The sequence below is a fragment of the Phragmites australis genome, chromosome 18 (genome assembly GCF_958298935.1).
Source record: "Phragmites australis chromosome 18, lpPhrAust1.1, whole genome shotgun sequence".
Classification (NCBI taxonomy): Eukaryota; Viridiplantae; Streptophyta; class Magnoliopsida; order Poales; family Poaceae; genus Phragmites; species Phragmites australis.
In genome coordinates this window covers 5956456-6012133 of record NC_084938.1, presented here as the reverse complement: position 1 = coordinate 6012133, position 55678 = coordinate 5956456, and the positions used below count along the sequence as shown (strand labels likewise).

Here is a 55678-nt window from a genome sequence, read left to right as displayed (position 1 = left end):
AAATTGCTCCGGTGCTGACAACAATTTTGGCGCCGGACCAACCTGACTAAGCTAAAGAACTTTGCTATCCTCGACCAAAATAAACTCCGGTGAGTACACTCTTCATACAGAGGATCATCCGGCGTGTTGCATTTTCGCTGAATTCATCCAATTCAAACAATCTTGAGTTCTAACTTCTTGGACACTCAACCAAAAACTTATATGAGCTACCTAGATCTAGAATTTCACAAGTGTGCATCAACTATGTCTAGACTCACCTAGGTCAAGCTACAACTCTTAACCCCCCTTTATAGTACGGTCAAAAGACTAAAAAGAAATAGAACCTATACTACTCTAAGTGTCCTTCATCTCCTTGTGACACTTAGAACTAGAAGATTCTTAATCTTCATGCACATGTCCTTTGATCGTCCATATAAGCGCTTAAAGGGCCAAGAGTATCAAAGCATCATTGTAAACTAAGTTTTTCTTTTTCTTTGATACCGTCAAAACACATATGTTAGTCACAATGATACGGTTGTCATTAATCACCGAAACTCTTACCACTTACCTAGGGGTCTAGATGCTACACCCACACCCCCTCTGGCAACACGTGCCTTGCGCGCAAGAGGAAAGGAGGGGAGGAGCCAAGACTAGCAGCACCATGGCTCCCGATGACTACAATAGGGGTGGCTCGCATAGGGGCTGCGACAATCGCCTCTGGCGGCGTTTGCCAAGGGAGGCGCGGGGTGGGGGAGGAAACCCTAACCACCTCTTCCTGGCCTTATAACTAGCCGTCAGCCCACCTGGGCTAGGCAAGCTGAAAGGCTGCCTGGGCCACGGCTCAGGTTGCCTTGGTCCTTCCCGTTATATTCACATTAGTGACGACTGTATTTAACATCCGTCACTAATGACTTTAACATTAGTGACAGATGTTATTATTATCCGTCACTAATGAGTGTTCTCTCTACACCCGTCACTAATAATTGTGTTATTAGTGACAGGGTTATGATATGATTTGTCACAGCTATCATTAGTGATGAGTTATTTCTACACTTGTCACTAATGAGTTGTTAATAGTGACGGGTCTGAGATAGGTTCTAACCTAGGGTCACATTAGTGACGCGTTCTTATTGGATGAGCAGCCATCGTCTTTGTTGATTTCTTACGTAGTGGGGGTTACAGGAGTGAACCACAATGATACTATGATAACGAAATAATCACGTGACATATTGAAAGGTGGAACACACATTACACATATAGTCCAAAGAGTTGCCATATCAACCAATATGGTTTATACAAATATAGCCGGTGCGATCAGAACCATATAAGACTAGTCTGATTACCGCGCCCATTTTTGTTTTGCTGTGTAGAGCACGATAAAAGAAGACTAAAAAATTAAGTTCACAAAATTTGTACATTTCAATATTTATTTATAAAATTATTAATGTTAAACACACTAAATTAATTATAGAGAAAACAATAGTACTTTTATGCATGCACATAGTTTTAACATGTAGGTGAAAGTAATACTAACCTAAAAAAATTTGTTTCATATTTTTTTGAGTTTTAGATATTTTTCTTTGCATTTTAGATTTTTTCAACTGATTTATTAATGTAACTAATATTCATTTCGATATTTTTCTAGAATTTTTGGAAAAAAAATTATATATATATATACATATATATATACACGTATACATATACATATATGCCTGGGCCCTGAGAGGGCTCCGATTCCTTCGCGGTTAAGATATCGTATAGATGTGATATACGCTAAAGCAAGGAAAGAGTCCTAGCTAAATAATCTGTCTAACACTCTTGTCGGGTGGCAGCCTTGGATCCCTCGTTATTGCATCGGCGTGCTCGTGCGCGCTGCCGGCTCAAAGGCCCCCGGAGCTACAGCTTCTGCAACGCTCAACATCCGCTGCATCCTGTGCACCAGTGAAGCCGCCGACCTGGCCGAGCGCGCGGACCCGTCGGCAATTGGATCCGTACCAAGCAGGAGCCGAGGCCGCGCTGCAGCCGTTGCTGGGGAAGCCATTCGCCGTCGCCTGTGCGGGAGGAGGTGGGCGCGCTAGGGGACGAGGGCTGTAGGGAGAAGTTTGTGGATTGAGGAAGAAGAACAGTACAAGTGCTCATTTGTTATTTTGGCTTCCATGGCCCTATACTTTGGCTTCCATGGATTGCTTCTATATTTCTAGTGACTTTTCTCTCTGATATGAATGTGCACATCTTGCTCGCGAATTTAACAGAATTGCTCACATGTATGCAACAATTTGCTTGTCCAAATTGTACGAATTTGCTTGCAAATAGGCAACACTTGCTCCTTTAAATTTGTTCAAAGGTTTCTCTCTCTCTCTCTCTCTCTCTCTCTCTCTCTCTGATTTTCTATTTGCAAGGTTACAAATAGTTCTGATTTTTGCTCGAATATATGAACAGATAAATGTGCTTTGCCTTGTATTTCTGCTTCTGAATCCATTCTGATATGCTTATATTTTCTTAATAAATTGATTATATACATGGTGTACAGGAAATAATATATGGATTTTTATCAATATTTTGCTTCGTTTTTGCTGCACAATGAAGTTGGGTAAAATGATTTCAGTGCTGAAAATTGGATGTTAAATATTCCAGAAATGGAAAAAGGGAGGTGGAAGGATGAACTTTTACCAAATATGGGCGTAGATGCTAAACTGCTATAGCATGTACGTCCAAAATCTAGTAGCGTCCTTTCTCATAATCATCGTAAAAGATAATGGCCGTTCACATATCCATGCCAAAAGTGCCAAAAGGGGAAGTAGTATGTGGCAAGATTTCCGTTTCTTTTGGCTTCACTTCCATGCCATGTCAGTTCTCTTTCAAAGATCTCTTTCCTCACACCACTAACACTATTCATGCCCTGAATCACCTTCAGACCTCCCCCTTTTCCTCCTGGTTTTATACACCATTGCCATCTCTTGCAGTGGATGCTAGCTGTTGATCTGTCCATTGCTTGTTCTTGTGATCTTCCTCCCTCATCTCAGGGCATAAAACACCCTGTTCTTGTCCAATTTTTTTAGTCCTCTTGTTCCTCCTTTCGGGGTTCTTGCTTGCAGCACAGCCCTACTCGGTGACCTACTAATGATTCCCGCCCCTGTCTCTCTCATCCTCTTGTCCATGTGATTGGTAGGCTTGCTATCTGACCCTCGCTGCCTTGTTGGTCCCTGTTCCTGCAAACACTACAGAAGAACATGTGTCTCCTGTGATTTGGGCTCGATCCTGAACCTGAAGTCATATCGATTGGAATCACATGTTTTTTCGTTCCCATTTTCGTTGTGTAGAAACAGAAAGTTCCCTTTTGGTTCCAGTTAGTTTGAGGAGTTCTTGATTGGGAAGGTTTGCTCTGTTCGTTTGCCTCTTTGGAAGTCATCGATTCGAGCTTATTCTTTCCCTGAAACGAGATCTAATTCCTCATGATTTGTACTTGATTAATCAATTCTTTGTTCAGGAGAGATCCTGATTAGCTTCGTAATAGGCGTCTCCCAGAGAGAGACTCGTACTTGCCGGCCTACTCTGGTCACTTCTTTGTCCACAATAACTCCATACAAATCTATCAAGAATTTGTTCCACCCAATCCGATCGCCACCCATGGCTGCGCGCGCCCTGGCGGTGGTACTGGTGGCGCTGTGCGTGGCGCGGCGGTCGTCGGCGATCGGCGTGAACTGGGGCACGCAGCTGAGCCACCCGCTGCCGGCGAGCACGGTGGTGCAGCTGCTGCAGGACAACGGGTTCGACAAGGTGAAGCTGTTCGACGCCGAGGACAGCATCCTGGGCGCGCTCAAGGGGTCTGGCATCCAGGTCATGGTCGGCATCCCCAACGACATGCTCGCCGACCTTGCCGGCAGCGGCAAGGCCGCCGAGAACTGGGTCTCCAAGAACATCTCCGGTCACGTCCGCGACGGCGTGGACATAAGGTCAGCGTATATATTACCTATCCTCTCACATATGCTCCCAGCCTCGTCGGATAATACACACAGTTAAAAAGTTTAAATTGCATGTACCAGCTTTGTAAGTCTAAGTTGACGAGGAAAGACGACAATTTACTTATACTTTTAACACTGTCAATGCATATTAGAGCATTTACGTTCTCCATCTAAATGACACTGTTAACATTTTATTTCCAAATTTACTTTCACTTAGTTGAATTTCTAATATTTTATGCATATAGTGTCTTGGAAAGTACGATAGTATAGTAATAAAAGAGAACAGAGGTATAATACATTGATCAAGTATTATTTGTGTTTGTTTGTAGTTGGGGGCAAAGCTATCTAGGTTCCCTTCTCTTCAGGGGAAGCCTACAGCTGCAAGCAAACTGAAATTCTGTCTCAACCATTTCCCAATTCCCATGGCATGTCAAAGTTGATGCCGCCTTTTCTGCTTTCTGCTCAGTCCTTCTGCAAACATGACATAAATTTGAGAACCAACCAAACATGCTGCAAAATCTCTTGGTACTGGTTCTGCCACTTGCTCTGGGCCTCCTCCCTCTTGATTGGGACATGTATTCCATTGGCAGTGGACCAGAAAAAGGCCCAAGCACCCGCTCTGAGTTTGAGAGCGTTTGATACGTTTGTCATTAGGCTCTCACAATCTTTCCTGGCCATGCTTCGTGATCATCCATGAATCCTGTCCTGGATGAATATATTCCATCTCCAAGCTTTCCTCAGTAATAATATCTGAACTTGCTAGTGTTGCCGTTCCATTCAGAACACGGGAATTCCCTTTTTTTTTAAAAAAATTCAAAGGGATTGAACTGTTTCCTGTAAAACTTCTGCGAAGTTCCTCTATAATTTCTGTTTGAAAAATGAGGGGCTTAGTTGTATATCTATGTTCTGAGAATTCGAGGGTGCTTTAGCAGATAGGTGTCAATTATACTCCTCGAGAGGATTTTTTTTTCTCCTATCTAAATTGTGGATGTGACCAAGCAGATAGGTCGTCAGACTCTTTAGCGGATTTCCAACTTTATTAGAGACCAATTTAAGGACTCTGTGGATTATCGCGGAACCTATGGGGCCATAATTAAATGTGACGATCACATAAAAGTGGGACCATGCCACAAATCCTCTCATTTCAGCATCATGATTTTCTGAAGCAAATTCTTGCCGCATCTACCCCAAGATTTTCAGTGTGTCATAGTCTATCACGCTTCCCTGTCTGATGCATATATCTAACCGTATGGCAGTGGTCCTCAATCTCACATCATGCATCAGCATCCAAGATAATTTTTCCTTAAACATTTTTTTTCTGCGAAAATTGTCGTTAAAGTAGAGAAATAGATAAAATCATAGTGAAATCACACCTTTTTCAAAATTTTAATCTGAATTTTTAATCGCAGTTAGTTTATTCCACGGAACCACAATCCATTCTTGTTTCCCTGACGAGCAGGTACGTGGCCGTCGGGAATGAGCCGTTCCTTCAGACGTCCAACGGGACTTTCCTGAACACGACGTTCCCGGCGATGCAGAACATCCAGGCGGCGCTGGCGAAGGCCGGCCTCGGCGACAAGGTGAAGGTGACGGTGCCGATGAACGCCAACGTGTACCAGTCGCCGACGGGGAAGCCGTCGGACGGCGACTTCCGCACCGACATCCACGGCCTGATGCTGACGATCGTGCAGTTCCTGGCGTCCACTGGCGCGCCGCTCGTGGCCAACGTGTACCCGTTCATCAGCCTGTACGAGGACCCCAACTTCCCGCTCGACTACGCCTTCTTCCAGGGCTCGTCGTCGCCGGTGGTGGACGGCGGCGTCACCTACCAGAACACCTTCGACGCCAACTACGACACGCTCGTGGCGGCCCTGCGCCGGAACGGGTTCGGTAACGTGTCCATCGTCGTCGGCGAGGTGGGATGGCCGACCGACGGCGACGCCAACGCGAACCTAGACTACGCGCAGCGGTTCAACCAGGGGTTACTCACCCACATCGCTTCCGGCCAGGGCACGCCGCTGCGGCCAGGCCCCGTCGACGCCTACCTCTTCAGCCTCATCGACGAGGACCAGAAGAGCATCCAGCCGGGCAACTTCGAGCGCCACTGGGGCGTCTTCTACTACGACGGCACGCCCAAGTACCCGCTCAGCCTCGCCGGCGGCAACGACACGACGCTGAAGCCGGCGAGGGACTTCAGGTACCTGGACAAGAAGTGGTGCGTGCTCAAGCCGTCGGCCAACCTCGCCGACCAGAAGGTCGGCGACAGCGTCAGCTACGCGTGCGGCCTCGCCGACTGTACCAGCCTCGGGTACAAGACCTCTTGCGGCGGCCTCGACCCCAAGGGCAACGTCTCCTACGCCTTCAATAGCTACTACCAGACCATGGACCAGGACGACCGCGCGTGCAACTTCGATGGCCTCGCCACCACCACCACCGTTGACCCATCCGCCGGGACGTGCCGCTTTATCATCGAGATCGACGTCGGCGCGGCGGCGCGCTCCACCAGGGACGTCGCCGGCGGGGTGGCCGCCGTGCTCGCCGTTTTCGTGCTGTCCGTGTTCTGAACTGAAGCTATCACATCGATCGTCCGCGTCTGTCTTTAGCTTATGAGAGGATTCTTGACATGTACTTAGTTGTTTATCTCTTATTGCCATTGTTGTTTATGGATTAATCTTTCTTTGATTTGAGAATGCCATATGTGTGCATGATTAACTTATTCTAACAATGACAGAAGAAACTTGTCTGAGCTATGCTTTCTGTTTTGTACGTTTATAGTGATGACTTACGAGTGCACATATCATCCTGCATCCACACGACACCCACAAATACATACGTGAGTGCGTCTCACGCAACTTTAAACATTACCGCTGAAGGCACACGTGTAAATTGTGGGCATCAGGACTTAACCTCGATGGGTATAGTCATACTCTCATAGCTCCACCACAGTGACAAAGGGTGGTTACCGTGTGTCAGTTACGTTGTGAACGGCGGATTGTGTTGTTGTGTTCTATCTTTTAGGGCAACATACGTGAGGTATTTGTGTGGAATTTTTATTTTTTTAGCTTTTTAAAAAACATAATTTACATGTAGATCATAAGAAAAACTATGTTTAGAAATAGACCATTCATACGACACCATAACCTCTAGCACCGTTTGTCCATTGCATGGCGCCTGGCGCTGTTATATGCCATGCAAGCTATGTTACTACGTAAAACACAGACAAAAAAGACACAAAATTAGTGACGGGTCGTAACATAACCTGTCACTTATGATAATAGTGACGGGTCGTAACATGACTCATCACTTATGTCAGGTCATAAGTGACGGGTCACAACTTGATCTGTCACTTATGAGTGGTGCAAGGTCACCTGTCCCTTATGACAACTAATAAGTGACAGATCACCTTACATACTCATAAGTGACGGTTAAGTTGTGACATGTCACTAATGATAATAAGCATATATACTTAGTTCACTAATATTTTTTATTTTTCTTTTATTTTTTTTATCACCTAAGCAGCATTAGAATAGGAAATATATATAATTTATGCTCAAGTTTGATGTAAGGGGTGACGACTATGAACATAAATGTGCGTTTCGAAAACGGTGCAGAAACTTCAAGGGGGCAAGAACTCAATCTTCCAAGCCGTCTTTGGCCTTGAAAAATTCATTGAACCCGACGAAGTGTGGGAGAAACAGGTATAAATTTTTCTGTAGATGTACGTAGAGTAAAAAAAAATTCAAAATCCGAGTTTATATGCAAAAGTTATGTCCATTTTACCGGATGCACTCCGGGGCACCTATCAAATTGCGATCGTTTGCATGAGTATTCAGAAATTTATAAAATATTAATACAATTTTATAGTTAAATTATAACCAGTTACCTATCAAATTTTATATGTAAATATTAATACAAATTTTATATGTAAAATAAAAAAAAAATCAGTCACTAGTGACGAGTCAAAATTATGACCCGTCACCTATAACCTTCATAAGTGACGGGTCACGTGACCTTTGGCAAAGAAGGTAAAAGGATAAAATATCCGATATCTATCACAAACACACGATAGCTGAGGTGGTAACACGCGAGCACGAGGGGAGGTGGCAGGTTCGATTCCCGCTTAACACAAAGATAGAAAATAGTGCTAAAAAATTGAAATGACCTGTGGTCAGTTGGGATGGCTCGGGTGAAATAATATTTTTTTGACTTTTTCCGTAAAAAAACACGAAAAATATAAATCAGTCATAATTGTGACCCATCACTTATAACTTACAATAAGTGACGAGTCATGTTTTGACCCGTCATCAATGATTTTATTGGTGACGAGTCCTTATCCGTCACTTATGACTAGTCATCAGTGATACGTTCGGGGTGACGGGTGCGGCACCCATCACCCATACGATTATGACCCGTCACTTTTGAGCTTTTTTCACGCAGTGTGTGCTGGCATGCTTGGATGAGGTGTTAGAGCACAATGCTATATCTTTTGGCGTCATAATTAAATAGCATGGCATCACAATACTATGGCTCTTAGAAGCTGGCCACTTCTTTCCCTACCCCTCTTCCTCGCCCGTGCAGACACAACAGTCCAGCCCGTGCCGCCTACCTCCCGTGCACACCACCCCCCTCCCCTGAGCCTGTGCTGCCACCGCCCGTGCACCCACCTCCCGTGCGCCCACGCAATCAGCCCCAGCCACCCCCAGAGGCCCTAGCCGCAGTGTGCCCCCCTCCCCGAACAAAGGTGAGCTCAATCCCGTGGATCTTGCCTATTCACAGCCCACATTATGTTCGCCTCGGATTGTGGTTGACTGTATGTTTGGAGCCATGGTGAATTAGGGAGTGATGCTTAGGAGTTAAGGTGTTGATTTGTATATACTGGAGAATGCAGGTTGCTCTATCATGGTAGTTGTCACTACGAAAAAAATAAATAAAGGGGACACACATAAGTGATGAGTCATTACACGAGTTGTATTCCTCCTAGGTTACCCGTCACTTATGTATTCCTCCTAGCACATGGGTGACAGACATAATGAAGGGTAATTAGGTTATCCGTCACTTATGTCCATCACCAAAGCACATAGGAGACGTTCAAAGGTGACGAGTCGAGGTTATAACCCGTCACTGATGATATCATTGGTGATGGTAAGGATCATCGTTGGAGGTATAAAGGGATCGGTCACCCATGACGGGTATAACTCGTCATTCATAGCTATTTTTTACGTAGTGTGTTTCCAGTGTGAGGTAAAGGAATGTTTCTCATTCTTAATATTTTGAATTCTCTTCTTCTTAACTAAAGGTTCGAGCCGGCGTATATGTTCCAACAGTTCACGCCGACCATCGAAAGTCTCATGGTTATACCTCCATATCTCCTGCAACATAGTGTCTAAAAGTTATAATTCTAAAAACTAACACCAATGCTTCCACAATTCAGTTACTCACCCAGTCATCGCCAACCATGTTACCACAGAAGTATCCATGTCCGAGCTCAAATGACACTGCACCCTTCCAAGCTGGGATCCCACACTAACACATTATCAGTGGGTTCTTGTCGCATGTCAACTTTTTGTCATATGACTTGTGTTCTGCTTGTTCCTCCTCCTCCTGTCAACATGACTTTGGGCCATATACGAACTCCTTGAAGTTGCACACAACCGATCCATCTTGCTCCCATGTTGAAATTAGCATACAAAGATCAGCATATCGTCATTACAATTTATATGCTTCACCACTTACATGTTACCATCTCAAGCAATGGAAGAAAGGGTCATTTGTGCCCCCTATTCACTGCCGGTTCGTAAGCTTTAGCCGCACATAAAAAGCCAAGCTAGTAAGAACCGACGGTGATAGCGATTAACTCTACCGATTAGTAACACGAACTGACAGTGATGTATCATTATCAGTTAATGTTAATGCATCACTGCCAGTTCATAATAAAAACAGGTAGTAATATTAGCTCATCAAAAGACGTGCCTTTTATAACCAGCAGTGATAATGACTATCACTGCAAGTTGTGTTTATGAACTGGCAGTGATACTTAAAATCCATACATCTTCTGCACACGACTGCTTGGCTTCCCAGTGACTCTCTCTCTCTCTCTCTCTCTCTCTCTCTCTCTCTCTCTCTCTCTCTCTCTCGTGCATGCCCACTGCCTCCTCGACAGATCCGTTGACATCTCCACCGCCTTCTCCGAGGACGTCTCCCACACCTGCGTCCTCGTTCGGGGAGGAGGAGGCCCTGCCGGGCGGGTCGTCAGATGAGGCGTCCCCAACCTCTGATTTCGGCATTTCACTGGGATCCCCCTCGTTAGACGACGAGGTGTGGTATGTCTTCATCAACGAGCTATCAAGGGCCAAGAAGGCCTGAACGAGCTCGGAGGAGGAGGACGCCAACATCGAGGATGGTAGAGAAGACGACGACGACGAGGCCGCGGACTTCTGTTCGTGGGTCGAGTTTCTTCCCGACCATGACTAGTTAGCTAGCTTAGGGTTAGTTGATGCGCACATTAGGGTCTTTATGCTGTCATCTGCATGACGGTAGCTTTTGCTATAATTAGTATAAATTCTATTAATATGATCATTAGTAATGCTAATCTCGTTTAAATTAATACATGAATGTTTAAATTTTTATTTTTTATTTTGTTCTAGATTGAGTATCACTGCTAGTTTATAGCTGGAACTGGAAGTGCTAAGTATACCAATCGAGCGCAATAAGATCAAGAATTGGTAATGATAGATTGTATCACTATCAATTCGTGTTACAAACATCTTTTCATCCGCAATGAAGCTTATACCACCACACAGTGATATATACAATCACTACCGCTTATTCCCTGCTTGTTTTTTATATCAATTTTGAATGGATAGTGATGACCTTTTCTATAGTGGTGGTTACTTACACACCTAGCACTAACTTCATCCTTCTCCTCCTCCATCACTTTTGGTCTGTTAAGTGGAGGTGGCACCCAATGCTTGAACAGATTGTATGAAGTAGTGTGATGATACTAATACGGGAATAGATAGATTCTCAGGTCATACTTCTCTGGGCCATCAATCCACTAGAGAAAAATTATGAAAAACAAATCAACAACTATATGGTATCATGATTACTATCAAAAGGATAGCACTTGCATTATTATTTCTTACAAGTGTAGTAATCCTGGGCAGCCATGAAAGGATGCCTCAACCTTTTAACCTGGACAGACACTCCACATCCACAGTTAGGAACGGGAAGAGTGGGATGCACCGAGGCATCACAATCTTTTACGGTGGGTTAGTTTGTTGTCGTTCAGCTAAGGCACTCTCGATCTCAATGACATCTCAACGCTACAAATTGAGCCCAAATCTTTTATGATGTAATTGACACATATCACTTCACCAAAGTGCATTGAGTGAATAATTGATAGGCATATGTGAAACTAAATGAAAAAAATACATATATCACTTCAAACATGCCACACATGGAGCCTACTGCATATATTGCATGCATCAAAGTGCTAATTCGATTCTAGGTCATCCAATTCAAAGTGCTAATTCAGACAACTGAGCTACCAATCAAACATGGTAACAAACCATAGATTCTAGGTCTCCCTTCTAATCTCACCATAAAGAGAGTTTGTATTGGAAAAAAATTAAGGGAAGGGAGCGGAATTACCTTGCCAATCCTATTCCACCAAAAATAAAGACTCCAATCCCTCCGGATTTGATGGGTTTGAGGGAGGGGAGGATAGGGAGGAGAGATGGGAGGTGCCACGCTTAAGTTAGGTGTTGAGTCGGGTGGTGAAAGTGAGAGGGCAGGGGGAAAGAAGTGGGCCTGGTTATGTAGTCCCGTAGCACGGTGCCAAAGATCATGGTGTCTTGCCATTGATTGACAATGCCATAACCTTTGGCGTCGTGCTAAGCCACATCAGCCAGAGGCTTCGAACGCACATCATACATGGCATATACTGGCGCCAAATTTCATGGCACCGTGCAATGGAAAAATTGCACCAGAGGTTGTGGCGCCGTGTGAAGGGTCCATTTTTTGACAAAGTTTTTTGGAGAATCTATTTGTAAAATATATTTTTTTAAAAGGGCTAAAAAGTAAAAAATCCAAGGTATTTGTTTTGTTTTGGATATGCTAGCTTTATCATCCTACTGGCTAGGAAAATAGGTGACAATTAGGCAACCAGGATACACAAGTCCCGTGCAACGGTAGCCATCCTAACTAGTTAGGGCCGGTTAGAGAGAAAGCAAGGGTTCAGCTATCACATAGCAATCTTGATCTGTTGGGCGCACAGTTATAGTGGAGGTAAGGGTAGGGAAGAGGGTCCGAACGACGAGGCAAAGAGGCCTAGTGTTGCCACCCACCACTGGTGTCAAGTAAGATGGAAAATAGGTAAGTATATATTACCAGCGTCCCTCCCCCCTCTATCTCTCTCTATATATACACACAACAAATCTATTATGCGTCTAGACATACTGTAGTTTACTATTACGCCACTCCCAGTTATACGACGAATCTATTCTGCATCTAGGAGCATTGTAGTTTACTGTTGCATCACCCCCCAATTACAACTCAGAAAACTATCAATTATAATCTGCTAGGTATACCAGTTACAACCGCGCGTCCAAAAGTATATAATTGCAACAGGAGAAATTACCTAGTTACATTTTAGATGCACTGCAGTTTACTATTACACCACCCCCAGTTACAACTCATAAAACTATCAGTTACACAATCCGATAGGTAGACCGGTTACAACCGCGCATCCAGAAGTATATAATTGCAACATGGGTTACATTCATACATAACGCAATTGCAACTCAAAAAAAATTATTTATGTCTAGTTGTAACTCCATGTCTCGCGGATTGTAACTGACAGTTTTTTGAGTTGTAACTGAGGATTGCGCAATAGTAAACTAAAAATATGCCTAGGTATATTATATATATATATATATATATATATATATATATATATATATATATATATATATATATATATAGTATCCCATCGCTAAATGAAGCATGACTTAGGGAAAGATAGATTGCCAGGTGCAAGATAACTTCTACTGGGTTAGTGGAAAAGATGGAGGCTTCTCATCCAGATATTCCCAGCTGATTTCTTAAAAGTTGCATCCATAGGGGTATGGCTTGTTGCACATGTACCCTTGTGTTAGTCCATATGCCATAGGCCCTATCAACAGCCGGTAGGCCGTATAAGCATTGTGGAGGAACCTGTATGCTACCGCATGTAGTGAGGTACTTATCCCACCACTCTTTATTGAGCTCTTGTAGCCACATCTTCGGTCGTTCAACATTTGCACGCCTCATTTCCTCAGCCTCATCGTAGTCATAGTTTATGTTCATGAAATCTTCTTTGTTCGCGTACCATTTGTACTTGTACCTAGGCTTATTGTACTGTTGGAGGGAAGCATGTGAATTAGATTAAATTCGTAGCATGGTAGGATGTCATGTACACTTACCCCCACATCAAAACCAAGTAACTATGGCAAGCGAGAATGATTTTTGGTATGCTATTTTACCGCAGTCACACCGTGGCATGCATGCTTCGTGTGCTTCTATCTACAGCTCCAGCCCCCTCTTCTTCTGCTCTAGTTCTTCATTTCTCTTCTGCTCTTCGTCCTCATGTTTGAGTCTATTAAGCATGTCGCATTATAGCTCATAAGGGCCCATCTTGCCTTTACCCTTGTTGTGTTGGGGAACGGGTAGGCTACGCTAGCCTAAAATAAAAAATTTCTACCATAATTACCTAGGAAACCATGCTAGTAGGAGATCATAGATTATTACCATTTGATGCGCAGTGCGGCGGAAGAAGAGTTGGAGTAGGCCGATCCAACGTCGTGCACGTCAAACTCCTTGAACAACTTCTCGATCAGATCCACGACCAGCCCTGCGTAAGTGGTCACGCTCGACCAACTCCAAGCAGTTGGTCATGCTTCTTAACCAGTTCTGAGTGGTCGTCTCATGCTATCTGACTAGATCCAAGTGGTTGCGTTGTGCTCCATGACTAGACGAGCAGGTCTGTCGACCAGTGCATCACAGCCGGCGACCAGTCCTGAACACGTTGCGATCAACTCGCCAAGAAGATCAGTGCCACAATAGTAGTAGCGCCTCTACGGTATCCACACGTACCGAGTAGAACACCGAGCACAGATGTGCTAACACCTCGCACGCGGCTAGGGTTTTGGGAGATCGTGTGAAAAGTTGTGGCTAAGGTTTTCGAGTGGCTCAACCTCACCACGCCCCACCCCATGCCTTTCCTTATATAGAGCTCGCTAATGGGCTCCTACATTGGAAGCCCTTTAGGACTCTGACACCTCATGGATCACAATCCAATCAAACCCTATACGAATACAATTTGCATGTTTTGTTCTAACCCATTAAGTGTGTGACCCGTTAAGTTCATGTACAAACGACTACAACTCGGAAACTATTTCCAAACTGAAATCAATAGTGGTCCCTAGCAGGACATGTTGACTCCCGAGTATACACAAAATATCATATCGATTGAACCTTTATATACACATGCACTGATCCATTCACCTCACGATACCAGTCAAGCTCAAGGCGAGATACATGCCACCTTTGTGATAGCTCGACCATTCACTTGATTAAGTAGTAGATTTATCATGATTAACGTTTTAATCATATTGGTGTGGCCATGCACTTTCTCAATCTATCTACCTCGAGGGGCTCAGAGATATCTATCCTGTTATCAAGGAGAGGCAAATTCCATCTTAAGCGCTCACACCCCACGACATGTTTCATGACAAACCCGAAAACTACCTTTATGACTACCCAGTTACGGAATAGCGTTTGACAGCTCCAAAGTATGCCACTACACATTCTGAGAATCAATGACGATATCAGGTCTAAGGATCATGCAGGTACACCATTTGAAATAACAACTGATTGCACATCACAATAACAATCCCAGCAGTATCTCAAGGTGGGTCTATCCAACATTATTTCTCCTATATAAATGTCCACATTATTGATCTGGTATCTCTATACCTATGATCCATAAAACATGATCATCAATCAATACATGTGCTGGTCTTATGTATCATCACAATGATATATGACTAGGGATCGACTAAGAATAATATCATGATATAAACAAAGAGTTTCATGAACAAGCCACATACTTACCATTCAAAGTAAAAGATAGTCATTATTGAAATAACACATTATTCAGAAGTACATGAATATAGACGTGTGATACAATCATCTCTATGATTGCCTCTAAGGTATATCACCTTCATGTTGGACCCAGACCCGGACATGAAAGCCATGGATGGGATTATGGTGGAGATGAAGTAGTCGGTCTGTATGCACTAAAGCGTATTTGTCCTTGGGGTTACCGTTATATAGAGTAGGTGATGGTGGCATTTGTTAGAGATCTCAGGGAATCCAGCCATGTGTTAGAATCCAGTAATGGGCGCACAGTTTCTAGTCACGGGTGCGCAGTTTCTGAGTGGCAGTGCACGGACCGAGTGATTGGTCTTTGCATGTGATGTTTGGCGAATAGACTTTTCAGTGATATCCCTAATAGACCAGTGCAGTCTAGTGAATAGACTTTTCAGTGCTACCCCTAATAGGTCGGTGCAACCTAGCCAATAGGCTTTTCAGCGCTGCCACATCTATCCACTATCGTCGGGACGTCTTCTATATAAACAATACCCAATCAATTCTCTACTCACACATCTTCTGACCTTGAATTGAATCGAGACAATGACATATCCTCATTCTCTCGATGGCCCCATCGATCCACCGCCTCCACACCCCCATTTAGACATCTATGGTAGAGATTTCTATGGAAATCATAATACTTTTCCTTGCTCGTTTTGGTCGTCAAAATTTATGAACATTTTTGTGACGCAGGCCGTCGATTCTTCCATTGTCCACATTTCAGAGTACGAATAAATAATACTCACTTTCTTTCTGATTTTTTCAACACCATTTACTTATCTCATATATCACTTTTTACAGACGGATGATTCTGGTTTCTAGTACTAGATTGACCCGAGGATAGAACCACACATTCAAGAATACATATGTCACATGCACGTCGTTATTGAGGAACTATAGGAACAATTGCGCCAAGAGAGAGCCATAAATGTTAGAAGTCGCTATATCGTACCTCGCATGACAGGTTAGAGGAATAACTAGGAGTAATATGGATGTGTTCTAGTGGCCAGTCGAGGATTTGATTTTGTATTTGACTTGTACTGTGTTATCATTCCCAAAATGTGTGAATCCCAATATGTACCCAGCAGTAGCTGGGATTTGCCTATCACGTAACTTCCCATATGTATCATAGGAGCAATGCTTTTCGCATGTTGGAAAGAATTATGCCTGTTTTCAATCATGCACCAGGAAGGAAAACCAACATAATACGTTAATATAAGACACTAACCATCACATTGATTACACATGAAGTTCACAAATAATTCATAACATAGTACGTCAATATAAGACACTGACCATATACCTGTCGAACTGAACAAATGAAATGGAAGGCTAAACGAAATAAATATTTTTGCAATAGTCTGAACAAAATACATTGCCTAAGCATACAAGTAAAATAGACTACTCCTGGCCCCTATCCTGGGCCCTGCCTCTGGCACGCTTTGGCATGCATACTGACACTGGGACGGTTGCTTGCCCCTCCTCCCGAGGATGCACATATGCGGACGGTGTGTACCAATCAGTCTCACGATGCTCGCGTTGAGCAACTGGAAACTGTAGATCTCTTCCGTCTCCTGCTGAGTGGGCAGAGGTGCACTGTATAACTGGGACGGGTCCATCACTTCGGAGGCCCCTCCGTAGTCAAGCCATGGGTTCCTGCTGGAGTGTGATGAACTCCTGAAAACTTGTGTGGAAGTCTCAATGCAAACCATACCTATATCACATCGTGCACAAATAAGTGAGTATTGCCATATAATGTGTACTAAGTTAGAGACTATAGAATAAGAGTCAAGACATACCCTACGTAGGAATGAACACAGACACGGCCCAACCAGAGCCTCCTGCCTGGTCAGGGCATGGAGGTAGAGAATTAGCGTACACAGGCGCTACCCAACCAAAGCCTCCTTCCTGGTCAGGGCGCGGAGGCAGAGAACTAGGGTACATAGGCACGGCCCAACCAAAGCCTCCTCTCCTGGTCATAGCACTGAGGCTGAGGAGTAGCGTAGAACAACTCTAGGCCTAAGGTGTAGCTACACCATGGGGGCCTCTGAGTGGTACAGGCTACTGGTTGGTCACACACAACTGTGTCAGGCAACTGGCACGATGTGCACTCCACGATATGTCAACCTTGGTGGCCAAACAGGAGAACACTCTGATGATGTCGTCCATCGCTGTCGATGTATGAACACCACGAGCGGGGATCCTAAGGGACCCCTTTGAGATTCAGTCGGGGGGATGATTCTGAATCCGCCTCACGCGCGGGGTAGACGCGCGTGTGTATGAGATCTAGGCGGGACGGATGATCGTCGACTGGTGGACACTGGATGGACATGGGATTTATACAGGATCTGGCCGCATGGAGCGTAATACACTACTCCTCTGTTTGTGATGTATTATCAGGGCTCTTGGAATGCCCTTCTCTGGATCTCCAGCTCTCTCGAGCTGATCTAAGTTACAGGGTGTTTCTGTTCTATCTATCTTGAGTCTGGGTCTTCAAGTGCCGGACTCCCTGAGCTTGATGAACTACTCTTCTCTGCTAGGTCCTCTGGCTATCGATCTCTATCTTCGGTCCTCTATCCACGAAGTGCTCTCCCCCACTTATACAACCGAGGGGAGGCTTTTCAGGGTGTACCCAGAACGAGGGCACAAGTTCCCATGAGCCATAAATGGAAAATAACCATCATGGGTTTACAGTTTGATGTTACAGGGGTTGGAATGCACCCCTTGGGCTGTCCCATCGGCCTTCGCGTCCCAGCTTTAGCAGGTGCAGGGGAGGGGGCCCGCCGGGCAGCCGTCGAACTGCCCCGTAGGGCGACGTACGATGGGACCCGTCGCATTAAATGTCCCCACGCCTTCCTGCCAGATGGTGGCAGGGACTGACGCACCCAGTACGACAGGTGTGGGGGGAGTGGATGGAAATGACAGGCCATGCTCCCTCTTGAATGCAGCATCGGGCCTCCCACCGAATGACACCTCACCGTTGAGCCCTTGTGGGGTCTACCTGCAAGGGGCTTCTCAGATCCTCGGGGAACTCAGGGTACTCGGGGAACTCTAGGTACTCAGGGGCCACCTGTCCGTGGCTCCGAGCACCCCTTCCCGGAACTGGCCTTCTTGGGTCCTCGGGGAACTGTGGGTACTCAGGGGCCACCTGTCCGTAGCCCCGAGCACCCCCTCCTGGAACTGGTCTTCTTGGGTTCTCGGGGTACTACGGGTACTCGGGGGCCACCTGTCCGTGGCCCCGAGCACCCCTTCCCGGAACTGGCTCTTCTTGGGTCTTCGAGGAACTCCGAGTACTCGGGGGGCCACTGTTCCTAGCCCCGAGCACTCCCTCCCAGAACTGGCTCTTATTGGGTCTTTGAGGAACTCCGAGTACTCGGGGGCCACTGTTCTTGGCCTCGAGCACTCCCTCCCGGAACTAGCTCTTCTTGGGCCTTTGGGGAACTCCGAGTACTCGGGGATCAATGGCCCCGAGCACTCCCTCCCGGAACTGGTCTTCTTCGGTCCCTTGGGGACTTCTTGGGGAGGCGATCCCTGAGGGATGGCACCACGTGGCACTGCGTTGTCCTGGCCTCGGGACTTGGGGACCCCCTGATCCCATTTCACCGACAGTAGCCCCCAGGCCTATTGGCAGACGATGGCCCAGAGACTGCGGATGGGGCCCTCATTTCTTTGAGGCCGATCACAACATTGGTGCCACGAGACCTTATGTTGTTTTGATGATGTAGAACATCTTGGAGGGTGTCATTGACGAGGTACGCCGGTCGCTGCATCAGGCGAGCTCCGACTGCTGCCCCGCCTGGCCTTGCCAAAGCCCCTAAGCCCGCGCGAAGAGTCCTGTGCCAGGGGCACGCAGCCCCCGGGCGCTTGCGGGTACGCTGCTGCTGAGTCAAAAAGACACAGACAGACACGAATTTCTTTGTTCGGGAAACAAGTCCACCTGGCACGGTACACGCCATGACTTGTGAACGCTTTTCGCCCTGCGACCTCTCAACCAAATAGACCAGAGACGCGCGTAGGCGGAAAAGCAACCATGAGTCCCCACGGTTTGGTGGTGTCTAGGGTAGGACTGATCGTCCGAGCACCGACAGCCCGCCCCTGGGGTCTAGGCGGTCCCGACAGCTCACGCGGTAGGATTACCCGAGAACCCCAGAGGCTCGGTAGTGCTCGGGGTACTGCCAAGCCGCCCAGGCACCACGGCCACCATAAAGGACTTAGGTCAGCGATCGTCACCTGTGTGGTACACCGACTACCATTTGTTTTTATCATTCCGAAAAAGCGAACATGAAGGCGGGGTTTTGGGTGCGAGGAGATTGCCTCGCCGAACAGATTAGCATACGAGGGTCCCGAGAGCAACTCGGGAACAATAGTTTATTGTGAATGTATGAAAGGAAATTCATATGACTTTAGTGACTCACCGAGTCGGTGCTCGGGGCGCCCGGGAATATGGATTCCCCTGTGCAGAGCGCTTAAGCCCTCAGGACATCCTTTTAGCACCCGAGTACTGCAAACTTGGTAATGGAAACAGGGGCTAGGCGATCCCGACCACTCATGTCCGAGCGGTAGGATTACCCGAGGACCCCAGAGGCTCGAGTGTTTCTCTGCAAGCTTAAAATAGGCAAAGATTCTTTGCTTGGTGCGCTCTGTTAGTGCGGTACTTATTATGGCCTGCTCTCATTTTTTACCCGAGACCTCTTGAATTACCGGACCGGCGAAGTGTACAGACAGGGATACGACCAAGAGGTCCCATGGTTCGGTGGTGTCCGGGGTAGGACTGACCGGCCGAGCACCGACAGCCCACCCCGGGGGTCTAGGTAGTCCCGACCACTCACGCGGTAGGATTACCCGAGGACCCCAGAGGCTCGGTAGTGCTCAGGGTGCTGCCACGCTGGCCGGGCACCACAGCCTACCACATCAGACTTAGGTCGGCAGCCACTGCCTGCGACGCATACCGACCGAGATCCGTTTTTATCAGCGGGAAAATGAGAGAGAGCGTGTTTTCCTCGCACGAGTCGAGCATCTCACCAAGCAGATTAAACATATGGGTTCCAGAGGAGAAACTCGGAACAAGAGTAATATAGACGTATAGAAGAGATTCATACTGATGCGATGAATAGCGAGTGATAACTTACAAGGTTGTTATCAACTTCCGGCCGATCTGGTTGGCCCGAGCACAAACCCGCTTGTCGATGGTGACGTAAAGGAACTCATAGCCCCCGATTGCTCAGGGGAATGGACCCAAGATGTCCAGCCCCTAGACCGCAAAGGGCCAAGACAGGGGGATGGAATCAAGAGCCTGAGCTGGCTGGTGAAATTGCGTTGCGTGGAACTGGCACGCCGTGCAGCGCCAAACCAGCTCGGAAGCGTCCTGGAGGACTGTTGGCTAGTAGAAACCTTGCCGAGTGGCCTTCCTGACCAGCGTGCGGAATGATGCATAGCCACCGCACTCGCCCTCACGGATCTCAACGAGAAGCTCACTGCCTTCTGCCCGGGAGATGCATATCAGGAGGACACCATCCGTGCCACGCCGGTAGAGATCCTCATCTACAATGGCATAGCGTTTGGACTGCTGTGCAATACCCGCTGCAGAGGCATCGACCCCGGGAAGGATGTTTTCTTTCAAGTACCCTCAGATCTCGTCGATCCACGAGGATTCTTGAGAACTACCTGTAAGTGCAACGCGCTCGCTGGGCGACGGCACCTTGACGGAACCTCCCACTGAAGGTGCGACCTGGGTCCCCTTGACTGGGCTCGAGGGTTCCCCCCATCCTGGTCGGCAGGCAGGACAGAAAAGCCGTGTGAGCCTTTTTTCAAAGGCCCCGGCTGGGACGAGCGCCCGGGTGGAAGCCAGGCGGGAGAGGTCATCGGCCAGAGCGTTGTCACGGTGAGGCGTATGCCGCTGCTTCAGGCCGTCGAAGCGCCACTCTAGCCTCCTGACTTCGGCCACATACGCTGCCATGTTGTTTGTTCTCTCGGGAATGCAGCTGCGCGACACACTGGAGTACTTCACCCGTTGGAGAGATGAACACCACTCCAGCCCCCGCGCCTTTCAGCGTGAGGGAGCCGCCAAAGTGCATGACCCAGTACCCGGGTCCGTGTTGCCCGAGGTACACTTTTCGGAGCGGGAAGGACTTGCATTGTCAGTCGCGGGTTGCTCGGGGGGTGGAACGTGCCACGCCCGAGCCTCCGCCGCCTTGACGCACTTGTCGGCCAACGCGAAAAGCTCCGTGGTGGACCCGACCTCATGCGTGCCTAGCTTCTTGAGCATCCGCTGGTCGCGGACGCCCTGCCGGAAGGCGATGATGACAGCGTGGTGGGTGATCCGCGGGATGGTATTGCGGACCTGGCTGAAGCGCTGTATGAACTACCTCAGCGTCTCCCCCGCCCGCTGCTTGACGACATGGAGATCGCACTCCAGGCCGGGGCGCACGAAAGTGCCCTGAAAGTTTGCCACAAATTGGTGGAACAGGTCATCCCAGGAGCAAATAGAGCCTGCGGGTAAGTTCATAAGCCAAGCACGGGCAGAACCCCTCAAGGCCACGTGAAAGTAGTTGACCATCACTTTTTCATTCTTGCACGCTGCTTGGACAGCGGTGGTGTAGACCTGGAGGAACTCGACGGGGTTGATGGAATCGTCATACTTCTCCGGTAGTTCCGGCCGGAACTTCGTGGGCCAGTTGACTCGGCGGAGCTCGCTGGTGAACGCCCGGCAGCCCGTGCCGTATACCTTGGCGCCGGCCATGCCCCTTGAGGGTGAACGCCAGCGCGCCGTGGAACCCTGGCGGCCACGGGCCGGCATAGAGGAAGCTTGACCCTTTGCTTCGGCCTCACGCCGGGACTCCCGGTAGCGCGCAAGAGTAACGCGGGCATCTTCGACGGCCCTCCGCTCACTGAGGTGCAAGCGGAGGTCCTGAGGTTCTGTCATGACCAGGGGGCGGAACTCCGCCTGGAGCCCCCCCAGCAGGTTTTGCCACCACCCGAAGATGGTCCGTCTCTTGTTGCACCGTGGAGGGAGGTGGCACGGGAACTTTGGGCAAGTACTTGCCGGTGAGCCGTGCCCACCAAGTCGACCACCTCCCATAGCCAACGGCCCTCTGGTGTCTCTCCCGCTGCCTGGACAGGTGGGTGCCTAAGGAGTGCTTGCGTTGCAAGCAAAGCACTCCCAGGGCTGGCGTCACCGAAGGTGAGCCTACGCCGTAATGGGGCCCGGCGCTGACCGGATGTTGATCTTGCGGCGGAGACGACTGCCGCTTGCTGTGGGTTTTACGGCCCACCTGCGGCGGCCGCAGCCCTGCTGGGCCCAGCGCCGTTGTTCCCGGTGTAGGGAGGCACCGTACGGGCCGACTGCTGCCGTTGTTGAGGATGAGCCGGAGCTGGGGCCCCTCCTTGGGTCCCGTTTTCCATTTCTTCGTTGGAGCCCGAATCAGGGCGCTGAAGATGATGTCCACCAGCCATTTTTTGTGGAAAAAACAAAGCGGTTCAGGGATGCAACCCCCCTACCTGGCGCGCCAGCTATCGATGTATGAACACCGCGAGCGGGGATCCTAAGGGACCCCATTTTGAGATTCGGCCGGGGGCTGATTCTGGATCTACCTTGTATGTGGATTTAATGCGAATGTATGGAATCTAGCGAGACGGATGATCGTCGGCTGGTGGAGCTGGATGGACAAAAGATTTATACAGGTTCGGGCCGCATGGAGCGTAATACCCTACTCCTCTATGTGTGATGTATTATCAGGGCTCTTGGAATGCCCTTCTCTAGATCTCCAGCTCTCTCGAGCTGATCTATGTTATAGGGTGTTTCTGTTCTATTTATCTTGAGCCCGGGTCTTCAAGTGCCGGACTCCCTGAGCTTGATGAACTTCTCTTCTTTGCCAGGTCCTCTGGCTATAGATCTCTATCTTCGGTCCTCTATCCACGAAGTGCTCTCCCCCACTTATACAACCGAGGGGAGGTTTTTCAGGGCGTGCCCAGAACGAGGGCACAAGTTCCCATGAGCCATAAATGGAAAACAACCATCATGGGTTTACAGTTTGTTGTTACAGGGATTGGAATGCGCCCCTTGGGCTGTCCCATCGGCCTTCCCGTCCCAGCTTTAGCAGGTGCAGGGGAGGGGGCCCACCGGGCAGTCGCCGAACTGCCCCGTAGGGCGACGTGTGATGGGACCCGTCGCATTAAATGTCCCCACACCTTCCTGCCAGACGATGGCAGGGACTAACGCACTCAGTACGACAGGCGTGCGGGGAGTGGTTGGAAATGACAGGCCATGCTCCCTCTTGAATGCAGCATCGGGCCTCCCACCGAACGACACCTCACTGTTGAGCCATTGTGGGGTCCAGCGGCAAGGGGCTTCTCAGGTCCTCGGGGAACTCAGGGTACTCGGGGAACTCTGGGTACTCGGGGGCCACCTGTCTGTGGCCCCGAGCACCCCTTCCCGGAACTGGTCTTCTTGGGTCCTCGGGGAACTGCGGGTACTCGGGGGCCACCTGTCCATGGCCTTGAGCACCCCCTCCAGGAACTGGTCTTCTTGGGTCCTCGGGGAACTACGGGTACTCGGGGGCCACCTGTCCGTGGCCCCGAGCACCCCTTTCCGGAACTGGCTCTTCTTGCATCTTCGGGGAACTCCGAGTACTCGGGGGGCCACTATTCCTAGCCCCGAGCACTCCCTCCCGGAACTGGCTCTTCTTGGGTCTTCGATGAGCTCCGAGTACTCGGGGGCCACTGTTCTTAACCCCGAGCACTCCCTCCCGGAACTGGTCTTCTTCGGTCCCTTGGGGACCTCTTGGGGAGGCGATCCCTGAGGGATGGCGCCACGTGGCACTGCGTTGTCCTGGCCTCGGGACTCGGGGACCCCCCAATCCCATTTCACCGACAATCGCCATACCACAGGTACTCACTGCCTTCGCTTGAATCTCGCTCCCCAAGTTGAACTACCATAGATGACAAATTGTTAGCCCTAGTATGTATTTGAATGTAATAATCAATAAAAATTTGAACATTCCACGTACCTCATGGTGCAACGACGCTCCTACGTGTCCTGGGTAAAGGGTATCAGTGCTAGTCGAGTGTCGACGTGGTGAGTCATTGACAAGTAGGAGACATGTGCGAGTCCGCGCAGTGTACCACTGTAGGTACTACTGGTAACTATGCTCATCGTAAGGCGTAGCCTACTCGATCATGTCCATCTAAGCCTAATCCCACTACTGCACCCAAGGCTGCATCCTATTGGTCAGGTCAACTAGGCTCTTTGGTGGCACCTTTGTCGACAACCTAAAAAGGAGTTTGAATTAGAGAAATGGAAAACACATAATACAACGAGGAAGCTGACATTGTAACTCACGAGTGCACGGAAGCAGGAACATGGTCTACAAGCGGGTCTGAGAACTCCTAGCGCTAGCCAAACTGGCGCATCACTCGGTGGACGGCGTAGTCCTCAACGAAGGCGCCAAAAACTAGGTTCTTCGTCATCATCCAAAATGGTGAGTCCCTGTAGCACAATCCGGAGATCCCACGGCTTGCGGATCTTCAGAGAACCAAGTTGGGGGTGTACAGCTCCCAAATGACCATATCAAGCATCAGGTGGTCGAACTGCTCTGTAAAAGTCTCATACGTAGCATGGACATGCACTCTGTCCAATACAACTGCAAAATTATAGTTCATTGAAGTTAGAGACTGACTATTGCACATATGAAATTTGTTGTTAATTTAAAGGACGTACCTGTCAGCGTGTCCAAAGTGATCCCATCATTGGCTTGCCGATGTCGTCACTGGCGTACATCTCTGGGGTGTAGTACATAGGCTATACAATGGTTCGTCCAACCTGAAAGCGCTCAAAGGACCACAACTGAAGTAGTAGAGACATACCCACCAAAATGGACGATATGCGTGTCCTTATTCAAGCCTCTCACATGGCGCGGTACGTGGTGCCAAGAATTGTTGAACCCCAGGAAACCTGAGGAACGTTGTCGATGTCGATGTCAGAAATAGCCTAGGCATAGGCTATCCAATGTGCGTCAATGGTGTTCCCGTGGGTGCATGTGAACATCACCCAACCGAACAACAACAGTAGGTAAGCCTCCAGGTATCAGGTTACCTCGTACTCCGTTGGATCCTCGACCATCCTCTCCACCTACATAAGTGAATTGATTGATAATAAGTGGACAAACCACTTGCAATATGAAATTAATGAAGCAATAAAAAAGTAGTAACCTTGAACTGCTCCAACCACTGCTTCATGGGCCCGTGCTTCTGATCTACCAGAATGGGCAAGAATGGGTTAAGTAGAACTCCTTGGAACCTTTCGACCCTGCTGCCAACCAGACGGAGTGACTGAGAGACCGATCATTTCACCAGAAATTGGTAACCCAGTAAGCATGGAGACGTCCTATAACGTGATTGTCATCTCCCCAAATGGCATATGAAATGTGTGTGTCTCCAGCCTCTATCGGTCCACCAAAGCCGAAACAAAGGAACGATCAAACAGGAACCGTTGTGATCACTCCACCTGGCCATCATCAGCGCCACCCTCATCCTCGTCACGCACAACCACATGTTGCATACCTCCGTCATCATATGTGGCCTGAACCATCCGTGCAAGAGGAAGAATTCCTGCGTGGGTCAACCTGCAATACATGAGTTGAATAGTTAAGACAAAAAAAATTAAATGAGTTGATAAATAATTGAACTATGTGTAAAACCTACTAAACCACTTGGGGTGAAGCGGCCAAGCCCTCAAAGGTGCACGAATCTCCAACACAGGAATGTTCCTAGGGCCACACGTGGCCTGTAACAAGCCACAGTGACGCTGGTCCAAAGAAGGGTCCAAAAGCTCATACGATGGCTCCATCCCTGCAAAAGAGGTATCATAGATGTTACACGGAGGAGGTTACACACATAATTTATAATGAGGAAAACACATTTACAAGCTGCAAATATTGAACACAACTATAACACATGTCATACCACATAATTCTTACATCAGGAACATAAATAGTGCACAAATAATACCACATAGTTCTTACATTAGGGACATAAATCATACACAAATAAATATAGAAACACATAATTCCTAGGTAGCATATCCTCATGGTCTGCCCAGTCCCATGCACTGCTTGTCCTCCACGGACACCTCTCCCACGTCGACTGCCGGTGGATGGCTCTGCTCTAGCATCGTTGCGTTTAGACTGTGGGCAATCCTTTGCCTTGTGACAAAACTCATCACACTCACTGCATCTCCTCATAGGCTCACCAACTTCAGCTTCATCCATATCGTTGCAAATATGCTTAGTCTGCGGCCGACCACCTTTCTCATGAGAATGTCTAAGCAACATCATAGGGGGCAGACATATCGGCATATGTCTGTCATAAACTGTGAAGTCACCTTGCGCACTGAATCCACGGAACTCCCCTATCCAGTTCTACATCACATTTTTCTTGAAGTAAAATGGTGACACATATAGTGAGAATCCCACACCCATTTGCGATAATACAGCTAGCACATGAGAATATGTGATATGTAAAAGCTTCGATTTATTGCAAGTGCATTTGCACCATCCATTCAAAACTTGTTCTAGGTTCACCTCATGAGTGACAATTTAGGTATCACTCCTCATTTCTCCTTTTGATATTAGGGTCATCTCGAAGCGGTGCTCATTGATGCCCATGCTACAAACCATGTGTTCTACTACCTTCTTGTTCTTATTCTACAAATGCTCCATTATTCGACTGGCATACGGTGTATGCATTGTTGTACAGTGAATAAGAGCAGCAGCATGCCTCTTTTGGTAGTACCCAATAATATCGTACAATATGACATCAACAATTGCAACAAGAGGGAGTCCACGCAGCCCTTTGATGACCCAAAAACCTCTGGTATGTTGGTAGTCATGACGCCATACCTACCAAATTACATCAACAAAAAATAGTTATAAACTATTAAACATATTTTTGATAAAGATGTAGTGTAGTAGACAAACCTAGCACCTTCGGTGTCATAGAGCAAGGACTACTTCTCCTTTGGCTCTGCCTCAATCCAGTGCGAGAAACACTTGATGTTTCTTGCCTCCCCCCCTTCTGCTCACATTAGAAGGGTCAATGCCTTCTCCAAGAGGTGGTAGCGCTTCCGGTACAGTGTCATCAGCAATAGGCGGCTTCTTACTTCTCTCTTGCACGTGCGTCCTTATGCTTTTATCTAATTCCTTCCACAAAACATCAAACTTGTGACTTTGGTTCTGACTGCAGAGCTTCTTGAACATGTCCACCAGTGCCTTGCTCTTGAATTGCTTGTAGAAATTTGCTCCCATGTGACGCATGCACCACTTGTTCTACAAGTCAGGTCATGGTAACGACTCATTTAAATCCTCTTGTAGTGTCTTTATAGCAAATAGTATCCCAACATACCGGTCATGTATGATGTAAACGTTAGGTCAATCACGAATAATACCAACCTTTAGATGCCTAAAAAACCAGAACCAACTCAACCTACTCTCACCTTCCATAAACACAAATGACAAAGGAAGTATCTGTTTATTTGCATCAACTCCAATTGCAGCGAGAATCTGACCTTTGTACTTCCCAGTCAAGAATGTGTCATCCACACAAAGCAAAGGATGACAATGGTGGAAGGACTGAATATATTGACCTAAAGAAAAGAAAGCACGTCTGAAAATCCTAGGCTGGTTTTTATCTATCTCAATCTCCTTGAAAGTGGTGTATGTGCCAGGGTTTCTTTCCTTGAGAATATTAAGCTCACGAGGTAGGTTTGAAATAAGAAGACTCATAGGTACCCCCATCGCTTCTCTAAGGCTTTCTACTTGGCACGTCAAGACTTTTGATAAGTAATCTCATATTTGAACCGTCGTAATATTGCTTGTTGGATGAACGAGCATTTCATGTCCCGCTTCTGAATAATCTCAATTAATAATTCATTTGCAACTAGTGCAGCAGTAAGGTTGTAGTGCTTTCGACCAACGTTTTGCAGTGTACAACTATGCTAAACCACTTTAGAGGCTATCTAATAGGTCAATTGCTTCGGCTTATATGTATGAACATAAAAGATGCAGCCAGGAGTTCTGCACTTGACACTATACTTTTTTGGGCTTGTGGTAGTACCTCATACCTCTCTGTGTGATGTCACTGCCCACCATATCACTGCATCCTTCATTTCAGACCGATTGGGCAAGACCTAATCGAGGTGAACGATACTTGAACCATACTCCCAAGGGGAATCATTGTTCTCCATAACTTGCATCCTCGTATTGTTAGGTCAGTTCCATTGATCTGGGATGGTAGTACTAGAGGATTCATCATCATCATCCCTAATATTTACAGATTAAATTAAACCTTCTTCCTCATGGATTTTGTTACGGTCTACATTCTCAAGCTTAACAACAATTTCTTCAATTTCCTCCCCTGTGTCGGCCTGACCATCAACCAATCCCGTCTGCCTATGCACAGCAACCTCTGGCTCAATCGTCTGCCATTGCTCAACTTCCTCCCACGATACTATGTGCCTCCGCCTATCCTCTTCTTCTACCGGTGTCGCTACACTGCTATTGTCATACACTTCTCTTGGACATGTCTGCACCAGCATAATGTACTCAGCTCCGCACCGCCTACACCATTCCAACAATTTCACCACTTATCCGTCCGATACACCGGCTTTAGTTCCAAAAAAACTAGATCTAATGTACGAGTCCATATGCATTGTACCGTAACAGAATAAATGTCAGGATCTAACTGAAAATAACGGGTGAACCATATTATCATTTCCTTCATCCATGTACTCTCAGGGTTTGGATGCTCAATGAGGATAAACAGAACATTGCTCAAATCAACACTAGATGGATCGTTTCGGATTTGTCATTTCTATAGAAAACTCTAAGACTTATAGGGTTTGACATAACTGCGATGTAAAAAAATATCAAAACAAATTATCAACTTATTTTCCCATTAATTACAAATAAAATTCTTCAAAAACTAATTTCTAGACCATAATAAAATCTTCATAACCTACTGTTAATCTTTCTAATCCGTAATCTTACATACATAATGAACCAGCATAACCTAAATTCTTTTTTTTAATATCTAATTAAAACTTACATAGATGTATAAATCTACAACAATATTACAAAGAAAACAAATAAATTTTACTTACATAATTCTAAGGCTTATAGCGTTTCACATCTGCGATATGACATAATTTACAACAAACTATAAAAATATTTTAGACTAAATTAAAAAATTTATCAACTAAGACTATATAGTACAAATATTCTACAAATTCAAAATTCAATATGTATAACCTAGAACAAATATCGCAAATTAAATTGTACATCTACATGATAACATAATTTAATCTAAGATTTCTATCCCTACCCATTTTTCCTAGAGTAAATATTACATCCTACATAGATCTAAATTATTTCTACATACATCTAAAGCTAACAAATATTTCTAAATACATCTAACATAATTTCTATATACATCTAAATTTGTTCTCCTACTCAATTATCCTAATACAAATTATTTCTACATACTTCTAAAACAAACAAATATTGCTACATACATCTAAAATAAATAAATATCTAATTAAAATTACAAAACCTAAACAAAAAATAAACTAACAAAAACATACTAATTTTTTTTTTTTACCTTCCTTCTCCTCCCTCTTCCTCCTTGTTCCCCCTCCTTCCTCTCCTTCTCCCTCCCTCCTTTCTTCTCTTCCTCTCCTCTTTCTTCTTCCTTCTATTCTTCTTCCCTCTTCTTTCCTCTTCTTCCTCTGCTCTCTCAAGTCGGCCGAATGCGTATTTGTGGCGGGCGGGTGCAACTGATGGCTGGATTAAAGGCGAGGAGCGCGCACACGGGCCAACAGTGGGCGGCTTTCGCTCTCCTAGAGAGCGAAAACTTGGATTTTTGCACAACAATCCACCGCAAGTTTGTTTTCATGCTACGGACCCCCAAAGGTATTTTTGCTCACTGGTGGAGTGAATTATCAAGTTTTCGCTCTTTCGATAATGGAAAATATTTTCGCACTTTGTAAGAGCGAAATTTTAATTTTTTGTTGTTTCGATGGGTAAAGATATATTTTTTGCTCTTTGAAAAAGTGAAATAGTTTTCGCTCTTTGGATGAGCGGTCGTGGGTTATTTTTTGTAATTTCTCGAATTTGTGCAATATTTTTGAAATTTCCGTACAAAACAATATTATTAAAAAAAATCTAGAATTTGGGGATGAATAAACTCTATTTATTAGGAGAAATGAGTTTCTAATTCATAATCTAGTTGATGCATTAAGTTACATGGTTATATATCTACTTGTAAAAGAAATTCAGATAGAGAACCTAATGTAACGATCCATTAGTGGACTCCATAAAATGAGACACGTATCGCAAGTCACACTAAGATCCTAGCGGTTTCATCCACCTGAGCCTTCCACAAAACCTAGCTTGTGCAAACACCAGCACAGCGACACGTCATGTCAATACCAGAGACACGATTACCTCTAAATTTGTGTGACGGCAAAGGCACAACGGCACAACATGTCAATGCCAGAAGAGACGCCGTTGCTATCTCTGTTGCGTCGATCGGCTTCACTGCGACGAGACGAGGCTAGCGCTGCTGCGACTACAAGCCAAACCCGCACGTGCCGATCCCGGCCGGGGTTGGATGAGCCCGGAGCTCCCGGGTCGGTTCGGGTTCAGATTTCTAACCGGGCCCGACCGGCCAGCCCCCTTATAATCTAGGCTCGACCCGACCCGACCCGACAGAGGTCTGGGCCGGGCCGGGCCGGGCCGGGCTCCGCTGGCTCAGCGCGAGGCGAAGCTGATATATATATATATATATATATATATATATATATATATATAAATAAAAGAAATCATTGGTGGGCAGGGGCGCTCGTCGTTCACCTTCTCTCTCCTCGCGTCCAATAAAAAGGGGGGAATTTTTTTCTTTTCCTCCTCCCTTTGCCCCAAATTTGATGCTTAAACCCTCCCCGGGAGGACTCCAATCCCGACGCGCGAGCCCGCCAGCCGCCCCCGGATCTCGGCCATGGCCGCCGCGCCGCAGCAGGCCCAGGGCTCCGCTGGTACGTGCGCTCCCGGTAGTTGGATTGGGGTTTGACTTTTTTGTTTCCTTCTTCCCTTCCCTCTCTCTGCTCTCGATTGGCGTCGGGTTGTTGCTCGAGTTTTCCTGCTCGGGGTGCCGGATTCGGCGCGGGGTTGGGTCCAGGTGCGGAATTCGCGGCGGCGGCGTGATCTCGGCGGGGGTTGTTGGCGGAATCGCGGCGGGTGCGTGAGCTTCGCTTGGGTCTCTAGGTCAAGATTGGTTCGAGGGGCGCGGTTGGTTTGCTCGGCTAGAGCCCAGGAGCTGCGATTCCCTCCACGGGGTTGCGTGCTCGCGGCAAGCGGTGGGAAAAACCGCGCGGAGGGGAGGTGTTTGTGGAGCTGCGATTTGGTCGTGCTGCTTGCGTTGCGTTACGCCCTGCGAAAAGGGCAAGAGCGTCCTTTTCTTTTCTTGAGCGGGGCACGGACACGTACTGGATGATTTCGAAAGATTGGTCGAGATGCCATTTTACACGAGCTGGCGCAGTAAAGTTGGCGTCGGTACACGCAGTGGTTAAAAGTTTCAGGACAGCTCGCAACTTCGGTTCGTGATGGTAGTAGGACGTGTGGTTTACTCCTAGAACATGTTGCTGATGTTATTCTGAGCTAAGGTTTATACGATATAGTCGGAATAACGATATGCAATTCCCTTGTTATTTTTTTTAAGTTTTTATTATGCATCTTGACAATGGAACTTTCTGCAATTCCTGTCATGGACTTATGTGTGGACGTGGACGTTCTGTAGAAAGCTTGATTCCGCTGCAGTCAGAAGCTGTACTCGAGAATAACCCCTCTAAGAGTGCAAACACCAAGGAGCAGGTAATTTGTTTTATGATTTATTCCCCCCTCTCTTTTTTTGAAATGTTGCTCATGGTTTATTGTTATTGCATCAGATTCTTTCTAGTACAGAGAATATGATGTCAAGCAATGCGCATGGTGCCAGCTCCTTAAAGTTGCCAAAAGGTGCACCAGAGAAGGCTAACTCTGTCGGGAAAGGTGGAGAACAGCATTTTCTCTACCAACACAATGTGTATGCACCGCAGCCACAAGCACTCTATCCTGGAGGTTAGGTTATAACCATTTGCTGTGTATTTATGTTAGCACACACTAGGAGCATCGCTGCATAATGCACATGACAAAAATATATCCATATATACTAAATGATCATGATTCTGCTGTTTCCCTCTAAATTTGTTTTTTTACTAGTTCTACGATTGGTTATAGTTTCACTAGTCTGCTTTGTTACCTCGATTCGAATTTACTATTGCAGTATCTATCTTGGCCTTGCAAATTACTCGAATTTACTATTGTAGTATCTATCTTGGCCTTCTTATGAGGGTACATAGCAAATTATTTGATTTCAGACTTGGTTCTTTAACAATGCAGCATCTTTTCACTTTCATGGAGTGCTGTTTTTAATTTGATGTTGTTCTTTCCACCGTAGGATACATGAACCCTTCGGGGCAATGGGAAGAATATCCCCATTATGTGAATATGGAGGGCCTCCATTCTGTATCACCTGTAAGTAGCTGGATTACCAAACTGCTTTGATTTTTCTTGATAATTTTTTTCTAAATCTTGTTTTTTCTGAAGGGAATCTACAATGAGAACCAGTCACTCATGCTATCTCCTGGATATGCAAACAATCCCCAAATGATGTATGGAACTTATTCTCCTGTTTCAACCGTTGGAGATGGCCAACAATACTTCCCTGTGCACTTTCCCTTCTCAAGTCCTTACTACCAACCACCAGCTTCTCCTAGCATGGGATATTCAAACTCTGCGACAGGAATATCTCAAGGAGACCCTATGTTGCAGCAAGAGTACTTCCTTCCTGATGGCCTTCTATATTCACCCACGCCAGGGTATCATCAACCATTCAGTTCGTTCGACAGACGTAACACTTCTCCTTCTCAATTCCTTGTTTTGCTGCAAGCAAACTTTCAATGATTAATAGATTTGTCAGAGCCATGCTGAACTGATTTCGGGCCTTTTTGCAGCACCAACACAGCCAAATAGCACTCCTGGATTGTTTGGTCAAGGGAATGTACCACTGGCTTCTGGAATGGTATGCTGTCATGCAATTGGGTTCTTCACATTTTTTTAGATAATGGAAAAAAACATGTTCCAGCCTCTGCATCCTAAGATGCACGCAGCCTTTGTCTTACTACTGCTCATAAATTGGTTTACTGCATTTAATTATTTGTAATTAAGATTCAAGTGTGGTTCAACATAGAGGGTGTATTTATTAGTGGAACTCAAAATTGCTTGTTGCTTATGCTAATGGTACCCCTTATTGTTCAATGCTGATAATATATGTTATTGCAGCATCACGGATCGCTGTATGGTCCTGGATCCTACAAGGCACGCCAGCAAGGTAGCAAATTCGGTGGCAGTACTCCAAGCTGGGGTTCTGCTGGCCGCAGATTTGGTACATTTGACTTGAGTGCCAATCAACAAAGGGGGAGCATGCTATTTGGTAGTCACAATGGCTCTCTGGAGTTTATGAATGAGCAAAACCGCGGCCCACGTGCTACAAAACCAAAGATACAAGACACAGAGAATTCCTTAGGAGATGAAAAAAGTGAGAAAACTGTTCCGCTGATCGATAGCGAACTGTACAACCACCCTGGTTTCATCACCGAGTACACGGATGCAAAATTCTTTGTAATAAAGTCCTACACTGAGGACCATGTACATAGGAGCATTAAGTATAGTGTTTGGGCCAGCACAGCCAGCGGGAATAGAAAGCTGGATTCTGCTTACTGTGCGGCCAAAGAGAAAGAAGAGCATTGTCCGATTTTCTTGTTTTTCTCGGTAAGAACAGCCCCTCCCCTTTAGTTGTTTATTTTCCCTTTTAAGGAAGAATTAAGGATATTAATGGGTGCTTGGTCCTCTATTAGCATATGTTTAAGGTGCTCTCCACTTTTTATAGGTTAATGGTAGTGGTCAGTTCTGTGGTGTGGCTGAGATGATTGGACCTGTTGATTTCGACAAAAGTGTTGATTACTGGCAGCAGGACAAGTGGAGTGGCCAGTTCCCTGTTAAGTGGCACATAATTAAGGATGTCCCAAACAACCTTTTGCGGCACATCACTCTTGAGAACAATGATAATAAACCTGTGACTAACAGCAGGGACACCCAGGAGGTAAGATTTACATAATTCTGGTCTTTTTTTGTCGTTTGAATGTTTAAGCATCTAGTGACTATAGCTTTATGAATAAATTCAATAACTATTGAGGAACAAAACATGCAGGTGAAGCTGGAACACGGTCTCCAGATGTTAACCATCTTCAAGAACCATGAGACAGAGACAACAATTCTGGAGGATTTTGACTTCTATGAGCAACGGGAGAAAGCCTTGCAGGAGAACCGACGTCAACAGCAGCCTGCCAGCACTGATCCTCAGAAATCAGCAGATATATCAGAATCATTTGCTCAGGTCATCCAGTTAACTGAGACCGAGAACAATGGCAAAAACTTGAAAGCTGAGGGCACCCCAGCTGAAAACGGATCCACTGCCACGATCAAGGTGGAAGAAAACGCAAACTCGAAGGCAGACTCTGTGGAGGAAAGCAGTTGATTTATCGGGCTCCTATCTGCTAATTTCGAGCGGCAGTTGAATAGTATGCTGCTAAATGAAGGTGGGAAGGGGAAAAGAGGAGGGTTGATTGTGTTAAATATGGTCGTGCTGCTACAGTTGTACAACATCATAGGTTTTGTTTCATCTCCATTTAGGTTATAATTTCAATAACATAGTTCCAAAATTATTGTTCCCAGTTCTCTTCTATCCTGTTTTCTTTATCATCTTGCGTTGTGTCGCACCATGAATGGTGTTCAATTCTAGTGGTTTAGCCATAAGAAGCTGCAGAATTATGGCGCAGGAGCTTCCCATATTCTGCAGTTGGATGATGATACTTTGGAGTTTCTCTGTGTCCATCCTTCTCTTGTGTATTTTCAGAGCAAATCCAAATCTTGTGTATTTTCAGCTTGTTATGCTCTCATCATGTACAATTCATAGTAGTTCCCTTGGTCAAAATGCTTCGTAGTCCAACACCTAATAGCAACGGGAGAAAAAAAAAGCATGCTGCCCCCACCCCCCTCTTTTCAATCTAAATCATCCAAGCTCTGATTCCAAACTGACAATTGAAGTAGAAAATCTGAAAAAAATACGTGCAAGAGTTTGCAAGCATCACAGGACTGACCATGACTTGCTAACATTTTGCCCAGCTCACAATAGGGAAACCGATGCTCATCAAGGCGAAGTTACAGAACTTAGTCAAACAGAACTCGACCTCATTCAGAACAATGACAGGAGCAAATTCATGCTAGTTAATTATACATAATATTATATACCTTGAAGCATCAAAGTTTCCACATGTCGCCGCAGAATGATCAACACACAAACAGCGCGGCGAGAACATGCATTTGTTACAACAAAAGGCATGAAGTTAAGGATAGAACTATTTCTGCTACAATCACACTGATGACAACGGAAGCTAGGTATAATCTACGATAAACATGTCAAGACAGAAAGGATTCATTGGAGTATACACACACTCAGGTCGGCTTTCTGCTTCTGAAACGCGAGTCTATTAATATGATAAATACACAGGATTAAACCTCTCTTCAGGTCCCTTTTTCCTGGATTCTGCCTGACTCAGTCTAGAGTCATCGGTTGGGAGATGCAACAGCGGAATCGGGCCTTACGGACAGTGTTCATGACCTCCATCTCCACCTGTTCCAGCATCCTGACAACCTCAGTGAATGGGGGACGGACTTCTGGGTTTGCGTCCCAGCACCTGGTCATGATCTCCCCAAGGGCAGGGAGGCAGTCATGGGGTATGGCTGGACGGACGCCTTTGTTAACCACAGCAAATGCAGCTTGCACCGCAGTCATGTTTGCAAACGGAACGTTCCCAGTTACGAGCTCCCACAGGACGATGCCAAAACTGTAGACATCAACTTTCTGGTTGTATGGTCTATGCTGGATCATCTCACTGCAAGTGGAATAATAGGAAGTTAGTACATCAGAAATAAACAAAACAAAATACTATGAGCTGCAGTTGGTCCAATTCTAGTATTATACAAAGCACTGTAAGAATCTTGTGTATGTGTGTGTTGGGGGGGTGGGGTGTAGAATATATTCTACACCCCGGCTCAGCCCAGCACTCCCCCCTTGGGGCCACGCACGTGCCCACACCACGCTCGCCATGTGCCGCTTGTCCTATGTCATCCGCTTAGTAGTTGTCCAGTAGCTATCATCCAGTAATTCTTTAGTAGTTCTGTCGTTCAGTAGTTATGTCAGTAGCTGGATAACCACTAAAAATTGTTCAGTAGTGTCAGTAGTTACAAATCATAGTAAAATTATTCAGTAGTTTATACCAGTAGTGTTAGCAGTTATCAGTAGTTTTTTCAGTAGTATCAGTATTGTGACTCAAAACTACTGAACACTAAACTACTAGGTGTATTAGGTGCTCAGTAGTATTCAATAGTCCAGTAGTGTCAATAGTATTAGAAAACTATTGACACTTACTAGGTGGGCACGGGTACGCGGGGACACGTAGCGCACTCTGCTGCGTGCTAGCAGGGGCTGGGCCGAACAGGCGGGTGTGGTGTGGGTTGGTTGGAGGGGTCCGGTTGGGTGCTAGGTGTAGAATACCACTACCGAGCGTGTGTGTACATAGTCGTGTATGTTGGTAGTATATATATTATTGAATAGAATATGATGGTGCAATTTGAAGAATAAAAGGACCAGACTTACACGTCCTATGCACAAAGTTTTCAAGGTGTTCACTAGTTGTCTAGTTCCCACCTAAGTTGCCACTCAGCAAAATCTAATATGATGCCAAGTATGATCAACACAAAGATTCTTTTTCCATGATAGCAAATAAAACACTTCTAACAATGCACTTACAAAAGTTTTAGTGAGATGGGCAAAAGGAGTGTGCATGAATAAAAAAACATGAGAACCAAAGTAGTTAGAATAACATTAATCCTTAAGAGCGTCAGCATTTCAGTGTTACCAAAATCAGTTACATAATTAATTTGAACATAAAATTATGAACCCTCTATCTGGATCTTCTGTGGATTTAACATGTACATGCTTGCCTGCAAATATACTAAGACGCAAGTGGCAAACAAGAACAACTGAGACATGTCAGTGTGACCTTTCTCCGTGTAATCTAGCAAGTTGTCAGATTTCACCTTTACTTTTTCTGAGAAGATTCCACCTTTACTTGACAATGCCATGCTTGGTAGTTTGTGGTAACCGTCATAGTACTGCCAACATACAGTGCTATACTTAGGGCTGTGAGAAAAGCTCAAAGCTCATAAGCTACTCAGGGTTGGCTCAATATCAGCTCATAAAAGAAAAGGAGACAAGCTTTGGCAACTCTCTGATTTGGTTCTAGAGCCTAGATTGGATGGTCTGGTTTTTATTCATTTGAATTGTCCACAAAAGAATCACATCTTCCATCATTTAATAGATGGATACTTAATTAAGACCTAGAGCTTCTGTACGTGGAAATATTCTTATCACTATGAAAGTACTGATTTTTTAAGTATATTGACCGTTTTCTAGTAGTTTGTTAATAGATTTTGAATGCTTTCGTAACTTCAGCCTTTATAGTTATTTCTAACTATCCACCTACTTACCAATAAGGGTAAGTTAGATGTATATGCATAGTTGTGTATTTGCTCTCTAGTATAGGGTGTTTTCTGCATATGTACCATACCCTGTATATCCCCTTTGTGGCTTAGTAATACAGATGAGTTGCTCATTTCTAACATGGTAGCAGAGCCTATGGAGCTCCCGGTCCGCATCTCGCCATCACCGTCGGCCGGCGAGAGCAACTCCCTCTCTCCTCTCCTCTTCTCTCAAACCCACCCTCCGCCGGCTGCACCGCTGCGCCGACGGGGCCCGCCGCCGCCTCTTCTCGCGCAGCTGCTATCGAGATTCACACGGCCGCCGCCAAGATCCACCCAAATCCACGTGCCACGGCAGCCCAGATCCACGTGTTCCCTCCGTCGGCTAGATCCGCTCGGCTGCCACCGCTTCTTCACGCGTCGCTGCCGCCGAGATCCGCGCCGCCGCCACCGCTGAGATTCGCGCTGTTGCTGCCCCCGCCGTCACCACCGTCCACTTCCGCTGGCCGCGCTGACCGGCTTTGTCCATGCGACTGCTGCTGCCCCTGCCGTCCACCTATGTCGACCGTGCCGCCGCACCGACTGGCTTCGTCCAAAGCCGACATCTTGCTCGTTTTGAGCTCTGCTGACACCCCCCTCTCCGTCAGTCCGTCGTCAGCCTCTTTTATTCCAAAAAAACAAAAAACAAAAAACAGGTTGTTCCTTTTCGTTCACCGGTTGTCATGGTATCCTCTAGGAAACCGGGTGCCATTTCGATTCTGCGATGTCCTGTCTTCTTCAATGGCACCAACTTCCGAAAGTTTACGGTGCACATGGGTGGTTAGCAGCTATGGGGCTATTTCACTGGCAAGCAGCCCTGTCCGCCTTGCCCCACTTTGCTGACTCCACCCATTTACCCGACAGATGCTGCCAAGGTTGTTCTTCTCGACGCTTTCGAGAATGAGATGGAGACCTACCAGTCCGATCTCGCCATCTACGAGACTTGGTTGCGTGAGGAGCGAATTGCGAAGGCCATCTTGGTTGCTAGCATGGAGGTTGATCTTTCGATGTCCATTACGGGCCTCACCACTACTCAGTTGATGTGGGCTCACCTTCGTCGTTGCTATGAGATTTGTAACGAAGCATTATACATTGTTGTCGTCAAGGAGTCTCAGTCTCTTCGCCAACTTGACTCCACCGTGGAGTTTCACCGCCAGATGTCTGCTGTTTGGCAACGTCTTGACAGCTTGGGTGTCGAGTTCTGTGGTACTAGCACTTGCAGGTGCTGTGATCGCCACTGGGATCAGCGGGAGATACTTCGTCTCCACGAGTTCCTCTCTTGACTCCAGCCTGAGTTTGAGATCGTCAAGTCACAGGTGCTGACCCGCTGTCCGCGCCCTTTGCTTGATGAGGCGATGTCTGAGCTGCAGGCTGAGGAGACGCGTCTTCGAGAGGCGGGTGTGAGTGGGGCTTAGCAGTCCACCTCTGTTCTGACTGCATGAGTCCTGTCTCCAGCTCACACCCTCCTCCCAAGTGCCTCCGCCTTCTTCGTCGCCCTCGTCCTTCTCGACGGTGGCGGGGGCACCTTCTGGAGTTGTCTACAACTACTGTGACAGTCCGGGCCATGTTGCTAAGGTCTGTCGTAAGAAACAGCGTGACAGGCAGGCACGTCGTGGTGGACGCCCCTCGTTGGGCTCTAGTGGTCCCTCTACCTAGTCAGGTCCTTGCTTGGTGTCCACCGCCGAGCAGGAGGTCCTTGCGCTGTTTCACTGCCTTGCTACCACAGTACACGAGACTACTACTCAGGCTTTTGGTTCCACACCTCCTACCCCTTCTCACCACCCAGGTACTTCATCCAAATGGTTCCTTGATTCTAGTGCTTTTTTTCATATGACTCCTGATTCGACTCAGCTATCTTATTTGGCCTCTCTTAGTTCTCCTCTCATTGTTCAAACAGCTGATGGCACTTGTCTTCCTGTTACTGGCCAGGGCACTCTTTCTACTTTATCCTTTCATGTTCCTACTGTTTCTCATGTGCCCCAGCTCACTATGCAGTTGATGTCCGTTGGGCAGATTACTGATCATGGATGTCGTATCATTCTTGAGGCCGACTCTTGTTGTGTTCAGGATCTCCATACCGGTCTTATGGTGGGGACTGGTCCTAGGCGTCATGACTCCCAACACCTTTGAAAGCTCGATTGGCTTCGTCTTCCTTCGCATCCTTCGGATTGCCAGTCATCCAGTTCCCCTGCTTCCGTGTCAACTGCTTCTTCTGACGTCACCTTTGTGCAGTGGCATCGCTATCTAGGTCATCTTTCGGGTTCTAGACTGTCCACTTTAGTTGGTAGTGGTGTCTTGGGTCCTGTTTTTAGTGATGTTGCTCTTCATTGTACGGGTTGCAAGCTTGAAAAACAGCTGCAACTCCCTTATCCTTCTTGTGCTTCTATGTCTCAGCGCCCATTTGACCTTATTCACTCTGATATATGGGGTCGTGCTCCCTTCGTTTTGAAAGGGGATCACTCTTATTATGTGATCTTTATTGATGACTATTCGCATTTTACTTGGATTTATCTTATGTCTTCTTGTGGTCAGTTCCTCTCTATTTACTAGCAGTTTGCCACTATGATTCACACTCAGTTTGATTGTCACATTCGAGCTTTCCGTGCTGACTCTACTGGTGAGTACATCTCCGATGCGCATCGTCGTTATCTAGCTAACCAGGGTACCCTTGCTCAGTTCTCTTGCCCTAGTGCTCATTCTCAAAATGGTGTGGCTGAGCGCAGGCACCGTCACATCCTTGAGACTGCTCGCGCTCTTCTGATCCCCTCTGACCTCCCCCCCCCCCCCCCACACACACTTCTAGGTTGAGGCGGTCTCTTCAGGTGTCTTTCTCATTAACAAGCAACCGTCCACTGTTCTTTAGGGTTCTAGTCCATATGAGCGCCTCTTTGGTAGTCCTTACAGTCACCTTCGTTGTTTTGGGTGCGTCTGCTATATTCTCCTTCCTCCTCGTGAGCGCACCAAGCTAACCGCTCAGTCAGTTGAGTATGTCTTCCTTGGATACAGTACGTAGCACAAGGGTTATCGCTGCTACGACCATGTTGCCCGTCGGATGAGGATTTCTAGGGATGTCACCTTTGACGAATCCCATTCTTACTACCCTCGTTCATCTAAATGAGTCTCGTTCTTTTCTCACTCTTCCTAATTTGTACTTTCTGTTGCCACGTTTTCCGTTGCCGTCTACCTCCTCCCCAACGCCACCCTTATAAGTTGCATCATCACCCTCATCTTCATGCCCTTCATCTCCTGTTCCACCTCCGATTACTTCTTTTCCCCATTCGGTGATTCCTCCTTCTCTTGAGATCACTCACTACTATACTCGTCGTCTGCATCCTGTTTCACCACCTAACTCCTCTCCTTCTCTTCTCGAACCTGCTCCAGCACCCCCTCGGTACGATCTTCGTGATCATCATGCCATTCGGCCTCCCGAGCGCTATGGCTTCACAGCTGCTACTCTTGTCGAGCCCATGAGCTATCGCGAGGCTGCTATCCACCATGAGTGGTAGCATGCCATGGCTAAAGAGATCGCTGTCTTGGAGCGTACTGGCACTTGGAATCTTGTTCCCTTACCGCCTCATGTCATACCTATCACTTGTAAGTGGATCTACAAGGTCAAGACTCGCTCTGATGGCTCACTTGAGGGCTACAAAGCTTGCCTTGTAGTGCGGGGTTTCCAGTAGGAGCACGGTGGTGACTATGATGAGACTTTTGCTTCCGTTGCTCATATGACCACTGTTTGGACTCTTCTAGCTATCGCTTCTGTTCGTCAGTGGTCTATCTCTCAGCTTGACATCAAGAATGCATTCCTTAATGGCGAGCTACGAGAGGAGGTCTACATGCAGCCACCTCTGGGGTACTCTATCCCTGATGGCATGGTTTGCCGGTTGCGTTGTTCTCTTTACAGCCTCAAGCAGGCTCCTCGTGCCTGATTTGAGCGCTTCTCTTCAGTTGTCAGTGATGCTGGCTTTCAGCCTAATGACTACGACCATGCTCTCTTTATTCACACTTCCTCTCGTGGCCGCACGCTTCTTCTCTACGTTGATGACATGATCATCACTGGCGACGACCCTCAGTTTATTGACTTTGTGAAGCAGCGTCTCAGTAACAAGTTCTTGATGTCTGACCTGGGTCCTCTTCGCTATTTCCTTGGGATTGAGATCTCATCCACACCTGACGACATATATCTCTCCTAGGAGAAGTACATCCAGGAGTTTCTTGCTTGAGCGACTCTCACTTATCAATCAGCGCACGGTTGATACACCCATGGAGCTGGGTCTTCACCTACGCTCCACTGATGATGAGCCCCTTGCTGATCCTACTCGTTATCGTCATCTTGTTGAGAGTCTTGTCTACTTTTGGATCACTCGTCCTGACATCTCTCTGTTCACATCCTGAATCAGTTTGTTTCTGCTCCATCTCAGATCCACTACACTCCCCTTCTTCATGTACTCCGATATCTCAGTGGTACCGATTCTCGTCGTCTTTTCTTTCCTCGCTCTGGTTCCCTCCAGCTTCAGGCGTATTCTGATGCGACCTGGGCTAGCGATTCCTCTGACCGCCGTTCTCTCTCTGCCTATTGTGTCTTCCTTGGCTCCCCCTTGATTGCTTGGAAAACCAAGCAGACTGCAGTTTCCCGTTCGAATGTTAAGGCTGAGTTGCGGGCTATGGCTGCGTTGACAGCTGAGGTCACCTGGCTACAGTGGCTCCTTGAGGATTTTGGTGTGACGGTTACTGCACCGACTCCTCTCTCCTCTAACAGCACTGGTGCGATCAGTATTGCTCGGGATCCCGTGAAGCATTAACTTACCAAACAAATCGGAGTTGATGCTTCCTATATGAGATCGCAGGTGCAGGGCGAGGTTGTCTCTTCATTATGTGCCTTCAGAGCTTCAGTTAGCATATTTCTTCACTAAGGCACATACAAGGGCACAACACACCTTTTTTCTCTCCAAACTCAGTGTTGTAGATCCACCATGTGTTAGATGTATATGCATAGTTGTGTTTTTACTCTCTAGTATAGGGTGTTTTCTGCATATGTACCATACCCTGTATATCCCCTTTGTGGCTTAGTAATATAGATGAGTTGCTCATTTCTAACAATACCGAAACTTTATAATGCTCTTTAGTAATTTAATTGATTTGAATATTTTTCTATGGGCCAAATCCATAGGCAGTGGGCTCTCCGCTTTGACACGCGGCAAGGTTCTGATTTAGGTCACATCATCCAGATCGTTTGCGGGCCATCCGATCCATAGTCACCAAGTTCTCGAGTCGATGGGGTCAAGGAACTCTACTCGCGAAAGGTTTCGACAAAGCAGGAACCAGATTGTTCCTGTGTTCTCAAAACGGGGACGGCGTTCCTGGAACGAGGAATGTGGCATGGTTCCACGTTCCTGGTGACTTCCGATCACATTAGGACAAACGGGAAAAGCGACGTGCAACCGCTCTCATCCTTAACATGGATGTTTGGATCTTTTGCATCCTTAGCTAGACAAGAGCAAAACTTGCCCATTTAGGCTACGAAGAGCTCGTTTTACAACTCACTAACATATGAGTCCAAACCCCACATATCAAGGAGAGGAATGACCAAAACAAGCATGAGGCTGGCAAGAACAAGGTTATCCCTCTATGTCATATCTTAAGCGAGACTATTTGTTTAACTGCTTAAACCTAGAAATGTGTGGAGTGAGTACTTAAAACCTCAATTTTTATTGATTTTGTATAAAACAAGGACATTCTCATTAGGAGCAACAAAGAACTCAATCTCATTGGGGGCGGCATAGGTGACAATGACTAGCTAGCCTAGGTAGGGTAATGGATGATGACGACTAGGTCATTTGGGGGTGTGGTGCAACTTGCCAAGGGTATAGTTTACCATATGGGTACAATAAGTTTAGATATTTTCCGACTGACTGATTGGTCAAAGTTCGAAGCGGACTTGGGAAGCTCTCTTGAATATTTGTCAGATTTCAAATCGAAGTTCAATAATTTTTTGTCAGATTTTGTGATAGAAGTGGCAGTGTGCATATGGAAATAAATAATTCCAGGGTTTTGGTTGAATAATTATTTGGATGCTTACATATTTGATTGTTGTTGCTTGACATCTTCATCCGTATTCGTTTTGTGTAATATTTGGCTAGAATTATTATCATATTCGTTTTGATTTTTATATGCTTTGTATTCATGAACAAGGCAATTTGTTTTGTATTGATGCCTGAATATCCATGTGACTTGGGAGGGCGAATATGGAAACAAATAATTCTAGGGTTCTGGTTGAATAATTATCCGGATGCTAACATATTTGATAGTTGTTGCTTGACATCTTCGTCTGTATTCGTTTTGTGAGATATTTGGCTGGAATTGTTATCAAATCATTTTGATTTGTATATCCTTCGTATTCCTGAACAAGACAATTTGCTTTTGTATTGATGCCTAAATATCCCCGTGACTCTGAATCTCGAAAAAAATTTAGGATAGGATACGAGATGAGGGATATCCAATCAAATTTTGCCAAACAAGGAACTTCCAAATGTTGCTCGTTGAGGTGTAGCCATTTCCTTTTGTGTTGCTCATGTGCATTCCTGCCTGATGTAGCCTAATTGGCTATCTTCTAAGGTCAAACAAAAGGCAAATATGATTGCGGCTCATCGAGGATCGTATTGCATGAAGTATAACTCATTTCCTTCCACATTGCTTGACAACTTCCACCTCTCAGTGCAAGTCTTGACATGTAAGGCTAGAATAGTAAATATCATGTGCACATAGTCCTCTTTTACTCTTCTAAGAGCCTATGGGGAAAATTTGGTTCGTAATGCGGTGATGTGCCTTGGTGTACCCCAACTTTACAACCATTTGCATCATGAGGTAGCCATCAAAACACCCACCTAAGATGCTAGACACACAAGGAGGAAGAAGAAAGGAAGGGGAAGAGAGAACATTGGCGGTCCACTTGCCCCGTCCACTCAGCAAAGAAGCAACTACGTATGGAAAGTAGAAAAAAACCCTTAGCCTTCTTCCTCCCACATCGGCATATCACTCAACCTCTTCTATGTGCTTCTACCCCCAACCCTTGACTTTGCCACCCCCTTACCCTTGCCTCTGCCATGACCTCTCGCATGTAGTAGACAGTAACAGTTGGGAGTAGTAGTAAACGATGGGGTGGCGAAATCTGGCAGAAAGGTAGCATAGCAGGATGTCGAGGTGGAAAGATCCATTGGCAAGAGGCTTCAGTCGCCAACATGGAGGCTTCAATCGGGCATGGAGGCTTCAGTCGGACATGGAGGCTTCAATCGGACACCGAACATGGTGAATAAGCCACCTAACCTGCCGCGCCTACCACCACCCAACTGCTTGGAGCCAACTTTTTCTGTCCAAATGCACCTAGGCAAGCTGACCACATGCCTCGCTGATTTTGGCAAGGGGGTGCCACCTAATGCCTAGATGGCCACCTTTTATAAGATAGCGACGAGTTTTGTTGTACCAAGATCGTATATTTGTATGTAACCGCCCAAAAAAGGTCCACCTTAGGCCCGAATTTGTATCTATTATTTGTCTAGGCAATGAAGAGTTGAAGACAACACAATGATCACAAAAAATGTGGTTTTAATTGATATTGATTCCCGGCATGGGGAAACGGAAAAAGGCAAAGGGAAAAAGGCGCTTTTACAAGATCCCCCTCTCTATGTTAGTGGAAGATATCGGGGTTTATAATTTTGCAAACAAAATTCATGCAACAACCTAAGTTAAACTGACTTTGTTGAAGGATACAACAAACCAAATTTTGTTTGCAAAATGAAACCAAGTTGTAGACAAGGTCCAAGATAAGGATATATCAGAATACGGTAAATAATTTTCCTGTATCAAAGGCCTCTAAGTGACATTCTAGCGACTTCAAACAGTCAATCACCATTCCTGGCAAAACCCATATATGGAACTATGAAGCAACAGTAACATGATTCAACTAAGTAGACCTGGTCAATCAAATAGTAGACTAAATGAATTGAAGCATACCAAATAAATAAAAGTCTACACGTATAGTGACAAACTGAAAATCAACTGGCATGTGCATGTTAATGAATCCAGACAGGTGCAAGTAAAGTTTCCCTGCACCAACCTTCTCTTCTCCTAAAATCGGCTTTAATCAGCCCAGATGTGATCATGCAACACATGATTGAGAAAAAAGAATAACCATCAGAAAATAATATTCCCACTGACATCATGTTAGTAAAAACAATTGTATAAAATTAAACAGCTTCACACGTTCTGCAATTAAGACCAACTAAATTTGCTCCGTCGACAAGTGGCAACTAATATAACTCTACATATAATTAAATAACTAAAAAAGTATGTCAGATCTAAGATGACAATACTTCATGGACCTCTTGGTGGAAGAATGATGTGTGCATAAATGATTTCGTAAGGAATGCTGCAACAAATGCGATCTAATATCTTAGACAGCAACAGTTTACTATAAACACCCATCCATAAAACCTTAGGTGAAGAAACATATTGATTCCTAGAGTGGCATTCTACTTCACTATGCCTAAATAGTAAGCAATATTTGAACCCATGTGGCCATGTCCAAGAAATTCCAGAACATCTCCAATGGGAGCAATGCATATTTTATATGTACAAATGCTTGATTTGGCAAACCACTCTCAGTATTAAATAAAAAGCCAAAAAAAACTCTCATAAACAGGTAATTCTGGACAGAAACAGTATGGAAATTTTACATGCAAGTCAACATACAGTTTTGCACAATCAAGTATTCAATACATGTCAGTAAATGATAAAATTAAGTCAATTTTTGGAGAAACAGCTCCAATGAAAATTACCCAGTTGATAGACCAAGAATACATTATCTAATATAGGAACAATGGATATAATTTAAATCTACAGTACCAGTCATGAACATGTTACAGGTAAACAGTATAAAAAAAGAACAAGAAACCACCGAAATTGCATGTCTTATTATCAAACAATGAAGCTGATTTGCATTGTTCAGAAATATAACGACTAATTAAAGTAAGCAAGGCAAAGAGCATGTGTGTTCAACTTACGGAGCCATCCAACGGTATGTTCCTGTTTCAGGTGTCATCCCCTCAGTCTTTACTTCAATCCTAGCTACTCCAAAGTCAGCAATCTTAATCGACTTATCACCAGAAATCAGGAGGTTGTCTGACTTAAGATCTCTGTGAATGAATCCAAGGCCATGAACATAGGCCATGCCATGTGCAACATCTAGCGCCTGCTTCACTGCCAGCTTCAGCGGAACGGACCTGTTCTGCCTCCTACTCAAGAAATTCTTGAGAGATCCACCTTTTGCATACTCTGTGACAATACACCAAACCATCGGCTTCCTGCATGCCCCAACGAACTTAACTATATTTGGGTGCCTCAACGTTGCTAGCATCATAACTTCTTGCACAAATTGCTGCTCCAACAATTGAGCTTTCTCCGGGTCAGCCTCTGGTCGCTCCAAAAGCTTAATGGCAACATCCATACCGTTGTATATTCCCCTGTAGAGCTTCCCGAAGGCACCTTGTGCAAACGGCATTCCTATGTGCAGCTTCCCCAAATCCATGGTCCACTCCTCATAATTCTTGAGCGTCTCAGTTGGGAACCTACTGTCCATCAAAGCCTGTGCCAATGCATCCTCACTCAAGGCATGCGACACCCGCCCAGGACGGAAAATGCTGTTCCCAACAGAGTAACTGGCCACAATAACAGGTCCCCTGAGACCAGGATGGCCAAGCATCCCAGTACGAGAGTCGCTAGAACAAACACTGCTGTCCACAGACATTGCAATGGAACCACCGTGCATGCTGGTCTGCATGCTGTTGAGGCTCTCGATTGACATGTTGGAGCCCTCCCCTAACTTTTGGTAGTACGTCATGTCACAAAAGTTCCCACCATCAAGGCCACCCACGGCGCCAATGAACCCAGGGAATTTGGCGCCTTGCGCCATTCTTCGACAACTAAAATCTTAGCTTCCACTACGACTCCACTCTTCCTTGCTCCCTTACAGAGCTTCCCCAAAGGCGATTACCTGCTAACAAGGAACATAGAAGAGATCACAAACGACGGAAACATACTAGATGCAACTACAGCAAAGCAAGAGGATCAAAGCTTTCATTAATACAACAACAACAATTTCCACAGCCAACATAAAAACATTCAAGAAATTGTACTTAGGAACCCAACAAAGACTAGAAACACATACTACTACAAAACTAGTAAAAATATCACATCTTTCGACACAAGAACTATAATTTCCACAACCACCAACATGCAAGCATAGAAGAGAACTAAAATTTGATACTCCACACCACAACAAGATAATCCAAGGAGCCCAAAAGAAGCAACCTTAAATCCCTAACTTAGTACGTTCAAACCAATCCCAAAATGGCAATCTTTACACCAAACATGCAACGCCCAGCCTTTCCAAAACTAAATCGAACCCCAGATAGAAACCCCAAGAGCCTCACCAACAGGCCAAATCAAAGCAACCCCGGCGCCGGACTACACCCGCCACCAAATCGACCTCACCCGTCACCAACCCACAGCACTCGACCCCAAGAAGAAGAGACCAGCGCGGACCGAAAGCGCCCACCTTTGGCTCCCGGAACGCGCCTCGCCGCTACCAACCAACTGGAGTCCGCCCCGCCGCGCGGATTCCGGCGATCCGGGGTCCGATCGGAGCCGCGGATGCGGCGGCCGCGGCGCCGGGACCCCTCGCCGCTGGACCGAGCCGTTGCCCGCGAGGCCGGGGGACGGAGGCGGCGGTGACTGGTGGGTGGGAGGGGGGAGGAAAGGGGAAGGGAAGGGGAAAAGATCACGAATTCACGAGAGAGGCGACTCCACTCTCTCTCTCTCGCTGTCGCTCTCCTAGAGTAAAGTGTGCGGGAGCTCCTAACAAGGATCATTACCTGCGGGATTAACCACGTGTCGGGGCGATTAGAGAGGGTAATTAAGGGCAGCGCTACGCGGGGTGGTTGGGGATTCGAGCGCTGGCGAGGGGCTTCCGTGTAAATTGCTGCGTCATCGTGGCCGCGGGCCACCGTTCCGGGCTGCAACGCGCCAACGGGAGTGCGTTGGCAAACCTGGCCGGAGTGCCCCGTGCTCACGACGGACGTGCATGGACATTCATATCTGCTTTTCTGTTCTGGGTAGCCATTATGGTTTGTGTTGCACCTTTCGACTATGACATTGTTTTTGTGCACGGGGATACCTGCTACGGATTGACATCGTCTGCAAATGAGGTGGTAACTACATAGGATGGATAGTCCTTCACAATAGAACCACTCCATAGCCATATGATCAAAATCCAAGGCTTCAAAATGGCTGCTACAGGGCTGACAACGGGGCGGACCGGGTCGGGTTTCCACGGGTTTTACATCCAGTGAGGGCAGGGTTAGGGCTAGGGTTGGGGGCAAAGTTTGCCTCGTGGGGGTCGCGCCTCGAGGCCTGAGTTGGGTTCAGGTTGAAGGCAGGGGCAAGTATCGCTGCTCGTCGTCGCTACCCTCACCCCCTTCTGCACTCACTTTCGCCCTCGCCGTAGCTCCCGCAGCTGACTGGGTCTGTCGTTGTCCAGGCAACTCTCAGCGCCCTTTGCACCCGTCGTCGTTCACGCCTCTCCTGTTGTATCTCATGCCTACTGCAATTCCCGTTGCCCACGCCTAAGGCCACAACTCCCGTCGTTGTTCACGCCGCCCTCTGCGCCCACCGTCGCCCGCGCCCGCCGTAACAACCACCACCTGAGGCTGATGCTCCTGCCCATGTGGTCCCCGTCAGATTTTGGGTCCCTGCTAGGTTCGAGGCTAGGGGCGATTTTTAACCCGTTTAGTGTTTCGGGGCGAGGCAGGCTTCCCGATTCAGATTTCGGATCAGGTGTGTTCTTGCTGCAGCCAGCCCTGACCCATCCCGTTGCCAAGCTTAAATGCTACAATGCAATGCTACAGTGTCAAAACTAGCGCACATTGTACCAGGGTACTGTTGAAACAGTGATGATGCTTGATTAATGCAGAGCGCTATAGGAGTGGACTCATTTCACCGTTGAAACATAGGAATCCTCTGCATTAATCTCTCATTAATACAAACAATTCGGTCTGGCTGCTACTTTTGTGAGAAAAAGCATCATGTTTCAAATAACTAGAATGTGGATAGACACACAATTGTTGGAAACTTTTGAGTTCTCAACTCCGAAATCCCTTGAATATATATGCATGTGCAGCCATAAGCAATGATATAGTATATGAGTCGTGTACTTTTCTTTCCCTCGTTCACTTTATTCATCCAAGTTTGGAGTTGAACACAGACGTGTTGTAACCGGTGATGTCAAGTAGAGTCTTAGGATTTGTTTGGTTGCTTACCACACCATACAAAAGTCTTCCGCCAAAAGTTCTGCTTTCCACTTTTTTGGCGAAAAAATCGTTCGCCACAACTTTGACAAGATTTGGTAAGAAATCAAGTTTCTAACAGTTTTGCCCCGGTGAACAGAAAGTTCGACACGCAAAAGGTTTGATAGCAAACCAAACAGTAACCACAATTGATCAAACCTACTACCACAAGTGTGGCAAACTGCAGCCACGAACCAAACATGTCCTCAAATTGTCTACTTAGTCTTCCACCTATGAAACCATGTATTTTACCACCGAACTATCTAAAACCATCTAAATAACCTAGTGAGGTGGTTTTGAGGAATGTGATGGTGGTGGTGCTACAGCAAAGTGCCCAGGGTTTGGGCAAGGACCAAACTTCTAGATTAAGAAAAAAAATATCGGTCAACTAATGAGAGAATTGGAGGGATTTTATAGAGAAGATCAAGATTCATCATTTGATGATAGGAAATTGTTTGATCATGCCTTAGCAGAGTAGATCTATACAGCGGTGAGAAGTGAGAAGGAAATGATATAGTGCCACCTCGTCATCTATGTGTAGCACCACGTAGGCAAAACTGCCTCTAAAAACGCGAATGGGTTATTTAGATGGTTTTAGATAATACTAAATACTTGGTTTCATAGAAGGGGGTTAAATACACAAACATGAATAGGTGAGTAGTAAAATAGATTTATTCCTTTTAGTTTATAGTTGATTGTGTAAAATTGAGTGTCTTTGACTTTGCTAGAACTGATAGATGCATGTTGTGCACTTGGCAAACATGCATATTATATTATACACCATGATACTTGGAAGACATGCACATTATGCACCATGCACTTGACAAGCATGTGATTTTGTGTTAGGGTCTATGCAGGGGTGGATCTAAGATAAGTTTTGATGAGGGTTTTTTTTTGTGTGAAATTGCCACCTTCTCTGTTTCTCGTAAGTTGCAACGGGCCAACGACAGTGGCGACACCGACGAACGACGGCGCACGGGTAGGGCTGCTGTGGCGGTTAGGGCATGGAGGGATATAAAGGGGGTAGGAGAGGACGTTCAACACCTATTTATAGGGCTAGGGGCGGCTGGTTGAGGTAGAGTCCAAGTCGGACACGAATCAGGTTCGAGTTCGAGTTGGTTAGGATTTTCTTTTTCGCAACTATTTATTCCGAAGAGGATATCTCCACCTTAAGACTCCAAATTGGACGTTTATGGACTCTAAACTGTAGTCTCTAAAATATCTACAACTTAGGTATTCATTGGAACTTCTAAAAATACTATTTTGATTTCCAAAAATTTATCACAAGATAAACTGTTTGAACTGAGACTTATCTGCAACACTGATGGGGGGCATAACTCCTATCTCTATTATCCAAAAAGGGATTTCCATAGGTGCAAATAGAAGCTCTCGACGATGCTTGTAATTTTGGTATTGTCAAGATTTACATTTGAGGTTATCTTGAACTCCAAAACTGTATGTGAAGATGAGGTTGTCTAGGACTCCGCGAATATCCACAGATTTCGTGGGTCCTTTGTGTTGAGCCTTTTAGATGACTTGTGTGCCAGCCAAGGGCTTGGGCTTGGGTAAGATTAGTTCCAAAGGTACTTTAAGCATATCTAGGTTTTAAAAAGAAACTTTTGCAGAGAAATTTGAATAGGATTTGAATTTGAATTGAGCTTGGAGTGAATTCGAGAGAAACCAAAAGATGAGGTTGAACAAGAATGAGAGTAGATAAGGAATTTGAATTTGGATTTGGGTAGCATTTAAGAAAGAGGAGAGATTTGATTTAAACAATAATTTAGATAAGATTTAAATTGAACAAGAGAAGGATCATATATGATCAAGGATTGAATAGATGATGAATTCAAGAATTTTAAATTCCAACCATTAAGATCCTTAACTAATTTACTACATAGTTTTGTAAAAACCTTTTCAAAATATTTTTCACTCAAAACACCAAAGATAAAGAAAAAGAAAAAAAAACCCTAATGCATTTACCTGCCTCCTAGCAAAACTCAGCATGCAATGCACATAAAATAATAACCTATATTGATTGACTGTTTATGAAAAATAGGTTTTAAACCTATTATACTGTTGAAGCTACTTACTAATATTGAAAAATTTTAAAAACTTGTAAAATCTTGGAAAGTAGGGTGTTACAGTGCTGATACTAGTGCTGGTGTTCCTCACGTCCACCACTAAGGCAACAGCTTGTACAGCTCTTTCCAACCCCTCTTTATGAGGTGTGTGCGTGATTTGTGAGAAATTCTAAGAGTTAGATTGAGAGATTGGTGTTTGAGAGCACAAGAGAGAGCAATCCATCCTGGAGCACTTGCGAGCTTTGTCAAGTAATTCGTGAAGTATTTGTTACTCTTGGAGGTGAAGCCTCCTAAACGGCTAGGTGTCGCCCGGCGAGATCCCTTTTTTGTGGTGAGCCGCGGGAAAATTTGTGAAGGTTTATCATCTCCGCAAGAGAAGAGATCAAGCTAGTGGATCGAGAAAAGCTGTTGAAAGAAACTTGGCTCCTTGGAGCTTTCTCAAAGAAGACGTAAGATTTACGGTGGTGAATCCGAACTTCAGGAAAAAAATCTTTATGTCGCCACTTCAGTTTGTTTACTTTTGAGTTCTTATTTTGATTTGTGCTTTCCACTAAATCTACTTGGTTATGCGTACTTATAAGTGCAGGTGCTTTGTGAATCTATTAGTGGACACTTGCAGACGCATATCTTCTTGTTTGGTTTGTACTAGAACTCATGAGACATAGTTTACATTTGAGTTGCCTCTCTTTTTGCAAAAGGTCTACAAAAGAGCGGAGACTTCGTAAAATTTACGGAGACTCCGCATTCAACTAATCAACTGCAAGTTTATTTGAATTGCAAGAAAACGTCTATTCACCCTACCTCTAAGTAACATCTTGATCCTTCAATTATCACTATTGATTATTAAAGACATATCTTTTTTATGAATTGGTATCACCGCTGGTTCTTGTTGGCTTGGTTTTTTATGTGTGCATTGAGCTTATAAACCGACAGTGATATATTATCACTATCGGTTCAGTAATAACCGATAGTAAAAGATAAGTAGAGATGACCCTTTCTGTAGTAATATAACGGATATGGGATCCTAGCTTTGCGCTAGGTGATTGTAGTTTCAACATTAGTGGGCGAACTACAAGTACTTAGAGTGGATCATAAGTAGTCTTAGAATATTGTTTTCTTACTCCTGGGTTTTTCATTTTGGTTAATTCATCTTATCTTTCAGAATCTACTAAATAGCAATCCCTTCCAAAATCATACATGTTACTTGCATCCTTTTCTTTACTTCTCATGCACATGTTCTTCTTATAGGTGCTTTATCTTCCCAAGGTTGGACAGGTGCTACGAGAGAGAATAATGTGAAGGGTCCAAGGTGACAGGTTTGAAAAGGAGCTTAAAATTTTGCATTTATCTTCAAGAAAATTGAATTAAAAGGGTAAAGAAGGTAAGAGGAAGACAAAACAAGTTGTCTCCGATACTGGATGGATTGGTGTACTGCATCTAATATGCTACATGGGTATTCATGGATGGATCGGTGTACTTTCTTGCAAGCATAATTTGGTGCGATTTTATTTGAATGCTTTATGAATAAGATAATTCTAATGTGGAGATTTCTATTGTTGGTATGTTTGCTCATGCAATCTTTTTTTTTCCTAACTATTGAGTGGCACTAGCAATGACATTTTTTTAACCCGAAAAAAGATTTTGACTGTCCATTGTATATATGTAAGTGTGTTGATCTTGTTGCATTGGAAGATTAAAATGTATGAAACAGATTTGTGATTTTATTATCTGCACTTGGGGACGTTTGCCAGCGGCTCCCCTCGCCAGAGAAGTGGAGCGCAGGACGCCGGTGGTACGAAAAGATCCATTCCGAGTTAGCATCACTATTCTTGGTAGACAACCATGTGGATGAAGAGTGGAATGGGAAGAGATTCAACAAATCCATAGGTGATTAAAAGGAGGCCAAATCCTGATCCTTATGCCCACGCTCTGCATTGAGTTCGAATGCTTCCGCTCTTTGTTTGGAAGGTGTCACGGGAGATGGGAAGACGTGAGGCAGGATGAATACGGTCGGTCGGAACAAAACTAAAACAGGACTAATTAAATTAAAACATCAAAAATAAATTAATATATAAATTGTAACGATAATATTTGATACATTAAATATGTTCTTATAACTATTTACATTATTATCATTCTCATTGATATCAATATTGTCTTCTAGATGGTCTTAGTTTTCTGAATTCCTATTAGTTTGTTTCTCCACAACAACTATCATCAACCCATCTATGTTCCTTGAGCTGCACATATTTTACTCTTAAAAAATTGTCAATAGCTCCTTTATGTGATTCTATCAATTCATCTACTCATTTCTTTTTCCGCTGCCAAATGTATACTTTCTAGAAGACATAATATCGAGAATATGTTGAAAATTGAAAAAAAAAAATTAACGTTCAAAACTAGTATGAATCTATAAAAGCACCGAATCAACTTAAAAAACACTACCAATTATCACGTGGAACTCGTAAGAATTTGTATCCCCAATCTAATAGTGAAGAAACCTTCTATTCGTTTTAAGGGACCCCATCTCAAGAGCCTAGGGCTTTAAAATTCAACATCGAATGTTGCAGGCAAGACTGCACGAGAGGAAGTGATCTCATCGACTTCTCTGTGCATGAGAGGATTGCTAATTTGTGTTGCCGCTAACCTGCTGTGAAGGAACCTAAACAACAAAGCTTCTTCTTTTGGACCGATCAAGAGCCAAAGCTCATGCACAGTCATGTAACTACACCCACCAATCGATTGTAATTTAGACTGATGTGCTTTGTTAGGTCATAAAGTAGTATATATATACCTATATAGGAGGCCCCTTGGGTTTTAGGGTCTGGGCCCACTTGCCCCCTCCCCAGAAGGAAATTTCATAGACCATTCACAGGAAGACTCTCGCAAGATCTTGATCCATACTATCCTTCTCTAATTTAACGACTGACATGTAAAAGTAAGAGAAAGAAAAGAAATATACGTCATACTAAAAGAGATAGTCTTTGAAAAAACCGGATTCTATAGAATTTGTTTCCACCGAATCATATAGAATTCACTCCCACCCTGCAGTGCTTAAGATCGGATAGATACAGTTTTTGCAGTGACGTGGCTTAAGGTCAAAACAGAGAAATAGCAATGGCATGGGTTGCGTTTATATATGACATGGTTCCGTCTATATATGATATATAGATGAATGCTTGGCATCATCGACTCTTTGATGTTCGTAACTTTGTTTTTCGTGTAATTGTTTTTTCCTATGTGTTGATACGCAGGTGATTGTTTATGAACTTCCGTGTTAGAAC

General features: G+C 45.6%; 3 protein-coding genes across 4 annotated transcripts; 2 read left to right on the top strand and 1 right to left on the bottom strand.

Moving 5' to 3' along the window:
• The first annotated feature begins 2744 nt into the window (after window positions 1–2744).
• LOC133899751 (glucan endo-1,3-beta-glucosidase 6-like) lies at window positions 2745–6636 on the top strand. The gene is made up of 2 exons (XM_062340813.1): window positions 2745–3932; window positions 5401–6636. Exons 1-2 carry the CDS (start codon window positions 3607–3609, stop codon window positions 6503–6505), a joined length of 1431 nt encoding a protein of 476 aa, XP_062196797.1. The 5' UTR covers window positions 2745–3606; the 3' UTR covers window positions 6506–6636.
• Window positions 6637–31002: 24366 nt separating this feature from the next.
• On the top strand, window positions 31003–35219 carry LOC133898725 (YTH domain-containing protein ECT1-like). Its single transcript, XM_062339410.1, has 9 exons — window positions 31003–31212; window positions 31974–32047; window positions 32122–32293; window positions 32673–32749; window positions 32822–33125; window positions 33229–33296; window positions 33557–34045; window positions 34164–34376; window positions 34485–35219. Exons 1-9 carry the CDS (start codon window positions 31176–31178, stop codon window positions 34809–34811), a joined length of 1761 nt encoding a protein of 586 aa, XP_062195394.1. The 5' UTR covers window positions 31003–31175; the 3' UTR covers window positions 34812–35219.
• A 335-nt stretch (window positions 35220–35554) lies between these two features.
• Window positions 35555–48807, bottom strand: LOC133898726 (serine/threonine-protein kinase STY13-like). Of its 2 annotated transcripts, none has more exons than XM_062339411.1 (3): window positions 48528–48803; window positions 46975–47963; window positions 35555–36228 (listed from the first exon to the last, which is right to left on the bottom strand). In XM_062339411.1, the coding sequence occupies exons 2-3, from the start codon at window positions 47880–47882 to the stop codon at window positions 35889–35891; spliced, it is 1248 nt and encodes a 415-aa protein (XP_062195395.1). In that variant the 5' UTR covers window positions 47883–47963; window positions 48528–48803; the 3' UTR covers window positions 35555–35888. The 2 variants fall into 2 exon arrangements, with proteins under 2 accessions (XP_062195395.1, XP_062195396.1); XM_062339412.1 differs by lacking the exon at window positions 35555–36228 and adding an exon at window positions 36366–36513 and having other exon boundaries at window positions 48528–48807.
• Window positions 48808–55678: the final 6871 nt, after the last annotated feature.

Bases quoted from the DNA above. Each gene is read 5' to 3' on its own strand.
- LOC133899751 (XM_062340813.1), top strand. From the start codon at position 3,607: ATGGCTGCGCGCGCCCTGGCGGTGGTACTGGTGGCGCTGTGCGTGGCG. The intron at 3,933-5,400 runs GTCAGCGTATAT...CCTGACGAGCAG, and splicing joins CGCGACGGCGTGGACATAAG to GTACGTGGCCGTCGGGAATG.
- LOC133898725 (XM_062339410.1), top strand. From the start codon at position 31,176: ATGGCCGCCGCGCCGCAGCAGGCCCAGGGCTCCGCTG. The intron at 31,213-31,973 runs GTACGTGCGCTC...GACGTTCTGTAG, and splicing joins GCAGGCCCAGGGCTCCGCTG to AAAGCTTGATTCCGCTGCAG. The intron at 32,294-32,672 runs GTTAGGTTATAA...TTTCCACCGTAG, and splicing joins ACAAGCACTCTATCCTGGAG to GATACATGAACCCTTCGGGG.
- LOC133898726 (XM_062339411.1), bottom strand. From the start codon at position 47,882: ATGGCGCAAGGCGCCAAATTCCCTGGGTTCATTGGCGCCGTGGGTGGC. The intron at 36,229-46,974 runs GTAAGTTGAACA...TTCCACTTGCAG, and splicing joins ACATACCGTTGGATGGCTCC to TGAGATGATCCAGCATAGAC.